Here is a 72089-nt window from a genome sequence, read left to right on the forward strand (position 1 = left end):
AATTCATCCCCTCACAGTAGATTCACTATTGTGGATCTCCCGACTCATAGGCCTACTATATTTAATCCCATTCTAAAACATTCTCTCAGAGTTTGGAACTCCATCAAAAACTCAGGGAACTTGATCTCCCCTCACCTACACCTCCTGCCACTCTTATGTAACCCATTATTTCCACCGGGCCATGACTCCCCTCCAGCTTTTCAAAGTTGGATGAATAGAGGTATTACCAAGGTACATAATTTACTTTCAAAGGAGGGTGTGATGGCGTTTCCCATTCTACAGAATAATAAGGACTTATCATCCTCAGAAATATTCCACTATTTACAGTTAGAGAATTGGTCATCCTCCCTATTGAGAAACACAAAACCTCCATACGCCCTCACCCCCTTCGAATCCTTCTGTCTTAAACACCCACAGGCAAAAGGTCTCATCTCTCAAATATACTCGAACCTTTTCATATCAAGTTTTGCACACAATTATCTTATATAACTAGATGGGAGAGGGATATGGGGGACATTCTGTGTGAGGAGGAGTGGTCTTAGATCTGGAGATCCACCAACCGCGGTGTCCGTAACATATTAATGTTGGAAACATCATATAAAATCCTTCTACATTGGTATTTGGTCCCCACCCGAATGGCACATACGATCCCTGGCTATTCAAATGATTGTTTCCGAGGTTGTTCTTTCCCTGGAGACAGGCTCCACATATGGTGGAAAAAAAAATATTAAAAAAAAAAATCAGTTACGGTTCCTTTGATCACTCCAAGGACAGCATGAACCATGAAGATATTTGAGTGGCAAACATGGCAGAGTTGCACCCCGCCCAGGACCTTGGCCTTTGCCCACACCCTCAACAAACGTGGGCATAAAGCATACGCAGATGCTAGTACATCCAAGCATCTGCAAAATTCAACAACCCTTTCTAAAATAAAAAATTTCTTTTAAGCAGGAGGTGTTGCACAAGTTGCCACCACAGGTATACAGTGACCCTGTGAAAGTCTCATGACATCAGTTACGCTTCCTGTGAACGCTCCAATCCAGTATCTCAGATAACTGTGGTAACACGAGAGATAATACATGGCGACCAGCGCTGACCTCCCGGGATGCGTGCGTTTATCAGGCCTAAACCAATATGGCTGTTTACCACTCAGGGCATTATACGTCAGCAGACATCCAAAACAGGCAGTGTACAATGAGTTGTCCTGTAATACAGCCGGGATGCTTGTGAATGCCTTGTGTGCACTACTGGTCCCAGGCAGCCAAACTGCTGATGCACGCAAAAAAAGGAGTAGTAGTCCTAGAAAGGACTGTTGGGTTACAATTATTCCAATCCCGTGCCACCTCCATCACAAATTTGTCAGGGGCCACAAAAGTGGGCATAAAGCAGATGTTAGAACTTCTAACCATCAGCACAATTCAACAACCCATTCTTAAACAAAAGATTGCCTTGAAGCTTGAGGTGTCGCAAAAGTTGCCACCACAGGTATACAGCGAACCTGTGAAAGTCTCATTAAATCAGTTATAGTTCCTTTGATCGCTACAAGGACAGGATGAACCGTGAAGAAATTGGAGTGGGTAAAACCAGACAATTCATTCTGTGTATGTGTCAGATAGCTGAACATCGCACTGGGAAACCTTTGTGTACCCAGAGTATAGGCAACCCCCTGAAACATTTGTGTACCCAGAGTATGGGCGAACCCCTGAAACATTTTTATACCTAGAGTATAGGCGACCCCCTGAAACATTTCTGTACCAAGAGTATAGGCGAACCTCTGAAACATTTCTGTACCCAGAGTATTTGGGAACCTCTGCAACCTTTGTGTACTAAGAGTATAGGCGACCCCCTGAAACATTTCTGTACCAAGAGTATAGGCGAACCCCTGAAACATTTATGAACCCAGGGTATAGACGAACCCCTGAAACATGTGTGTACCAAGAGTAGAGGCCACCCCCTGAAACATTTGTGTACCAAGAGTATAGGCGAACCCCTGAAACATTTGTGTACCAAGAGTATAGGCGAACCCCTGAAACATTTGTGTACCCAGAGTATAGGCAACCCCCTGAAACATTTCTGTACCAAGAGTATAGGCGAACCCCTGAAACATTTCTGTACCAAGAGTATAGACGAACCCCTGAAATATTTCTGTACGTAGAGTATAGGCGAGCCCCTGAAACATTTGTGTACCAAGAGTAGAGGCCACCCCCTGAAACATTTGTGTACCGAGTATAGGCGAATGCCTGAAACATTTCTGTACCAAGAGTATAGGCGAACCCCTAAAACATTTGTGTACCTAGAGTATAGGTGACCCCCTGAAACATTTCTGTACCCAGAGTATAGGCGAACCCCTGAAACATTTCTGTACCCAGAGTATAGGCGAACCCCTGAAACCTTTGTGTACCAAGAGTAGAGGCGACCCCCTGAAACATTTGTGTACCAAAAGTATAGGCGAACCCCTGAAACATTTCTGTACCAAGAGTATAGGCGAACCTATGAAACATTTGTGATCTCAAGAGTATATGCAACCCCCTGAAACATTTCTGTACCAAGAGTATAGGCGAACCCCTGAAACATTTCTGTACCAAGAGTGTAGACAAATCCCTGAAACATTTCTGTACCCAGAGTATAGGCGAACCCCTGAAACATTTCTGTACCAAGAGTATAGGCAAACCCCTGAAACATTTGTGTACCAAGAGTATAGGTGACCCCTGAAACATTTCTGTACCAAAAGTATAGGCGACCCCCTGAAACATTTCTGTACCAAGAGCATGGGCGACCCCCTGAAACATTTGTGTACCCAGAGTATAGGCGACCCCTGAAACATTTGTGTACCAAGAGTATAGGCAAACCCCTGAAACGTGTGTACCCAGAGTATAGCCCACTCGCGGAAAAATTGGTGTACCAACAGTATAGGTGAACCCCTGAAACCTTTCTGTACCCAGAGTATAGACGAACCCATGAAACCTGTGTGTACCAAGAGTATAGGCAACCCCTGAAACATTTGTGTACCAAGAGTGTAGGTGAACCCCTGAAACATTTGTGTACCCAGAGTATAGGTGACCCCTGAAACATTTGTGTACCAAGAGTATAGGCAAACCCCTGAAACATGTGTGTACCAAGAGTATAGGCAAACCCCTGAAACATGTGTGTACCCAGAGTATAGCCTACTCCCGGAAAAATTGGTGTACCAATAGTATAGGTGAACCCCTGAAACCTTTCTGTACCCAGAGTATAGACAAACCCCTGAAACCTTTGTGTACCAAGAGTATAGGTGACCCCCCTGAAACATTTGTGTGCCCAGAGTATAGGCGACCCACTGAAACATTTGTGTACCAAGAGTATAGGCGAACGCCTAAACATTTGTGTACCAAGATTATAGCCCACTCCTGGAAAAATTGGTGTACCAAAAGTATAGGTGAAACCCTGAAAAATTGGTGTACCCCAGAAAAATTTGTTTACCTAGAGTGCAGGTGAAACCAAGAAACATATTTTAAAGATAGAGCTGGTAGTTGCTTAATTTGCTAACAGAGCCTGGGGGCAGCACTCCAAAAAATTTGTTTTAACAGAGCCTTTTGGCCCTCTGAAAAATTGGCCTTTTTTGGGGTGATAGAGGGTGCATGGTCCTCCTGTTCCAGCTTAAAGAATCTTTATGTTCCGCTGCTTTCCACCGGTGGAGAAGAGAAGTCAGGGGAAACCCAGCCTTTGTTCATCTTAATGCGTGTAAGCCTGTCAGCGCTGTCAGTTGACAGGTGGGTACGCTTATCTGTGATGATCCCCTAGCAGCACTAAATACCCTCTCTGATAAGCTGATAGCGGCAGGGCAGGCCAGCACCCCCAAGGCATACAGCGCAAGTTTGTGCCACGTGTCCAGCTTTGACACCCAATAGTTGTATGGAGCAGAGGGATCACAGAGGATGTTGGTACAGTTGGCTATGTACTCCCTGACCATCTTTTTACAGTATTCCCTCCGACTCAGCCTAGACTGGGGAGTGGTGACACAGTCTGGCTAGGGAGCCATAAACTACAGTGTTTCCCCGAAAGTAAGACAGTGTCTTACTTTCTTTTTATCCCCAAAAGCCCCACTATGTCTTACTTTCGGGGTATGTCTTATATTGGAAAAAAGTGCAGGGGACGGCGCGGTGACGTATGGAGAGGGGGGCGGCGCGGAAGTGGGCAGGAGTCGGCGCTCATTTGGATCAGACAAAGGCGGCAGACGCGGTGACGTATGGAGGGGGGGCGGCGCGGAAGTGGGCAGGAGGCGGCGCTCATTAAGATCAGAGGGAGGTGGCAGTGCAGGGGACGTATGGAGGGGGGCGGCGCGGAAGTGGGCAGTGGGCGGCGCTCATTAAGATCAGAGGGAGGTGGCAGACGCGGCGACGTATGGAGAGGGGGACGGTGCGGACGTGGGCAGGAGGCGGCGCGCAGCTAGATGAGAGGGAGGCGGCAATACCCCCGTGTTTCCCCGAAAGTAAGACATATGTCTTACTTTCGGGGTACGGCTTACATTGGCCGACCCCCCTGAAATCCCTGATACGTCTTACAATCGGGTGTGTCTTACTATCGGGGAAACATGGTAGCAAAGGCCTTGGAGAGTGTTCCCCTTCCTGCGCTGGACATGCTGCCTGATCCCCGTGCCTCCCCTGCAATTTGGCCCACTGAACTATGTCCTCTACCACTAGCATTGTCAGATAGGAACTTTAGCATCAGCTTTTCCACCAGGGCCTTGTGGTAGTGCATCACTCTTGTACTCTGTTCCTCTTTGGGAATGAGTGGAAAGGTTCTCCTTATACCGTGGGTTGAGAAGGGTGAACACCCAGTAATCTGTGTTGGCCAGAATGCATCTAACACGAGGGTCATGGGAAACGCACCTTAACATGAAGTCAGCCAAGTGTGCCAGAGTTCCAGTATGCAACACATCGCTGTCCTCACTAGGAGGATGACTTTCATGATCCTCCTCCTCTTCAGCCCATACACGCTGAACAGATGTGAGGGAAGTAGCACGGGTACCCTCTGCAGTGTGGACAGCAGTCTCTTCCCCCTCCTCCTCCTCCAATACGGGCTGAGAAACAGATGTGAGAATGTTCTGGCTATCAAGAGATGTATTATCATCCCCCATCTCCTGGTCTAACCGCAAAGCATGGGCCTTTATGCTTAGCAGCGAACTTCGCAGCAGGATGGTTACACTGATAATGACCGCATCGCCGCTAACCATTTGTATAAACTCCTCAAAGTTTCCTAGGATCTGACAGATGTCTGCCATCCATGCCCACTCCTCTGTGAAGAACTGCGGAGGCTGACTACCACTCCGACGACCATGTTGCAGCTGGTATTCTACAATGGCTTTACGCTGCTTATAAAGCCTGGCCAACATGTGTAACGCAGAATTCAAGCGCATGGGCATGTCGCACAACAGTCAGTGCACTGGCAGCTGGAAGTGATGTTGCAGTGTCCTGAGGGTGGTAGCATCTGTGGTGGGCTTCCTGAAATGGGCACACACGCGACGCACCTTGCTGAGCAGGTTAGACAAATGGGGGTAGTTTTTCAGAAAGCGCTGAACCACCAGATTAAACATGTGGGCTAGGCATGGCACGTGTGTTAGTCTGCCAAGCTGCAGAGCCGCCACCAGGTTACACCCATTGTCACACACGAACATGCCTGGAGGTTCAGCGGCGAAAGCCACAGATTGGTCTGCTCTGTCAAACCCTGTAGCAGCTCTTGGGCGGTGTGCCTCTTGTCTCCCAAGCTGAGTAGTTTCAGCACGGCCTGCTGACGCTTCCCCACCGTAGTGCTGCAGCGCCTAAAGCTACTGACTGCAGGCTACATGCTCACATGTGGTAATTGAGAGGTGGAGGTGGTGGAGGAGAAGGAGAGGTGGTGTTTGGACTAGGTGGCATAATACGCCGGAGAAACCTTCACTGAGGTAGGACCCGCAATCCTCGGTGTGTGTGTAGCACGTGAGCGGACCCAGGGTCAGACTCCGTCCCATCCTCCACCAAGTTCGCCGTCCGGGAGATGTAGTATTCCCGCCCGGCAGCATTTGTCCACGTGTCCATAGTTAAGTGGACCTTCCCAGTAACCGTGTTGGTGAGGGCACGGTTTATGTTCCATAAGACGTGCTGGTGTAGGGCTGGGAAGGCTCACCGGGAAAAATAGTGGTGACTGGGGACCAAGTACAGAGGGACCGCCACCATCAGATTGTGGAAAACCTCAGTTTCTACTAGCCTGTATGGCAGCATCTCCAGGCTGAGTAGTTTTGCAATGCGCACGTTTAAAGATTGTGCATGCGGGTGGGAGGGGGATTGCATCTCTGTGCCAGGTTGTGACACTGGGGAAGAGGTAGTGGTGTGAGCCTCAGGCGGTGAATGACCTTCGTTCCACCTCGTGGGGTGCTTAGCCATCATATGCCTGCACATGCTGGTGGTGGTGTGATGGTGAGGCTGGTAGGGGTGGCTCCCCTGCTGATCTTGGTGCGGCACAGGTTGCACACCGCTGATCGTCGATCACCCTCGCTCTCAATAAAAAACCTCCAGACCTTCAAACACCTAGCCCTCTGCACGGAGACTTGCCGCGAGGGGGTCCTGTGGGGAACAGTTGGTGGATTATTTGCTCTGGCCATGCTTCTCCCCCTGGCTACCCCACTGCCTCTTCCAACCAGTTCTGCTGCTGCACTTGCCTCCCCCCTGAAGCCCTGTCTTCAATAGGCTTAGCAAACCAGGTGGGGTCAGTCACCTGATCGTCCACCAGCTCTTCCTCTGAATCCTCTGTCTGCTCCTCCCTTTAGACTTACTGCCCTAACAACAACCTCACTGACAGACAACTGTGTCTCATCCTCATCATCCACAAATAGCTCTTGAGACAGTAATTGGAAGTCCCCACCCTCATCACCCTGAGTCTGTGAAAGTTCCAAATTTTGGGCATAGCTCATGACAAACTCCTCACGTGGCTGTCGAACCATGTTTTTTAGACTCAGGGCAGGGATCCGAGAAGAGTTCTTGGGTGTATGCCTGTTCATAATCTCTCCTTTTCCTGGAGTGACCAGGCTGGGGGGAAGGAGGAGCAACCTGATGATTCACCGGGGTAGTGCCTTGGCTGGCATGAGTGGACTGCGTGGAAGACTGGGTGTTGGATAAAGTACTGGAGGCGTTATCCGTATCCACATCAGCACCTGATCACATTGTTGTGCTTTTAACCCCTTAATGACACGGCCTATTTTGGCGTTGAGGACCAAGCGATTTTTTGGTATTTTTCCATCTCCATTTTTCAAAAGCCATAACTTTTTTATTTTTCCGTGGACGTGGCCATATAAGGGCTTGTTTTTTGCGTGGCGATCTGTAGTTTTTATCGGTGCCACTTTTGAGTACATAGACAACATCGTAAAATTTTTTATTTTTTTTTATGATAACAGGGAGAGAAAACGCATCAATTCTGCCATAGATTTCTTTTTCTTTTTTTTTACAGCGTTATTCATGCAGCATAAATGACACACTAAATTTTTTCTGCGGGTCGGTACGGTAACAACGATACCAAAATTCTTATATTTTTTTTAGGTTTTTACTAGAGATGAGCGAACGTGTTCGTCCGAACTTGATATCCGTGCGGATATTAGGGTGTTCGGGATGTTCGTTATTCGTAACGAACACCATGCGGTGTTCGGGTTACTTTCACTTCCTTCCCTGAGATGTTAGCGCGCTTTTCTGGCCAATTGAAAGACAGGGAAGGCATTACAACTTCCCCCTGCGTCGTTCAAGCCCTATACCACCCCCCTGCAGTGAGTGGCTGGGGAGATCAGGTGTCCGCCTAATATAAAAGTCGGCCCCTCCCGCGGCTCGCCTCAGATGCCTTGTGAGTTAGATGAGGGACAGTGCTGTTTGTACCGGAGCTGCTGTAGGGAAAGAATTGGTAGTTAGTGTAGGCTTCAAGACCCCCAAAGGTCCTTATTAGGGCCACTGATAGCTGTGTGTTGGCTGCTGTTAGCAGTGGCAATTTTTTTTTCTTCTCAAAATCGGCTCTGCAGAGCGTTGCACCCGGCATTAGGGACAGAAGTGCTGCATAGGCAGGGAGAGTGTTAGGAGTGAGTGTAGCCTTCAAGAACCTCAACGGTCCTTTCTAGGGCCATATTTAACCGTGTGCAGTACTGTGCTGGCTGCTGTTAGCTGTGCTGCATATTTTTTTTCTTCTCAAAATCGCCTCTGCAGAGCATTGCACCCTCCATTGATACTGCAGGGAAAGAATTGTGTAGGCAGGGCCACAACACAGTTATTATTCATTGAATATACGCAGTGCGGCCTTTTGCTTGTAAAACAAGTGAAAAAAATTCCATTTGACCTGCCTCTGTCCGTCCTAAGGGCTGTGGACACGTGTCGGCTGCGTGTGCAACGTTTAAAAATCAGACGCACCCAGCTACGTTTTACTGCTGGCTTCGCCATTTGCTTTCCTTAATTGGGAAAAAAAATACCTGCTCTGCCAGAGTTATAATAACTCTGCTACCCTCAAGTTCTGTGCCACATTAGCAGGGCCACAGCACAGTTATTAAACTTCTCATGTTCATTGAATATACGCAGTGCTGCCTTTTGGTGGAAAAAAACTGAAAATAATTCTATTTGTCCTGCCTCTGTCCGTCCTAAGGGCGGTGGACACGTGTCGGCTGCGTGTGCAACGTTTAAAAATCAGACGCACCCAGCTACGTTTTACTCCTGGCTTCGCCATTTGCTTTCCTTAATTTGGAAAAAAAATACCTGCTCTGCCAGAGTTATAATAACTCTGCTACCCTCAAGTTCTGTGCCACATTAGCAGGGCCACAGCACAGTTATTAAACTTCTCATGTTCATTGAATATACGCAGTGCTGCCTTTTGGTGGAAAAAAACTGAAAATAATTCTATTTGTCCTGCCTCTGTCCGTCCTAAGGGCGGTGGACACGTGTCGGCTGCGTGTGCAACGTTTAAAAATCAGACGCACCCAGCTACGTTTTACTCCTGGCTTCGCCATTTGCTTTCCTTAATTTGGAAAAAAAATACCTGCTCTGCCAGAGTTAATAACTCTGCTACCCTCACGTTCTGTGCCACATTAGCAGGGCCACAGCACAGTTATTAAACTTCTCATGTTCATTGAATATACGCAGTGCTGCCTTTTGGTGGAAAAAAACTGAAAATAATTCTATTTGTCCTGCCTCTGTCCGTCCTAAGGGCGGTGGACACGTGTCGGCTGCGGGTGCAACGTTTAAAAATCAGACGCACCCAGCTACGGTTTACTGCTGGCTTCGCCATTTGCTTTCCTTAATTGGGAAAAAAAATACCTGCTCTGCCAGAGTTAATAACTCTGCTACCCTCACGTTCTGTGACACATTAGCAGGGCCACAGCACAGTTATTAAACTTCTCATGTTCATTGAATATACGCAGTGCTGCCTTTTGGTGGAAAAAAACTGAAAATAATTCTATTTGTCCTGCCTCTGTCCGTCCTAAGGGCGGTGGACACGTGTCGGCTGCGTGTGCAACGTTTAAAAATTAGACGCACCCAGCTACGGTTTACTGCTGGCTTCGCCATTTGCTTTCCTTAATTGGGAAAAAAAATACCTGCTCTGCCAGAGTTAATAACTCTGCTACCCTCACGTTCTGTGACACATTAGCAGGGCCACAGCACAGTTATTAAACTTCTCATGTTCATTGAATATACGCAGTGCTGCCTTTTGGTGGAAAAAAACTGAAAATAATTCTATTTGTCCTGCCTCTGTCCGTCCTAAGGGCGGTGGACACGTGTCGGCTGCGTGTGCAACGTTTAAAAATCAGACGCACCCAGCTACGTTTTACTGCTGGCTTCGCCATTTGCTTTCCTTAATTGGGAAAAAAAATACCTGCTCTGCCAGAGTTATAATAACTCTGCTACCCTCAAGTTCTGTGCCACATTAGCAGGGCCACAGCACAGTTATTAAACTTCTCATGTTCATTGAATATACGCAGTGCTGCCTTTTGGTGGAAAAAAACTGAAAATAATTCTATTTGTCCTGCCTCTGTCCGTCCTAAGGGCGGTGGACACGTGTCGGCTGCGTGTGCAACGTTTAAAAATCAGACGCACCCAGCTACGTTTTACTCCTGGCTTCGCCATTTGCTTTCCTTAATTTGGAAAAAAAATACCTGCTCTGCCAGAGTTAATAACTCTGCTACCCTCACGTTCTGTGCCACATTAGCAGGGCCACAGCACAGTTATTAAACTTCTCATGTTCATTGAATATACGCAGTGCTGCCTTTTGGTGGAAAAAAACTGAAAATAATTCTATTTGTCCTGCCTCTGTCCGTCCTAAGGGCGGTGGACACGTGTCGGCTGCGTGTGCAACGTTTAAAAATCAGACGCACCCAGCTACGGTTTACTGCTGGCTTCGCCATTTGCTTTCCTTAATTGGGAAAAAAAATACCTGCTCTGCCAGAGTTAATAACTCTGCTACCCTCACGTTCTGTGACACATTAGCAGGGCCACAGCACAGTTATTAAACTTCTCATGTTCATTGAATATACGCAGTGCTGCCTTTTGGTGGAAAAAAACTGAAAATAATTCTATTTGTCCTGCCTCTGTCCGTCCTAAGGGCGGTGGACACGTGTCGGCTGCGTGTGCAACGTTTAAAAATTAGACGCACCCAGCTACGGTTTACTGCTGGCTTCGCCATTTGCTTTCCTTAATTGGGAAAAAAAATACCTGCTCTGCCAGAGTTAATAACTCTGCTACCCTCACGTTCTGTGACACATTAGCAGGGCCACAGCACAGTTATTAAACTTCTCATGTTCATTGAATATACGCAGTGCTGCCTTTTGGTGGAAAAAAACTGAAAATAATTCTATTTGTCCTGCCTCTGTCCGTCCTAAGGGCGGTGGACACGTGTCGGCTGCGTGTGCAACGTTTAAAAATCAGACGCACCCAGCTACGGTTTACTGCTGGCTTCGCCATTTGCTTTCCTTAATTGGGAAAAAAAATACCTGCTCTGCCAGAGTTAATAACTCTGCTACCCTCACGTTCTGTGACACATTAGCAGGGCCACAGCACAGTTATTAAACTTAGATTATTCATTCACTAGAGGCAGTGGGGCCTTTCGTTTTCAAAAAAGGGAAAAAATTATATTTGGCCTGCAGTCTTGCGCCAATTTATTTCCTGCCTGTGAAATCAAATCACTGGTAATACAGCATGCTGAGGGGTAGGGGTAGGCCTAGAGGACGTGGACGCGGCCGAGGATGCGGAGGGCCAAGTCAGGGTGTGGGCACAGGCCGAGCTCCTGATCCAGGTGTGTCGCAGCCGACTGCTGCGCGATTAGGAGAGAGGCACGTTTCTGGCGTCCCCACATTCATCGCCCAATTAATGGGTCCACGCGGGAGACGGTTATTAGAAAATGAGCAGTGTGAGCAGGTCCTGTCCTGGATGGCAGAAAGTGCTTCGAGCAACCTATCGTCAACACGCAGTTCTGCGCCGTCCACTGCTGCAAATCCGAATCCTCTGTCTGCTGCTCCTCCTTCCTCCCAGCCTCCTCACTCCACTACAATGACACCTGCTCAGGAGCGGGAACACTCCCAGGAACTGTTCTCGGGCCCCTGCTTAGATTGGGCAGCAGCGGTTCCTCTCCCACCAGAGGAGTTTATCGTCACTGATGCCCAACCATTCGAAAGTTCCCGGGGTCCGGGGGAAGAGGCTGGGGACTTCCGCCAACTGTCCCAACAACTTTCTGTGGGTGAGGAGGACGATGACGATCAGACACAGTTGTCTTGCAGTGAGGTAGTAGTAAGGGCAGTAAGTCCGAGGGAGCAGCGCACAGAGGATTCGGAGGAAGAGCAGCAGGACGATGAGGTGACTGACCCCACCTGGTGTGCAACGCTTACTCAGGAGGACAGGTCTTCAGAGGGGGAGTCAAGGGCATCAGCAGGGCAGGTTGCAAGAGGCAGTGCGGTGGCCAGGGGTAGAGGCAGGGCCAGACCGAATAATCCACCAACTGTTTCCCAAAGCGCCCCCTCGCGCCATGCCACCCTGCAGAGGCCGAGGTGCTCTAAGGTCTGGCAGTTTTTCACAGAGACGCCTGACGACCGACGAACAGTGGTGTGCAACCTTTGTCGCGCAAAGCTCAGCCGGGGAGCCAACACCAACAGCCACACCACCACCACCATGCGCAGACATATGATGGCCAAGCACCCCACAAGGTGGGACGAAGGCCGTTCAGCGCCTCCGGTTTGCACCCCTGCCTCTCCCCCTGTGCCCCAACCTGCCACTGAGATGCAACCCCCCTCTCAGGACACAGGCACTACCGCCTCATGGCCTGCACCCACACCCTCATCTCCGCTGTCCTCGGCCCCATCCAGCAGTGTAGTTCAGCGCACCGTCCAGCCGTCGCTTGCGCAACTGTTGGAGCGCAAGCGCAAGTACGCCGCCACGCACCCGCACGCTCAAACGTTAACCGTCCGCATAGCAAAATTCATCAGCCTTGAGATGCTGCCGTATAGGGTTGTGGTAACTGAGTCCTTTAAAAGTATCATGGAGGCGGCGGCCCCGCGCTACTCAGTTCCCAGTCGCCACTACTTTTCCCGATGTGCCGTCCCAGCCCTGCACGACCACGTCTCCCGCAACATTGTACGCGCCCTCACCAACGCGGTTACTGCCACGGTCCACTTAACAACGGACACGTGGACAAGCACAGGCGGGCAGGGCCACTACATCTCCCTGACGGCACATTGGGTGAATTTAGTGGAGGCTGGGACAGAGTCAGAGCCTGGGACCGCTCACGTCCTACCCACCCCCAGAATTGCGGGCCCCAGCTCGGTGGTGGTATCTGCGGAGGTGTATGCTTCCTCCACTAAAGCACCCTCCTCCTCCTCCTCCTCCTCTGTCTCGCAATCAAGATGTGTTAGCAGCAGCATGTCGCCAGCAGTCGGTGTCGCGCGGTGTGGCAGCACTGCGGTGGGCAAGCGTCAGCAGGCCGTGCTGCAACTACTCAGCTTAGGCGATAAGAGGCACACGGCCCACGAACTGCTGCAGGGTCTGACACAGCAGACCGACCGCTGGCTTGCGCCGCTGAGCCTCCAACCGGGCATGGTCGTGTGTGACAACTGCCGTAACCTGGTGGCGGCTCTGCAGCTCGGCAGCCTCACGCACGTGCCATGCCTGGCCCACGTCTTTAATTTGGTGGTTCAGCGCTTTCTGAAAAGCTACCCACGCTTGTCAGACCTGCTCGTAAAGGCGCGCCGGCTCTGCGCACATTTCCGCAAGTCCCACACGGACGCTGCCACCCTGCGCACCCTGCAACATCACTTTAAGCTGCCAGTGCACCGACTGCTGTGCGACGTGCCCACACGGTGGAACTCTACACTCCACATGTTGGCCAGGCTCTATGAACAGCGTAGAGCTATAGTCGAATACCAACTCCAACATGGGCGGCGCAGTGGGAGTCAGCCTCCTCAATTCCTTTCAGAAGAGTGGGCCTGGTTGGCAGACATCTGCCATGTCCTTGGTAATTTTGAGGAGTCTACCCAGGTGGTGAGCGGCGATGCTACAATCATTAGCGTCACCATTCCTCTGCTATGCATCTTGAGAAATTCCATGCAAAGCATAAAGGCAGCTGCTTTGCGCTCGGAAACGGGGGCGGGGGAAGACAGTATGCCGCTGGATAGTCAGGGCACCCTCCTGTCTATTTCTCAGCGCGTACAGGAGGAGGAGGAGCATGAGGAGGATGAGGAGGAGGGGGAAGAGACAGCTTGGCCCGCTGCTGACGGTACACCGGCTGATTGCCTGTCATTCTTTCAGCGTGTATGGCCTGAGGAGGAGGAGGAGGAGGAGGAGGATCCTGAAAGTGATCTTCCTAGTGAAGACAGCCATGTGTTGCATACTGGTACCCTGGCACACATGGCTGACTTCATGTTAGGATGCCTTTCTCGTGACCCTCGCGTTGCACGCATTCTGGCCACAACGGATTACTGGGTGTACACACTGCTCGACCCACGCTATAAGGAGAACCTGCCCACTCTCATTCCCGAAGAGGAAAGGGGTTCGAGAGTGTTGCTATACCACAGGACCCTTGCGGACAAGCTGATGGTAAAATTCCCAGCCGACAGCGCTAGTGGCAGAAGGCGCAGTACCGAGGGCAAGGTAGCAGGGGGGGTGCGGAGATCGAGCAGCATGTACATCCCAGGCAGTGCAACAGTCTTTAAGGGCCTGGCCAGCTTTATGGCTCCCCACCAAGACTGTGTCACCGCTCCCCAGTCAAGGCTGAGTCGGCGGGAGCACTGTAAAAGGATGGTGAGGGAGTACGTAGCCGATCGCACGACCGTCCTCCGTGACGCCTCTGCCCCCTACAACTACTGGGTGTCGAAGCTGGACACATGGCCTGAACTAGCGCTGTATGCCCTGGAGGTGCTTGCTTGTCCTGCGGCTAGCGTCTTGTCGGAGAGGGTGTTTAGTGCGGCTGGGGGAATCATCACAGATAAGCGTAGCCGCTTGTCAACCGACAGTGCCGACAGGCTAACACTCATCAAGATGAACAAAGGCTGGATTTCCCCAGACTTCTGTTCTCCACCAGCGGACAGCAGCGATACATAAGCAATACGTAGGCTGCACCCGCGGATGGAAGCTACGTTCTCTCTCACCATCCAAAACGGGGACATTTCTGCTTCATCAATCTGTGTCTAATATTCCTCCTCCTCCTCCTGCTCCTCCTCCTGAAACCTCACGTAATCACGCTGAACGGGCAATTTTTCTTAGGGCCACAAGGCTCACTCAAATAATTTTTCTGAACAATTTTTATAAGTTTCAATGCGCTTAAAAGCGTTGGAACTTTAACTTGAACCAATTTTTCGTTACACTGGGCTGCCTCCAGGCCTAGTTACCACTTAAGCCACATTAACCAAAGCGATTAATGGGTTTCACCTGCCATCTTGGTTGGGCATGGCCAATTTTTACTGAGGTACATTAGTACTGTTGGTACACCAATTTTTTGGGGCCCTCACCTACAGTGTAATCATAGCAATTTGTATGTTCTTCGCCTGCACTCATGGTACAGAAAGGTGTGTGGGGTTGGCCTACACTTTAGCTACATAAATGTAACTTGGGCCTTGGCTATACTAAGGCTACTGAAATGGAACTAAGACTGCGCTCCCACTATACTGCTGCTTCAGAATTGTTACTGGGGCCTGTCTTGAGTGCTACTATTGCTGACATGGAACGAAGACTGCGCTCCCGCTATACTGCTGCTTCGGAATTGTTACTGGGGCCTGTCTTGAGTGCTACTATTGCTGACATGGAACAAAGACTGCGCTCCCGCTATACTGCTGCTTCGGAATTGTTACTGGGGCCTGTCTTGAGTGCTACTATTGCTGACATGGAACGAAGACTGCGCTCCTCCTATAATGCTGCTACTGATATGTTAGTGGGGCCTGTCCTAATGCTACGGCTGAAATGTTACGAATTCTGGGCTCTGCCTATACCGCTGCTAATGGTATGTCTCTGGGGTGTGGAAACAGAGGCTTCCCAAAGACATGATGGCGGCGAGGCCATTTCCCACCAACGCGGTTACTGTTAAGGTGCATATAACCACGGACACGTGGAGAGGACACGTAGTGCCTCAAAAACATCCCCCTCCTCCTCCAACAGGGAAAACATTCTTGGCAAATGCCTTTGCATTGGTTCGTCTGGTGGCAGTGCAAGAATTTCACCTTTACCGACACAACAAGAGAGCCCCCACACCATCCCCCCGCCACGGCCCACTTAATCCTGGCCGCATTCCGAAAACCAACAAAATACAACCGTGCTACTAGGTCCGCAGTCACCACCACATTACCACCAACGCGGTTACTGTTAAGGTGCATATAACCACGGACACGTGGAGAGGACACGTAGTGCCTCAAAAACATCCCCCCGCCACGGCCCACTTAATCCTGGCCGCATTCCGAAAACCAACAAAATACAACCGTGCTACTAGGTCCGCAGTCACCACCACATTACCACCAACGCGGTTACTGTTAAGGTACATATTACCAGTCTGACTGGGGCATGCAGACACCTTGACAGAATGAATAGTGTGTGGCACATAGGTTCCCCATTGCTATGCCCACGTGTGCAGCTCCTGATGGCGGTGGCACAGGATTATATTTCTCATTGCTTCTGTACAGCATTGTGGGCTATCGCCCCGCCCCTTTTAAAGAGGGTCGCTGCCTAGCCATGCCAACCCTCTGCAGTGTGTGCCTGCGGTTCCTCCTCATGGCAGACGCACTTCTAAATAGACATGAGGGTGGTGTGGCATGAGGGCAGCTGAAGGCTGCGCAGGGACACTTTGGTGTGCGCTGTGGGGGGAAGGGGGGGTGGTTGGTCAGCATGTAACCCAGGAGAAGTGGCAGCGGAGTGTCATCCAGGCAGTGATTGTGCTTTGTTGTAGCTAGTGTGGTGCTTAGCAAAGGTATGCCATGCTAATGAGGGCTTTTCAGAAGTAAAAGTTGTTGGGAGGGGGGGGGCCCACTCTTGCCGGTATTGTGGCTTAATAGTGGGACCTGTGAACTTGAGATGCAGCCCAACATGTAGCCCCTCACCTGCCCTATCCGTTGCTGTGTCATTCCCATCACTTTCTTGAATTGCCCAGATTTTCACACATGAAAACCTTAGCGAGCATCGGCGAAATACAAAAATGCTCTGGTCGCCCATTGACTTCAATGGGGTTCGTTATTCGAAACGAACCCTCGAACATCGCGGGAAGTTCCTTTCGAATAACGAACACCCGAACATTTTGGTGTTCGCTCATCTCTAATTTTTACACTTTTTTTGCAATAAAACCCCCCTTTTTTTGGAAATCTTTTTTTTTTCTCTATAGCTGCATTCAAAGTCTTGTAACTTTTTTATTTTTCTATGTACGGAGCTCTTTAAGGGCTTATTTTTTGTGAGACGAGCTGTAGTTTTTATTGGTACTATTTTGGGGAATGTATGGCTTTTTTGATCACTTTTATTGCATTTTTTGTGAGGCAAAATGCTAAAAATTAGCATTTTGCCTCTGTTTTTTAGCGTTTTTTTTTTATGCTTTTTGTCATACAAAATAAAAAGCATGTTCAACTTTTTGTACACATCGTTACGGACGCGTCAATACCCAATATGTGGGGTTTTCATTTTTTTTCCCTTTTTTAATGCTAATATTAGAAAAAGCATAAAAAAGGGGTTTTTTTATACATTTTTTTACATTTTTCTTTTTTTTACGTTTTTCTTTTCTTTTTTTTACACTATTCGAGTCCCTCTGAGGGACTTGCAGCACTATGCCTATGATCGCTGTCATAAGGCATGGCAGAGCTACTGCTCTGCCATGCCTTATCGCTTGTACAGCGATTATAGGCACAGGCAATACAGGACGCCAGTGTCTGGTGTCCTGTTGCCATGGTGACAGGCCGGGCTCTCGCGATGACATCGCGATAGCCGGCCGGAGACACAGAGGGAGCGCGATCCCTCTGTGAACTCTTTCCCTGCCGCGATCTAAGTAGATCGCGGCAGGGAAGGGGTTAACAGCGGGACGCCGGCTGTGACTGACAGCCGGCTCCCGCTGCGGGATATCGCGGGATCATATGTGATCCCGCGCTATCCCCAGGACGTACCGGTATGTCCTGTTGCGGGAAGTACCAGGCTCCCAGGACGTACCGGTACGTCCTGGAGCGGGAAGGGGTTAATAATGGTCTACCACGCAGACCTACGAAATGTGAGATGAAGCTGGGGAGGGGAGATACACGGTGCTCTACTAATCCCTTAGCAGCAGGTACTGTTTCACCCTGCCCAGGACCTTGGCCTCTGCCCACACCCTTTTTCGGACGGCCACGTCCACGGCCTTGACCCTTACCCTAAGTCTTCACAATGTTAGATAAAGCACTTGGACTAAATGCTATGCAAAATGCAAGTTATGCTACATATGCTTATAGGCCAAAATAGACAGAATAATCAGTGTATACTGTAGTTAGATAGCTGAAATTCAGACTGGTGTATACTGTACGCTCTCAACAGGTACAGAAAAATTTAAACGTGTATTTTGCTGTTGAATAGCGCCAGTTCACAGACTCCCAGAGACTGGTATATACTGTACGCTCTCAATAGGCACAGAGAAATTTAAAAATGTATTTTGCTGTTGAATAGCGCCAGTTCAGAGACCCCCAGAGACTGGTATATACTGTACGCTCTCAACAGGCCCAGAAAAATGTAAACGTGTATTTTGCTGTTGAATAGTGCCAATTCACAGACCCCCAGAGACTGGTATATACTGTACGCTCTCAACAGGCCCAGAAAAATGTAAACGTGTATTGTGCTGTTGAATAGTGCCAATTCACAGACCCCCAGAGACTGGTATATACTATACGCTCTCAATAGGCACAGAGAAATTTAAAAGTGTATTTTGCTGTTGAATAGCGCCAATTCACAGACCCCCAGAGACTGGTATATACTGTACGCTCTCAACAGGCACAGAAAAATGTAAACGTGTATTTTGCTGCTGAATAGCGCCAATTCACAGACCCCCAGAGACTGGTGTATAAGGTACGTTCTCAACAGGCACAGAAAAATTTAAAAGGGTATACTGCTCTTGAATAGCGCCAATTCACAGACCCCCAGAGACTGGTATATAGTGTGCTTGAAAAAAAATCTGTGTGCACTACTGGTCCCAGCCAGCCAAAATGCTGATGCACACAATGAGAGGAGTAGGGGTCCTAGAAAGGACTTTTGGGTTCTGGTAGTCAGGATCCCTACACTTACACTTTCCCTGCCTAGCACTGCTAGCAACTGCTCTATCCCTAAGCTCATGCAGCATGCGTCCAAGGTGAGCCGCGGGCGGCAACAGATTTTTTTTTAAATTCGTTTTATTTTAAGAAAACTGAAGCATTGTAGAATACAGAATACAAAGAATTTTGTTAGTTGTATCGTCGTTCATACATATATTTCCATTGTATTTAAATCCATATAACTTATTGCTGTATTCCTTGAATAACTTGACAACAATAAACTTTATAACTTTTTCAAAACGGTTCTGCTCTGGTTTGTTTCGGTCTTAATAGAGGAACTGTGGTGCAGGTCTGCTGACACTTATCTGAGGGGGGGGGTGTAAGTCGGGATTCGGGGCTATTCCATTTGTAGGGTAGAGTGGGAGTCAATCCATATCCCCCATACTTTCCCGAATTTGGCGGGGCATCCTCTGTTTTGGTAGATGATTTTCTCGTAGGAGATTACGGTGTTTACCATTTGGGTCCAGTGTAGGATGGAGGGAGCCTCCACCGCCATCCACTTCATAGCTATTGTCTTCCGGGCCATGAACAGGACCTTTTCAAGAAAGGTGCGGGTATGGTGTGGCCATACCTCCTCCTCTAACAGGCCAAACAGCGCCACCTTGGGGTCTAATTCAATAGTCAGTGGGGGAGGCAATAGTGTGTTTATGAGGTTGGTAATTTCCGACCAGTATTCATTAATTGGGGGACATTCCCATATCAAGTGCCAGAAGTTCGCCTCTGGTTGAAGGCACCTGTGGCAAGCATTTGAGGATGCGGCGCCCATTCTGTATAAGCGGCTAGGGGTGAGATAAGCTTGGTACGTTATGTATAGTTGGATTAATTTATTATTTACAGCAGGGGAAACTACCAGGTGGGATTCGGAGATGTCCTGCCATTCCTCGGGTGTGAGAGATGGAATATCTTGCTTCCATTTATCATATGCTACAGGTGGGTTAGGGGCTATTTTGGCCGAGAGGAGATGTGTGTATAGGGCCGAGATTAGCCCCCTAGGTCCCTGAGACTTGAGGATGCCGATTGTAGGGAATTTAGATATATGTGTTGAAGCGGGTGGGAATTGGGTATTTAGGGCGTGTCTCAGCTGGAAGTATCTGAATAGTTGGAGATGTGGGGACTGCAGCTTATCGCGTAGTTCTGTGAATGTAGGGAGTATTTCATCTGTGTATATGTCGTTTAGTGTGTGTACCCCTTGAGCCATCCAATATTGTGGATCTGGGATTGATTGTAGGGCGGCGAAACCAGGGTTATTCCAGAGACAGAGCTCGGGTATTATGTCTCGGTATCGTTGTAGCGCTTTCACCTCCCTCCACACTCCAAGAGCCAGTCTGTGAAGTGGGACCACATCGGAGGGGTTAGTATATTGTGGGAATTCTAGGTAATTTAAAAGATTATTGCCTTTTACTTGCTTCGCCAGTTGTTTGTCTGCTATGGGCAGCTCCCGGTTCAAGACCCAGGTCCGTATGTTCCTCAGCTGTCCTGCCAAGTAGTAGAGTCGGAGGTCCGGGAGGGCCATTCCGGCTTGCTCTTTGGGTCTTTGTAGTGTCGACAAGCTTAGTTTGGAACGAGTGGAGTTCCATACAAAGGAGATGATCAGGGAGTTTAGTGTCCGAAAGAGGCGTTTGGGGACTGTTACTGGCATGTGCTGTAGTATATATAAACATTTAGGCTGTATGGCCATTTTAATAAGGTTTATGCGCCCCGCTACAGAGAGTGGTAGTTTGGTCCATCCCTTTAGTTTGTGTCTCATATCGTCCAGCAACGGGTCTATATTTTCTGCTATAGCGTTGTTGTGGTCGTACGGCATTAGTATTCCCAGGTATTTGAATGTCTGGACTGGTCTTAGCCCGTATTTAGTTACGTAGGGGTCGTTTCCGGGGTTGGAGTTTGTGTATAGGATTGTCGATTTAGACCAGTTGACATATAGACCTGAAAAACTGGAAAACCTGTCTATGTGGGTCATGGCCTGGGAGAATGAGTTCGTTGGGTCTGATAGGAAAAGAATTGTATCGTCCGCGTATAGTCCCACCTTACTCTCAATGTCCATCCATCTAATACCTTTTACATTAGGGGTATCTCTCAGTCGTATCGCCAACGCCTCAATGGCTATGGCAAATAGGGCCGGGGACAAAGGGCATCCCTGCCGGGTGCCTCTTGCCAGTTGGAATTCGGGTGATGGGATGCCATTTACCACTACGTTCGCGCTCGGGGATTTATATATGATTTTGATCCATTGTTGAAATTTGGGTCCAAATCCAAAGCGGGCCAGACAGGCCTCAAGAAAAGCCCACTCCAGTGAGTCAAAGGCCTTTGCCATGTCCAGTGAGACTAAAGCCCAGGGCATATTATATTGCTTTCCCAGTTGCATAGCTGTCTGAACTCTACGGATATTTATTGTCGTAGATTTCCCAGGCATGAAACCCGTCTGGTCCGGATGGACAATGGATAGAATCACTTGATTTAATCTAGTTGCTAGGATTTTGGTTAGGATTTTGTAATCGGCATTTACCAGTGAGATTGGGCGGTAGGAGCTACAGTCTGTCGGGTCTTTTCCAGGTTTCTGTATCACTACTATGGAGGCTTTGTAGAATGAGGATGGGAGGGTGTTGTCTATTTGGGCTTGATTTAATGTCTCTAATAGTAGCGGGGTTAATTGTTCGCTGTATTTCCGGTACGTCTCTATTGGGAGACCATCTGGACCGGGTGATTTATTAGGGGCCATATCCTTAATTACCTGCTGGATCTCCTCCAGCGTGATAGGGGCTTCCAGAAGTTCGACCTGGTCTGCGGATAAAGTTGGGAAGTTTAAATCCTCCAAGTAGCTCAGGTTATCCGCCACTGTGCTCTGAGAGGAAGAGTTATATAGATTACTATAGAAATCTTTGAAACAGTTTGTAATGGATGGGCCGTCAGTCAGCTCTACCCCGCTTTGGCTTCTGATCCCAAGGACCGTATTTGTTTTGTTTCCCTGCCTAATGAGGGTGGCCAGTAGGTGACTGGACTGATTTCCCAGTTCAAAATAATGTTGCTTGGTAAAGAATAATTTGCGTTTAGCTTTAGCATATATTTGATGTTTATGAAGTCGAAGTAGGCTGAGCCAGGCTGTTTTATTGGCATCTATGGGGTTGGATGTGTACATCTTTTCGGCCTCTATTGTCTGGGTTTCAAGCTCTGTCAGCCTGGGCTGTCGATTTTTTAATGTATGAGATGGTGGACTTAAGGAATCCCCTTACGTAAGCCTTCAGGGTATCCCATTTCAGGGCGGGGTGGGTATTCTCGCTGTGAGCCTCTAGGAACAGGGATACGTGAAAAGGCATTTGGTCGCCTGGTCCAATTAACTTCAACCAAAAGGGATGGAGCCTCCAAGTGGGTACTATAATTTGCTGAGGGAATTTCAGCGTTAGCAGTATGGGGCTGTGATCGGATATGCCACGTGGGCAATGCGTGATGTTAGAGAGCTATAATGCCAGATCCGCTGAGCTAAATATGTAGTCAATCCTTGCCAGCGCGCTATGTCCTGGGGAATGACAGGTGAACTCTCGCACGTCAGGGTGTTTAAATCGCCAGAGATCGATCCAGCCGACACTTTCGATTAATTGTTTGAGGGAAGAGTTTTGGGTGGAGGTCGTATTAGGGGATATGTGGAATCTGTCTACAGCTGAGTCCATTACCATGTTAAAGTCACCTAGGCAAATCACCCCCGCCGAGGGGTATTGATGTGCGTATGTTATAGCGGATTGTAGAAGGTGGAGGTTATTATGTGGTGGGTTGTAGATGGATAGGATAATATAGGGTTTGGAGTCGATTTCGCCAAATATAAATATGAACCTGCCTTCTGGGTCCCTGCGAGTATTGATAGGGTTCCAACGCAATGACCTATGGATGAGCACAGAGACTCCTCTAGAGAAGGAGGTGTGAAAGGAGTGGGCAGCCCATTGCACCCACGGTTTTGCAAGGGCGTCGGCCTTTTCTTTAGTTAGGTGGGTCTCTTGCAAACTTATTATGTGTGGGTTAGTTTGCCGAATATAGGTAAAAACCGCTCTTCGCTTGAGGGCGGTGCCGAGACCCCGGACGTTCCAACTAAGGCATTTTAAAGCCATTTCTGATTATGTGAGCATGTACTTGAGGTATTGCCTCTGTGTCCCTGGGGTAGGGAGAGAAGGGGGAGATCGGTAGGTGTAGGGAGGGGAGTTGTGTCGGTGCAGACCTGCTAAGAATATTGTTAAAGAGCAGATTACAACAGTTTAAACCTTTAACCTTTGGCATTTTGCTTAATTTCGGCATAAATGTCAAAAACATCAAACAGAAATAAACAGTTTAGCTACAATCTATTCAGAAGTAGCAGATGTTCCTCTAATATGGGGGGGAATATCCCGGTGGCCTACAGAGGATCGTGGGTATTTGCCAGATCTATTGGCGATTCTAAGGTGTTATCGCCCCACGCTTCACCGTCTATAGGTCAAAGGGGTATCAGTCGCTCAAACTATGACTGGATATAAAGTCCTGCCGTAGATGTTGCGGGATCAATCGTCCTTCGGTGCTTGCGGGTGCATATCCAGCCACTCCGAGGCCTCGGTGGGGGATTGAAGAAAAACCACTTTTCCTTGGGCCACAATGCGCAAGCGTGCTGGGTATGCCATTGAATACGGGATGTTTCTTTCTTTAAACTTTCTTTTGGCTTCTATGAATGTGGCCCTTTGCTTTTGTAGCTCGGCGGAAAAGTCTGGAAATATGGAGATTGTTGCATTGTTGTGCTTTAATGGGCCCTTTAATCTAGCCTGACGGAGCGCCCCATCGCGGTCTCTGCAGTTGAGAATCCTCACTAGGAAGGGGCGCGGGGGGGCTCCCGGCTGCGGTGGTTTTGTTGGGACCCGGTGAGCTCTTTCCACTGCAAAATGCGTAGAGAAGGTTTCGTCGCTTAGTAGGGACTTCAGCCAGGTTTCGGCAAATGTTTCTGGGTGGGAGCCTTCTGACTTCTCGGGCAGACCAATTATCCGTAGGTTATTACGGCGCGACCTGTTTTCTAGGTCGTCCGTCTTGGACTGGCAATATTCTGCTACCCGTGTGGCTTTTTTAACTGCTACAGAGAGCGGGCGTAAGGAGTCTTCTGCTTTGGAGATGCGATCCTCCATTTCTCGCATTCTACCTCTCATGTTCTGCAAGTCCTGTCTCAGTAACGAGACATCGGACTTTATCTCTTCTATTTTATTGGTGAGAGAGGACTTGCAGGTATTAATTGCTTCAAGGAGCTGTCGCATGGTCGGTTCCGGAGACTGCCCGCTCTCGTCTTCAGGCTCCCTCATCTGGGTAGGTCGTATTGGCCGCGGCGTATGGTCTGGGGTCTTAGAGTGGGCAAACTCTTTTAGCTTCTCCGCTGCCGAGCCACCCCTGGCCCGTGTGCTCATGGTGGAGGGCGTAAATTGGTGTGGTGGTTTATGGGAGTGGATAGCTTTTCTTCTTTTTCGTTTTAAGGTTTTAAGTTTCGGTGGATTAATACGCCTCTTACAGAATTTGGATGTTGTCGGTTAGAGTCGCTATGGTTGTACAGTTGCGGTGGTTATTAAAGGATAAGGGACTTTTTCCGCTTGGCGTGCTGCGATATATGAAGTATCAAGGGTTATTGATGTGATGAGCGTCGGAGGGCAACTCCAATAGCTCGACGTGACTTTGCAACGCTTAGATGTTGATGGTTATACAGTTCTTGTGGTTTTGCGCTTATACTGGCTGTTAACAAGTGAAGATTTCTGTCTTTTCCCGTTCAGTGTAGTATAATATAGAGGGTATCAATGATGTTACTTGTGGCAGGCAACCAATGGTAGAGCCAACCGTTTGATGCGACTTTGTGGGATTTAGATTTGGTTAGTTATTCAGTCCTTGTAATTATGTGGTTGCAGTGATTGTTAGAGGGCGTAGGTCCCGCGGTCCGGGTCGCAATTATATAGAGTTTGGTTGAGTTTATGTTCGATTGCAATAAAGAGATAGGAGTTGGTGCCGGTTCTATGTCACGACACTATTCGCCGCGGGGAGTGGGTCGAGTAGATGGGGCTGCGGGCCCAAGCGGTCCGCTCCTCACGCACTCCCCCAGATATTGTTATGTGGTAGTATAGGCGGCTACAGATGGTTTTTCCCCTCAGGGGGGTAGTAGGGGCCTATTGTTGTGGGCAATTTGCCCGGTGTATAGTCCCGGAGGGGTCAATGTCCCTTGATGAGTGCGTTGTCCCTCTGCTGTTTACTTACAGTTTAGCTGCCGGCTCCGCAGGGCCGGGTCCGGGGAGGAGAGCACTGCGGCACGGAACTCCCGGGGTCGCCGGGTGTCGCGAAATGGGTCGCAGATAACTGACCGGTAATATGGTCGGGTCGGCAGCTGTCTGTCTGGTAGCTGTTGATAGAAGTCAACCAGCCAAGGAGGTTCCCAGCTCGCCGGTCCGCAGGTGAGGCAGCTGTCAGGACTGGAGTTGGGGCTCTTTGTGGTGCCCTGCGTCACCGGAGGGCCGTGGTGAGGTATAGCAGGACGGTCTGTGCGGCCGCGGCGTCCGTGCAGCCTCTGCACGAGAGAGAGAGGGTCGGAGGCTGTGAGCCAGGCAGCCCCCTCCGCTCGGGAGGGGCCAGCTCCCCGCCAACTGCAGAGGATCTTCAGCTGCTCGGGGCCAGACGTCGGATCAAGCCGCAGCTCCGGTCGGGGCCCCCGCAGCAGGTACTCCTTTCAGGATCGTGGATTGAGTCCTCCCGACCGGAGGGATGGGTCTCGTGTGGACCGCGCGTCGGCGCGGGCGGGCGGCAGCGGAGGTCTCGGGACGGCGGGGCGGCCGGAGCGGCTTGCGAGTTACGGCTCGTCCCCCAGTCCCAGGACAGCTGATTCCTCCCTCGCCGGGAGGGCAGGTCGTCCCGTCTCAGAGGCCGGGGTCCCGCCGGCGGGGGTCTTCCTCCACCCGGGTCGCGTCCGGCCGGCGGTAGTCAGGGAGGAGGGTCGGCTCGGGTGGTGACCGGGTCCCGGGGGAGGCTTGTCGGGCAGCTCTCAGTGGGCAAGGGCGGCTCTTAGGTCCCCACTTGGCCCCTCAGGCAGGGGAGCCGGGGAGATCCACGCCGGGCCGAGCGCGGGAAAACAGCGGGGCACTGGCGCCGCTCCCCCTCCCCCTCGGCCCGCGGCTCCGTTATGGGTTCAGGGGGCTCTTAATTGCTTCCGAGCGCGGTCCCAGCGTCCCCTCAGGAGTTAGGAGTTCCTAGGCGATGTCTGGGATCTCAGGATTTGGATCTGGCCAGGATTTTTGCAGGATTTTAGATTTTCTCCTCGGGAGCCCTCCTCACGTGCGACTGCTCATGTCGGTCGCTGGCCACGCCCCCGGCGGCAACAGATTTAATACTCGGCGGTAACGGCGGAACAATTTTTCCTGAGAATTACTCCATATAACTCATCTAATCCAGTTTAGATACATACATACTAAACTTCTTCCCATATAAGATTTATCAGGGAGGATATTGGTGGAAAGGGGGCTCGGAAAGAAGGGAAAAGAGATGTTTCTTTCTTTATTGGGGTGGTGGTGGTAGGGGGGGTTGGAACACTGGGGAAGGGGGTAACAACAAAGGCCCTCAACCAGGCCTCTAATAACCAATAACCATTGACCTACCTGACGCCAAGATGATTCTTAGATGTCTTTCGAATGTTTTTTTTCCTCTCCTCTTGCTATTATCTCCAATTTGGTATAGGTGAGGTCTCAGGACCTGTTTCCATAACGTGGTGCCCAGGTCTCCCGACCCATGTCACAGAACACTCCTATGTGGTGTTTATTGGCAGGTCTCCCACCATCACTCTCTCCAAGTACCAGCAAGTTAGTTTAAAGGACTCCTTAATAGCTTCTTTTACCGATCGAGGCAAAATCCCAATGAAGCTTTCCCATGTTTCAAAGAAATTTTGGAGCTTCTTTTGCTAATGTTGCCTCCGCCCAATCCATGCACATGAGGAAAGATAGTTTTTCCATAAAGAGCCGTAACAGAGGGGGGGATGTGTCAAGTCACGTCTGCAGGACTGTTTTAACCCCTGCCATGGCCACCATGTTTAATAGTTTTCGACTACCTGATGTACATCTGATTTCGTCCTGGTTAATGTGTCCAAAAATTGCCCATGTCGGATTAAACGGACAGGACAACGTTAGATGTGTGGTAGTGAATCTATGTACTCTGATCCTAAAGGTCTGAACTACCGGGCAGTCCCACAAACAGTGGCGGAGACCCACCCCCACCTCCTGGCATCGAAAGCAATTATTGGTTGTTAATACTCATATCATAAATCCCCTGAGGGGGGTGATGTGTGCCCTGTGGTAAACCTGTAAGGTCAACTTTACGTATCGGCTTGAGGGGAGAACCCGCAAGCTATATTTCAAGGCCTTCAATAACTGGGATGTTGTTAAATCCTGAATATCAGCGGTCCTTTTCTTAATGGCCATTGGAGAAGTAGTGTGATCTATGGGCGTACGGAGGAGACTGTATATTTTGTTGTGTGTTTCCTCATGTGTGGAGGATGGGTCAGACAAATGTTATCAGGCAACAATTCCTCCCGTGGTCAAACATTAGCGAGCACTTTTTCAATGTAACTTTTGGCTTGTAGGTATGAAAAAGCAGTTATGTTAATTTGTGGGTATTTGTCTTGTAATTCTGGAAAGGTTATCATCCTATGCGCTTTTTATTTGTAATAAACAGCCTACGTTAAGTATACCTCCAGCCCTCCATCATAGAAGTTCTCCCTGAGGCGCATTGCTTTGGAAACTGGGATTATTTAGTAAAGCTAAGAACGTAAAATAATTCGGATGTGAAGAGGTCAGTTTTTATAATTTTTGCCATGCCTGCCATGTTAATAACAATAGGGGGTTATCTCTGCAGTCTATCGGGATGTTCTGATTTGTGAGATGTAGAAAATTAGGAAGTGCAATCCCATGGAGGAATTTATGTTCCAAGTCCGTATCTACGAATAGGGAAGTATGTTGTACCCAGTCAATAATTATATGCATGAGTGTCGCTACGTTGTATAGTCTTATATTGGGAAAGTTAAGCCCACCGTTGAGCTTTGGCTGTCTCAAGATGTCAAACGGTATTCTGTTTCTTCCTCCCTTCCAAATAAATGTGCGCATCAAGTAGTTGATTTTTTCTTCATCTTTGAAGGTGAGGTAGACTGGGAGAGCATGGAATAGGTATAGTAGGCAGGGGAATTCTGCCATTTTTATTAAGTGGACTCTACCTATATATGACAGCAGGAGTTTGCGCCATTCTACTAAAGTCTGTTCTAGGGTTGCGATGCACGGTTTAATATTAAGTGCATATATTCTGTGGTAAGATTTGGGTATCTGTACACCAAGATATGAGATTGAGTTCTCTCGCCATCGAAAGGGGTATCTATGAGTCCAGCTCGGTCGCAATGGGCCGTTCAGCAATAGAGCCTCCAATTTCTCCAGACTAAGAAAATATCCCAAGAGAGAGCCCAGTTGCCGAAGGTCCCGCAGGATCAGTGAGAGAGACTTAGATGGGTTGACCTAGGGTCATCGTGTATCAGCTGTTGACCATTATGTTGCGTTTTAAGCCTGGCCGGGAACAGGAGTTGGAACCGTATATTTTTCTCGTGAAGGTAGCGACAGATTGGGGTGAAGGCTCTGCGGTTCTGGGTTACAAGCGCCAAGAAGTCCTGGAAAATCAGCACTTTGAAATCTCTGATCTTTAAAGTTGATTGACGGCAGTAATCTCTCAGAATTCTCTCCTTAACTGTCCAGTTTATATATTTTGCTATTTCTTGTCTGGGACGTTGGTTTCCCGCATCCGAAGGTCTAGGGGGTCCAATTCTATGAACTCCTTCTATACAGGTGTTATCAATGGGTATGTCTGGAGATAGAGCTTTAGGGAGCTCTTCCGTTAGGAGAGTAAGCAAGTCACAGCCCACGATGTTCTCTGGGATACCTATGAAACACAAGTTGTTTCTGGGATCTCTATTCTCCAAATCCTCAAGTTTCTCCCCCAGTTCCTGCTCCGTTTTCCGACATCTGGTAATGGATTGTTCCAAGTTGGTGACTGAGATCTCCTGAGAACTCACTTTATTTTCTAGTTCTGTAATCTTCTTGCCATTTGTGGTTATAAGTGAGAGGGCGGAGTTGATAGAAGTGTGGAGCACTTCCAATCGCTTGTCAAACATCGGCATGAGGAATCTGGACACTTTTTGTGCCACCGTGGTGGCTTGTAGTGTCTCTAAGGTTGTTGAGCGAGGTGGGCTATGACTTGGAGAGTCGTACGGTGATTCCTGTTCTGTTTCTTGGATAAGATCCTGTGAGAGATCATCTTCTGGGGTTGACTGAGTGAGAGTTGGAGTGGGTTTGGCAGGCATTTTGTCCTTTTTTATCCTGCTTGCCTTTTTGTCGCGGCATGGAGGAAGCAAGAGTGTTTTCTGATGAGAGAAGGCCCAAGGGTTGTGGAGAAGATTGGGGGGTGCTGCTTAGGTTTGACTTTCTTAGGAATCTGTCCATGACCCTTTGCCCCAGCTCTGGGGATAAATCGCGGGGATCTCTTTGTGATGGAAGGGCGTAAGTTTAATTACTTCAAAGGCCGGCTATGGGTTAGCGTGAGATAGCTGTGGTCAGACCAGCGAGCACCTCAGCATATATTTGCACGGGCTGCAGTATGAGAATCGGGTTAGTAAAAGATCATTGTTGGCAAGCGGTCTGGTGCTTGTGTCATGGTGCTAGTGGGCCTTGGTGGAAAGAGAATTATATTATATGGTTTTGCTTACTGGTACGTTGTTATTGTGCAGGGTTTAACACCCCTAAACCTTCAGGTTCATTTATACTTTTTTTTGGTACTCGGGTTAAAATGTGATCACACTTGGTGTCTCACTCCTGAAGGTTATGCAAGTTGTTATCTCTCTTTATTGCATGTTATTTATGTAGCAGCTTTTCTGCTGTAGGTATGCAGCTACATGATTGTATGTCTCTAAAAGCTGCAGATCCACGAGGGGCTGGCGCAGCAATACCTGGTTGTTATATTTACGTGGGAGGTCTGCACCTGTTATTAGGCTTCGCCGTTTGTTCTTTGCTGGGGACTATGATGACAATTGTCCCGTCCCAGCCCTTTATTGTTTTCTCGGTCTTCTTTACTTTCTTATTGCCCATCTATCTAGAGTCATTACTATAGTTAGCCACTGATTGGCGTGGAGGTCCAGGCATCGATTTTAGAAATTTGTTAGAGGTAGAGAGTCAGAGCTGTAGGTCCCTCAGAAAGGTAGTCAGTGAATAGATGAGGTGATTAAAGTAGTGCAGTCTCTAGTTGTGGAAGACTTATTAGAAAAATACCAGGGCTCCGGTTTAATGTTAATTTGACTTATGGACCAACTTATTCCTTATTATTCTTTGGCAATATGCATTGAAAGAAGTAGGAATTCAAGTCCTCTGTCTGGTGTAAAGGCACTTAAATCAACAAGCAGCAATTAGTGATTTTATGCATAGATGAAGTTGCTGTGCCGATTCTCACCACTGGGTGGCAGCAGAGGAACCACTTAATTGGTATAGGCTTGGAAGTTACAGTCCCTTATTGCAAAGACCTAGAGGTGGATATATAAACATATGGAAGTGTTAGGACTAGTGTGTTATGTGCTCCTCAAAATCTCCAGCTATGGCTGGTGCCCTGACTGCAGAATAACAAGGTGGCAGCGAGCAGACCTCTCCTCCTCCTCCAGAGCAGCGATCCCAGGCACAGCAGGTCAATGTGTGAGTACTCTGCCCTGCTGTTGTGTCCAGTGGGGAGCGTTATCCTGGCGCTCTGGTGTGAAAACCAGGGTACCCTGATTAATGGCTGCTACAGACACTACAGGCTCCGAGCGGGCAGGTTCCCCCTCTTAAGAGCGGAGCAGGCTCTCTGCTTCTCCTCACCTTCTCTCCTGCCGAGCCGACAGCTACACAGCACTGCAGGGACTTCTCCTCCTCACCACTGCTGTTCAGAGGATGGTTGGGTCCGCGGTGAGCTCCACAGCTGACAGGTGAGGCTGTTACTGTCTCCTTCTGTGCAGCAGCAGCCTGTCTGGATGGTCTGAGTAATTGAGGCTGGGGATGTGTAGGCATCACCAGGCCACGTTTCTGCAGGTGCCTGCGGTCACGGATCTGCTTCAGAGGGGGCTCTATCTGATCCTCAGCAGCACAGGAGACCAGCGGACAGGTGTCGCTAGCTGTCCCAGGCACCTAGATTGTGGGATGAGCTGAAATCCTGTTCAGTAATGGCAGAGTACTGGCAGTGTGCATCTGTTCTCTTTGGTAGCTTAACCAAACACTCCAGCCCTCCCTGTATAACTGTTGGCAACTCAGGACAGAAGACTGTCCAGAAGTTTAGCTACCTGGGGTGTATTATCTCCTCAGATGCAAAGATTGATCAAGAAGTTAATAACAGACTGGGAAAGTCAAGCAGTGCATTCAGCAGACCATACAAAAGAGCATGGTGCAACGAACAACTGGAGAAAAGCACAAAATACAGCTGTCGTATTGACAACCCTTCTATATGGCTCTGAGTCATGGGTTATCCATCATCATCATCTACGTTTCTGGTGCAGCCATCACCCCATTGCCATCACTGGCTCTTCCCCTGTCTCCTCTCTTCCACCCCCAGTAGTCCAGCCAGCCTCCCTGGCACTCCAACCCGGCATGGGGGCCTTGTATTTCCCCATCCTGGTTCTCACAACCCGCATTTTCACTCGGCTCAGCCCCAGCTCCTGGACCTCCCACTGGCATGACCAGCCGGGTCCGTCCCCATAGCCAGCACCTGGAGTGTTCGGATTTAGAAAAGATTTCAAGATTTTTCTTTGTCAGCTCCAGAGATATAGAGATGGGGTTATATGAGCCACAATCCTCCGGGTCTTTATTGGGCTTTAAAATGAGTATTATACTAGCCTCTGACATCGATTCCGGGAGATGGCCCATTTCAAACATATATTCATTTAAAGAAAGCAAGTGTGGCATGATTCCTTCTTTGCATTGTAGGTAGACCTCCAATGGCAGACCATCCAGTCTAGGGGTCTTGCACTTAGCCATATCCTTCATTGCCTCCTTAATCTCTTCCATCGTAATACGGAAGTCTAATAGGATTTTATGAGTGTCTTGTAGTTCAGGAAATACTATGTCTGCTAAGTAGGCTCGTTTAGACACAATGATTATCGCTCAAAAGCCATCTTTCAGTTTTCTGCCGAACGATGGTCCTCAGTTCGGCTTGAGAACAATCATTCAGCAGAACAGCTGATGAGCAGGACCGCACACTGTGTTCTGCCCGGGGAGAGCTGATTACAGCTGATAGCATTGTATCAGCTGTTCTCAGATGTCAGCCCTGACGGCAAAACAAAAGGAATGTAATCAGGGAACAGCAGGTGATCTGTTCCCTGCATACAGCTCCCGCCGCCTCACATGCTGATACTTGGTACTAATAGGTATTAGTACCAAGTAGTAATTTATGCAAAATGATCGCTTAAAACCATTTTTTTTAAGCGATCATCTTTGTGGTGTAAATGCACCTTTAGTATCTAGTTCTGTAGAGGAATAGTCAGTCTGGAATTGACATAGATTACTATAAAATTGTTGGAACCTATCCAGAATATCCTTTGGGTCTTAAAGTGCAACTCCTCCAGCCAACTTAATTCTCAGTACTGACGGGGAAGCAGTCTCCTGCTGGGCCATAAAGGCCAACAACTTGCTGGAATGATTGGCCAATTCAAAGAAAAACTGTTGGCACAAAAAGAGATTCCTTTGGGCCTTCTCCCTCAAATAATCCCTATCCATCTGCAACCATCTGTTTCTTTTAGCTTCAGAGGGATCGGAAATCAATTCTCTCTCCGGTGATTGACACTGTTCTGCCAAGAGATATCCCTCTTGCACCACAGACTTCTTAATAAGAGATTGAGGATCTAAAGCAGCCTGTGTGCCTCATAATATATTTGGATCTGGTCCGGTATACGATCACTTGGGCTAAGCAGTGAGGGACAGAACGGATGTATCTGCCATCTCCTAGAGACAACTGGACCAGGATTTCTCAGAATTATTCAAATCGGTGAATGATCAGATACTACTCTAGGAAGGAATTCTATGGAGTCAATTTTCAGGAATAAGGGTGGCTTCACACGAACAATAACTCGCGTGAATGGAGGTCGGTGCATTGTTTTTAATGGAGCTGCTGCCGGCGGCTCCATTGAAAACAATGGTCTGCTGGCACCCCTGCATTCTTTTTCAGGGAAGGGCTTTACATATAAGCCCTTCCCTGAAAAAGAAAAATTTTAGTGTAAAAAAATTAAATATGTACTTACCTGTCCGCCCCTGCCGTGACCCCCGCGGGCATGAAGAACACATCTGCCGCATGCGACAGATGTTTCCTTCATCTCCGCTAACTAAAAGAATTCCCACTGTGACAGATGCAGCAGAGGAATTCTTCAACTCTCTACCGCAGCTGTCACACATGTCAGCTGCGGTAGAGGATTCTGCTGCCGGCAATTGATTTCAGGGAAGGGCTTTAAATATAAGCCCTTCCCTGAAAATCAAGTAAAAGCGGTTTAAAAAACAAAAAAAATAGATACTCACCTTGCTTCAGCTGCCAGGGCTCAGCCGCGTCCTCTCCTGCTGCCCCTGCACTGTGGTGCTGATCTATCAGTATTTTAAATCCCCGCGTCCTCTCCTGCTGCCCCTGCACTGTGGTGCTGATCTATTTAGTATTTTAAATCCCCGCCTGCTGAAAGAGCTGAATGTGATTGGCTGAGGTGCTCAGCCAATCACAGGCAGCTCCTCCCGAATGAATGTGAAGCCACCCTTAGGAAGGGGGATCCAAATATATAGTTAATACGACTAAGGGCATGATTATGGGCAGCATGGCGAGAGAAGTCTTGGTGTCGGGGATGGAGTACACACCATAGATCCAGCCATTCTGTCACTGAGATTATCGAGTTATTCAAAAAGTTGAATAACTTTAATATTTTGATTGACTTTTTGTATTGACTTTTGAGTTACTTTCTTTGGTTTTCTCCAATCTTATATATACATATACACAGTTATGTGAGTGTCCTAAAGTTTCCTTACCCTGACAAGTAAGCTTTATGTTTTTCTATAAGTGTACAAGGTGTAGTAGAGGTCTCACAGTGAAATTATCATCTGAGCTCAAACAATACACTTCACTCTGGTAATTTGAAAGCAATTGATTTAACTTTTTGAATGGGGATGGAAACCAAGTATCTATAAAGTTACATATGAACAGATACGCTGCCAGATACGTTTGTGCGAGCCTGGGTTTAATATATTCCCATAATAACTAATTTTGTAAGGTTCAGCAAAGTGTTCAGTAGAGTTCGGCCACTCTCACGCATCCGTTTTTTCCGCAGTATAATGCTTTCATTGATTTCAATGAAGCCTCGCAGACACGCTTGCAAGCGGCGCTTTCCAGCGCCACGATTTTCAAGCTCTGTCTGCTCTATTTTCTGCATTCAGCACACCTCATCAATGATGGGATGCTCTAAAACTTGCTGTCAGAGGCCTGCGAAAACTAAAGTAAAATCAAGGCACTTTGCCGAGTTATCTGCGAGTATGGCCTTAGAAATAAAACCGTAGAAGTTAAAACAAAAAAAAAATTCTCTCTGCACCTGAGTGCATCTGGACTGGTACATTGGTCGCACCTGTACTGTATGTACATCATTCCATTTAAAACCCAGTGGTGCCATAGACAGGTACTCTAAGCTTTGGTGAGGGATGGTAACTTCTCCTTGACAGTTTTTGTGTGGCGTATTTAGGGGGGGGGGGGGGTTACATTTTATGATCATAGTTGCAATAAAGCTTTTTTTGTCTTTCCCTCTAGGATCCCAAAGGGGAAGAATTCATTGGTTCTCCATTGTATTCGGTGCTCATCATCATCTACGAGATGTTACTACGTTCTTTAGAGCAGTTGCAGAATCTGAGCTTTGATCTCATCATCTGCGACGAGGGCCATCTTCTAAAGAACAGCTCGATAATAACAACTTCAGTGCTCAGCAGTTTGTCTTGCAGCAGAAGAATCATCCTGTCTGGTAGCTTTTCTCTTTATTTGCTGCAAGCCTTTCTGTTAGCGAGTTTCGTCTTAGCTCCCTATGTGTCAAAGAATTACATTATTATTCGCAATTTTCAAATATATATCTTTTATTATAGTTGCTTACAGGGAAATTTTTATGATAGAGCAGGACAGTCAAGCGAATGAGATTCCCCTTGGCCTACCTGTACATAGCCCATTGAGTTTTACGACAGCCTGGGTCTGAAGACTGATGTGGAGGCTTAGCACAGTGCGGTGGGCAAGTTGTGGTTGGGGACAGTGACACCAGGATACAGTTCAGACAGGGCTTTATTGTTGCCAGCCAAAATCCAGGAAAATATAGCCATTTGCATTCAGGCTTGTACAGAAAATAAAATCCTGTTGTCCAGCACTAAATAAATAATTGTCATCTTGACTGTACTGGTGGCTTTCCACCAATCACCTGTCAAACCTTCAATACCATATTCTCATCTCTGCCTGCTGGGAAGACACTGCCATTACCTTCTGTATTCTATAGTCACCTAAATAAATTACAGACCATAAGTATACAGTCAGGAGGATGACAGATTTTCTGCTCTTCCGCTGCGGCTGGCGCTCCCATAGAGGAGAGCGCGGCCGCAGCGGGAAAAAAAAATGGACATGCTGCGGTCGGCAAACCTGCGCTGCAGCGGCAGCTTCTGCCGGCTTAGCCGCAGCGGATTTGCTGTCCTGTGTGGACGAGATTTCTGAGAAATCTGGTCCACATGGCTGGCTAATTCCGGGATTTGCGGCCGCATGCGGATTTGCTGCGGCGAAATTCTGCACGGAATTTCCGCAGCAAATCCGCTCCGTGTGAACCCAGCCTTATTCTGCTGAAAAGAAAGTCTCAGCCTAATAAGGCTTAGTGGTCAGTGTGAAAGTTGCACAAAGATAGACTGGGACATCAAAATTAAAAAACATTTTTTAAAGCAAAAACTTGATTCATACAGTAGGCCATTTTTTGATGACACTAGCAGGCAATAATACACTGCATCACAGGAGTATTGCAGTGTATTGTGTGAAAGAATAGAAGACCCCATAGCCAAATCTCATAGTTAAACAAAAAAGTAAGGGGGAAAAAAACAGCTGCACATAATGTTCATCATTTTCTAGACCGTTCCATAGCAACACTATCACTAGTGAACGTAGTACACATGTACTGATTACTTTAGTGAACCTGCACATTCACTAGTAATAGTTTACATTCACTGGCATCCACTTCCACTTAGTCATATATATTTCTCAAAAACGATCACAATAAAGCTGCGCTGTGAACACGCAGGATGGATGATGTATACTCACTTAGGAGAGGGGAGTGTCAACCTCCCACCTCAAGGATCCGAGATGGCTCTACACAATTGTTAACTCTGAGATCCACCTCCACCAGAATCGAAAGTTACTTCCTTACGATCTGATATCAGGAAACAGTTTTTTATTATTTAACAAACACAAATTGGTCCCTTTTCAAGGGGACCTGGCATATACACACAACGCGTTTCGGCTGTTAAGAGCCTTTTTCAAGTATATAATACCACTCATAAATAGCTGACTTAAATATAAAATTACTAAACATACAATTACAATCACCTGAAAGAGCCACGTTGTGTGTTCGCAGCGCAGCTTTATTGTGATCGTTTTTGTGACTTTTTACCCCATCACTTGTTGATGGGGGCTTTATTCTTTTCTTTGGCTGCAGCTCTCCATTTTTTTGGATATCACTTAGTGTGGATTTGGCTCTATTAACTTCTCGCATCGGACTGAGCAACATGGAACTTGTCCCAAGGCGCTGTCCTATTCTTTTGTTTTCATATATATTTCTGTAATTTCCAATGCTTGATACAAATAGTAGCAATGAACTCTCTTCCAGGCACTCCGGTTCAGAACGATCTCCAGGCGTTTTATGGATTGATCGACTTTGGTAATCCAGGAATTCTCAGCTCACTATCCACTTACAGAGGAACCAATAACTAGATCCCGCGAGCCATCAGCAAATAAAGTAAGTATATTCAGAAGTTGCCTGCGTTTTTATATGATCTGCAGTTAGATGAGAAATCTTTTCCAGGTTCCCAGGATGCAACACAAAGTATAACATCTGAGATCTACGGGGTCTTTACATCGAAGGTCAGAATTTGGCTGGATGGATCTGAAGTGTAACACCAGACACAACCTATGGGCAAGGGTGGCACTGTTTCTGAGGAGAGAAAAAAACAACCCTTTTTTTTCCAACCCTTTTAAGTATTAAAAGACAAGTATCATTTCCAATTTATTTAAAACCATCTTTTTCTAAATGCGTTTTGTTTTCTAGAAAGAAACAAATTAGGAGACTACAGAGCGGCAGAACTTGGACGTATAACGGGTTTATTCATTCTGCGAAGAACCCAGGAGGTTATTAATAGATTTCTCCCTTCTAAAATTGAAAGCATTGTTTTCTGCAAGTCCTCCACGTCCCAGCTGGAACTTTACAAGAAACTTCTGAACTCTCGTCTTGTCAAGTGCTGCCTGCAAGGCTCAGCGGAGGGCAGTCCTCACCTCGTGTGCATCGGGGCACTGAAGAAACTCTGTAACCACCCATGTTTGCTTTATAAAACCATCCAGGTCAGTGTAAGATGTACTGCTTTCATAAATGTTGTACATCTATACATGTGTGGGTGTACATATAGCAGCAGGTCTCTAATAAGGGACAAACATTCAGAACCACTGGACACTTAAGAACTTGTCTCACCCCACTCTCATCACAGCTCCCCAGTAGTCACAGCAGTGTCTTCCCTTTACCTCCCCAGTAATTGCATTGTTGACTTATCTTTTGCCTTCCACTGACTGACCTATGTAGCTGGTGCTTTCCTGGCACATGTGGCAATTGTATCCATAGGCGCTATACACCATTTAGCCAACAGAGGCCAAAGAGTGTCCTTTTGGCCTGCATTGGGATTCTGTATGTCCTTATACCTAACTCACCTATATGGAATAGTGTAGTTTGTTGCACTATTGTATACAGAGACCTCCATGAAAAAGAAAGCTATTAGAGATGAGCGAACGTACTCGTCCGAGCTTGATACTCGTTCGAGTATTAGCGTGTTCGAGATGCTCATTACTCGTGACGAGTACCACGTGATGTTCGGGTTACTTTCACTTTCATCTCTGAGACGTTAGCGCGCTTTTCTGGCCAATAGAAAGACAGGGAAGGCATTACAACTTCCCCCTGCGACGTTCAAGCCCTATACCACCCCCCTGCAGTGAGTGGCTGGCGAGATCAGGTGTCACCCGAGTATAAAAATCGGCCCCTCCCACGGCTCGCCACAGATTTGTTCTGACATAGAGGAGGGAAAGTGCTGTTGGTGCCGGAGCTGCTATAGGGAGAGTGTTAGGAGTATTTTAGGCTTCAAGAACCCCAACGGTCCTTCTTAGGGCCACATCTAACCGTGTGCAGTAGTGTGGAGGCTGCTTTTTGCAGTGTTGCACATAATTTTTTTCGGCCGTGCAGAGCATTGCACCCTGCAGTAATTATTCATACTCCAGGGCCAGAAGTGGTGGTTAGGCAGGGACAGAAGACATATATTGTGAGGCAGGGACAGAAGACATATACTGTGAGGCAGGGACAGAAGACATATTTATTGAATATAGGCAGTGGGCCTTAGCAAAAACATTTGGGGAAAAAAATCTATTTGGGCTGCCTGTGACTGTCCTCAGTGTACTGGGTCTGTGCTGGTGTAGTTGTCCTCCTAATTCATACGCAGCCAGCTAAGTGTTACAGCAGGCCTGCGCAAAATTATTTCCTGGCTCTGTGTTGGCTGTTAAATCACCGCTGTATTCCAGTCCACAGTGCAACAGAGTGCAGTTATTTGACATACTCCAGGGCCAGTAGTGGTGACGCAGAGAGAGAAGACATATACAGTGTATATAGGCAGTGGGCGTTTCCAAAAACATTTGGGGAAGAAAATCTATTTGGGCTGCCTGTGACTGTCCTCAGTGTACTGGGTCTGTGCTGGGTGTAGTTGTCCTCCTAATTCATACGCAGCCAGCTAAGTGTTACAGCAGGCTTGCGCAAAATTATTTCCTGGCGTTCCGTAAGCGAAGTCAGCCTCCAACCACAGGCCAATAAGCGGCACATTTAATTACAGCATTCTGTTTCTGCACTACTGGTAATAAACCATGCTGAGGGGTAGGGGTAGGCCTATAGGACGTGGACGCGGGCGAGGACGCGGAGGCCCAAGTCAGGGTGTTGGCACAGGCCGAGCCAGTGCGGTGGCCAGGGGTAGAGGCAGGGCCAGACCGAATAATCCACCAACTGTTTCCCAAAGCGCCCCCTCGCACCATGCCACCCTGCACAGGTCAAGGTGCTCTACGATGTGGCAGTTTTTCACAGAGACGCCTGACGACCGACGAACAGTGGTGTGCAACCTTTGTCGCGCCAAGATCAGCTGGGGAGCCACCACCACCAGCATGCGCAGACATATGATGGCCAAGCACCCCACAAGGTGGGACGAAGGCCGTTCACCGCCTCTGGTTTGCACCACTACCTCTCCCCCTGTGCCCCAACCTGCCACTGAGATCCAACCCCCCTCTGAGGACACAGGCCCTACCGTCTCTTGGCCTGCACCCACACCCTCACCTCCGCTGTCCTCGGCCCCATCCAACAATGTCTCTCAACGCAGCGTCCAGACGTCGCTAGCGCCACTGTTTGAGCACAAGTACGCCGCCACGCACCCGCACGCTCAAGCGTTAAACGTGCACATTGCAAAATTGATCAGCCTGGAGATGCTGCCGTATAGGCTTGTGGAAACGGAGGCTTTCAAAAGCATGATGGCGGTGGCGGCCCCGCTCTACTCGGTTCTCAGTTGCCACTACTTTTCCCAATGTGCCGTCCCAGCCCTGCACGACCACGTCTCCCGCAACATTGTACGCGCCCTCACCAACGCGGTTACTGCCAAGGTCCACTTAACAACAGACACGTGGACAAGCATAGGCGGGCAGGGCCGCTATATCTCTCTGACGGCACATTGGGTGAATTTAGTGGAGGCTGGGACAGAGTCAGAGCCTGGGACCGCTCACGTCCTACCCACCCCCCAAATTGCGTGCCCCAGCTCGGTGGTGGTATCTGCGGCGGTGTATGCTTCCTCCACTAAACCACTCTCTTCCTCCTCCTCCTCCTCCTACGCAACCTCTGTCTCGCAATCAAGATGTGTCAGCAGCAGCACGTCGCCAGCAGTCGGTGTCGCGCGGCACGGCAGCACAGCGGTGGGCAAGCTTCAGCAGGCCGTGCTGAAACTACTCAGCTTAGGAGAGAAGAGGCACACGGCCCACGAACTGCTGCAGGGTCTGACAGAGCAGACCGACCGCTGGCTTGCGCCGCTGAGCCTCCAACCGGGCATGGTCGTGTGTGACAACGGCCGTAATCTGGTGGAGGCTCTGCAGCTCGGCAGCCTCATGCACGTGCCATGCCTGGCCCATGTCTTTAATTTGGTGGTTCAGCGCTTTCTGAAAAGCTACCCACACTTGTCATACCTGTTCGGAAAGGTGCGCCGGGTCAGCGCACATTTCCGCAACTCCAAGACGGACGCTGCCACCCTGCGGACCCTGCAACATCAGTTTAATCTGCCAGTGCACCGATTGCTGTGCGACGTGCCCACACGGTGGAACTCTACGCTCCACATGTTGGCCAGGCTCTATGAGCAGCGTAGAGCTATTGTGGAATACCAACTCCAACATGGGCGACGTAGTGGGAGTCAGCCTCCTCAATTCTTTACAGAAGAGTGGGCCAGGTTGGCAGACATCTGCCAGGTCCTTGGAAACTTTGAGGAGTCTACCCAGATGCTGAGCGGGGATGCTGCAATCATTAGCGTCACCATTCCTCTGCTATGCCTCTTGAGAAGTTCCCTGCAAAGCATAAAGGCAGATGCTTTGCACTCGGAAACGGAGGCGGGGGAAGACAGTATGTCGCTGGATAGTCAGAGCACCCTCATGTCTATATCTCAGCGCGTTGAGGAGGAGGAGGAGGGGGAGGAGCATGAGGAGGAGGGGGAAGAGACAGCTTGGCCCACTGCTGAGGGTACACATGCTGCTTGCCTGTCATCCTTTCAGCGTGTATGGCCAGAGGAGGAGGGGGAGGAGGAGGAGGAGGATCCTGAAAGTGATCTTCCTAGTGAGGACAGCCATGTGTTGCGTACAGGTACCCTGGCACACATGACTGACTTCATGTTAGGATGCCTTTCTCGTGACCCTCGCGTTACACGCATTCTGGCCACTACGGATTACTGGGTGTACACACTGCTCGACCCACGTTATAAGGAGAACCTTTCCACTCTCATTCCCGAAGAGGAAAGGGGTTCCAGAATGATGCTATACCACAGGGCTCTGGTGGACAAACTGATGGTAAACTTCCCATCCGACAGCGCTAGTGGCCGAAGGCGCAGTTCCGAGGGCCAGGTAGCAGGGGAGGCGCAGAGATCAGGCAGCATGTACAGCGCAGGCAGGGGACCATTATCCAAGGCCTTTGCCAGTTTTCTGGCTCCCCAGCAAGACTGTGTCACCGGTCCTCAGTCAAGGCTGAGTTGGCGGGAGCACTGTAAAAGGATGGTGAGGGAGTACATAGCCGATCGCACGACCGTCCTCGGTGACGCCTCTGCCCCCTACAACTACTGGGTGTCGAAGCTGGACACGTGGCCTGAACTCACGCTGTATGCCCTGGAGGTGCTTGCTTGTCCTGTGGCTAGCGTCTTGTAAGAGAGGGTGTTTAGTGCGGCTGGGGGAATCATCACGGATAAGCGTACCCGCCTGTCAACCGCCAGTGCCGCCAGGCTTACACTCATCAAGATGAACAAAGCCTGGATTTCCCCAGACTTCTCTTCTTCACCAGCGGACAGCAGCAATACCTAAGCAATACGTAGGCTGCACCCGCGGATGGAAGCATCGTTCTCTATCACCATCAAAAACGGGGACCTTATTGCTTCATCAATCTGTGTTTAATATTCATCCTCCTCCTCCTGCTCCTCCTCCTGAAACCTCACATAATCACGCCGAACGGGCAATTTTTCTTAGGCCCACAAGGCTCAGTCATATAATTTTTGTAAACAATTTTTATACGTTTCAATGCTCATTAAAGCGTTGAAACTTTCACCTCAACCAATTTTTATTTTAACTGGGCTGCCTCCAGGCCTAGTTACCAATTAAGCCACATTAACCAAAGCGATTAATGGGTTTCACCTGCCCTCTTGGTTGGGTATGGGCAATTTTTCTGAGATACATTAGTACTGTTGGTACACCAATTTTTGGGGGCCCTCGCCTACAGTGTAATCCCATTAATTTTTAGCCCACCTGCATTAAAGCTGACGTTACATCAGCTGTGATGGGCAATGCAATGGGATATATTTATGTACCGCCGGTGGGTTCCTGGCACCCACCCATCCTGTCGGTCCACACGGAGTTGTAACTGCATGTGTCCACTTCTAAAGAACCCCAGTCTGACTGGGGCATGCAGTGTGGGCCGAAGCCCACCTGCATTAAGCACGACGTTACCTCAGCTGTGATGGGCAATGCAATGGGATACATTAATGTACAGCCGGTGGGTTCCAGGGAGCCACCCATTCTGTGGGTGCACACGGAATTCCCATTGCGGAGTTGTACCTGCCTGTGACTATTTATAAAAAACCGCGGTCTGACTGGGGCATGCAGACACCTTGACAGAATGAATAGTGTGTGGCACATAGGTTCCCCATTGCTATGCCCACGTGTGCAGCTCCAGATGGAGGTGGCACAGGATTGGATTTTTCATTGCTTCTGTACAGCATTGTGGGCTATCGCCCCGCCCCTTTTAAAGAGGGTCGCTGCCTAGCCGTGCCCACCCTCTGCAGTGTGTGCCTGCGGTTCCTCCTCATGGCAGACGCACTTATAAATAGACATGAGGGTGGCGTGGCATGAGGGCAGCTGAAGGCTGCGCAGGGACAGTTTGGTGTGCGCTGTGGACACTGGGTCGTGCGGGGGGGAGGGGGGGTTGGGCAGCATGTAACCCAGGAGAAGTGGCAGCGGAGAGTCATGCAGGCAGTGATTGTGCTTTGTTGGAGGTAGTGTGGTGCTTAGCTAAGGTATGCATTGCTAATGAGGGCTTTTCAGAAGTAAATTTGTTGGGAGGGGGGGGGCCCACTCTTGCCGGTATTGTGGCTTAATAGTGGGACCTGGGAACTTGAGATGCAGCCCAACATGTAGCCCCTCGCCTGCCCTATCCGTTGCTGTGTCGTTCCCATCACTTTCTTGAATTGCCCCGATTTTCACAAATGAAAACCTTAGCGAGCATCGGCGATATACAAAAATGCTCGGGTCGCCCATTGACTTCAATGGGGTTCGTTACTCGAAACGAACCCTCGAGCATCGCGATAATTTCATCCTGAGTAACGAGCACCCGAGCATTTTGGTGCTCGCTCATCTCTAGAAGCTATATATACTCCATATACACTCATTGTAAAAGAAAAAAAAACATTGATGTAAGTAACTGATTACAATATTGGAGCAAAAAGATAATTTAATATGGAGAACTGACCCCTTAGAGGGAGTCTCTAGTACCCTGTTGTATCACCTCTAGCTTGGATACAAGATGTGATTCGGGCTGACATGGAGGCTCTAGTATCCTGTTGTACCATCTCTAACTTGGATACAAAATGTGATATGGGCTGGCATGGAGGCTCTAGTACCCTGTTGTACCACCTCTAGCTTAGATATCAGATGTGATACGGGCGGGCATGGAGACATACAGTTTCTGTATGGCATCCTGTGGCATATCGGTCCACATTTGCTGTAACTGAACCTCTAAATAGTGCAAACTCGTAGGCTGTTGAAGTTCTTATCCCAGATGGTCCCATTCATGTTCTATTGGGGATAATTCTGTCAGCCACAGAAGTGTGACAATGTTGTGGGGACATTTCCATGACCCTCTTGTGTGTGCGGCCGAGCATTATCCTGCTGGACTGCTGCATGTAAAAGTGATGCTTGAAAGTTTGTGATTGGTTCAAAATTTTCTACTTTTATTTGACCTAATTTTCACACGTCTTAAAAGTAAATATAGAGAACCCACCTAAACAAATGAGATAAAAATATTAGACTTGGTAATTTATTTATTGAGGAATATAATTCAATATCACATATCTGTGAGTGGCAAAAGTATGTGAACCTTCAGGATTAGCAGATAATTTGAAAGTTAAATTAAAGCCCATTTACACTGAAAGATGATCACTCAAACAACAGTTTGAGTGACAGTTTTGAGCATTCATCTTTGCATAGTCTATAGTAGCTAATTAGCTGCTAAAGAGCTATGCAGGTGGAACGGGACACCGCAGCCATCACTCGGCGAACAATACAGCTATTTTGCATGAGCAAACAGCTGCATTGTTCTCCGCACTTACAGCTCGCATCCCGCTTTGAACTACCAGCAGGACACGAGCTGAAAGAATGTTATCAGTGCTGCCGACTGTGATAACAGCCTGCACCGCTGTAAGAATTCATCGCTCAATTTTAGAACACTAGAATTGAGCGAGAAATGACTCATGCACGAAAACTGTACGATGTCCGTGCATTTAGACGCAACGTTTATCATTCAAAAGACTGCTTTAAGTGAATACTGAGCAAGAGGCGTTGTCTAAATGGGCTTTTGTTTGGTGTCTTCAATTTTTTTTTTTAATCAGTGCATTTTTCGAAGACTTTTTGTTGTTGGTTTTAATTAAAAATTTCTATTCACTTGTATTCTTTTTCAAGGCATTGCAGATTGGAGGACTGATAGACTTGCAAAATCTGTTAGAGTAAACTTCTCCACCCCTCCCCTAGTCTGCTATCCTGTCTGGGAAGGAGCAACTGTGTGTGTATGTGTGTGTGTGTGTGTGTGTGGGGGGGGGGTGGGAAACGTTACACAGCAAGGGATTTGTAAGACATGACCACTCAGGGGCTTTCTGCAGTGACAGGAAAAAAGCAGCACATTTAGTCATTTGTAAGTTCATGTAAGTCTCCCACACTGGGAAGTGCAGTCTATGGAAATATGTCATTGTTTATTACAGTCACTCCAAATTGTAAGTAGTAAAAGAGGATTAAAAAACCTGTGATATGTCTGGAGGGCAAAAACTTGTTACAGAGGCCAGTATGGCAGTGCTGGGAGATACTGATTATCTCACCAGCTCCCATGGCCCAGCATGCTGTACCTTCTAGTACTGTTTTGTTATGTTCTGCTCTCCATCCAGATCATACAAACTATAATTGGGCTAAATTTTTTTAGCTCAGCTCATCTTCCACCATCTTGTCATTTGATCTAGAGATAGCACTATGTTGTAATCAACTACATGGAATTTATCTGTTCCACTCTATCTCCCACTAGTAAAACCCCATTAATACGCAATGATTATCGCTCAAAATTTGTTCAAACCATGGCTTTTGAGCGATACGTTGTGTGTAAATGCTTCCGTCTTTCAGTCTTCGGCTGAACGATGATTTTTAGGTGAGCATAAAATCTATCGTTAAGCCATCAAGAGAGATAGCAGGGACCGCTGTGTTTTCCATGGAAGGAGCTGATTACATTGTATTCAGCTGACAACCCGCGGTAGCCCCTGCAAAGACAAATGCAGCTGAGTGCAAAGTACAGGCCACATGCTAGGATTTGCAAACAACTGCTGGAGGCTCATTTGCACACAAATGAAGCTGATAAAGTGCTAATGAGCATTAGTACTTTATGCAAAACGATCGCTAAAACTGTCAATCTTTCAATCGTTTGAAAGTTTGTCTTTGCATGTAAATGAGCCTTTAATGGTAAACTGAGTAATAGCATTGTGTAGGTGTGGCTATACAGTATTGAGTGGGCGTGGCTACACAGCTTCTGACAGAAGGGAGGGAGAGCTGAGCTTGTGCTGATTACATCCCATCAGCCACAAGTCTCAGTAGGGGACTTGAGGCACAGTATATATAAGGCGTGTTAAGTGCATAAGAATGAAAATGCCAAGCAAAAATACAGATAAGTGCATCATTTTTTCTGCAAGGACTTAGGATTTTTCATGCACAAAGGTTTCCTTGTCCTTTTAAAGAACAGAGATCTATCCAAGTCTGACCTTCACACATTTGTGGAAGTGTATGATGACACGATGACACGGAGCTATCATTGTGTGACCCTTGCCACAGGAGAGTGGTCCATCCGTTTGTACTTCTGCCAAGACAGGTAGTGCCTGGTGCTGTCAGTGACAGGGTGTCGCCAAGCACTCAGCCAATGGCATGCAGGGCAGGCCGCAAGATCTCTGCCAGGGTGGCTTTTCTGTGAATTCTCTTTTTTTTGTCCAGCTGTGATATACTAGAAAAACTATGTGTGTCTGTACATCCTTTGATTCAAAGCTCAGTGAATGCCTGCATGCTACTTGCCTGCAGTAAAAATAGATCATTACATAAGTTGCAGGAATTTCATTTTCTTGGGAAATACTTAGGGATCTACTAACTTCTTTACTATTCTTCTTCTTTCAGGAGAAAAGCACGAATGTGAGGAGCAGAGAGTCTATGAAGCCTTGGCCGAACTCTTTCCCCATGATTATAGCACTAGTACAGTTTCTGGGCTTGAATCTGGAAAACTTCAGGTTTTAACAAAATTGTTAATTGCTATAAAAGAACACAATCCCTTAGAGAGGCGAGCGCCACACAGTTTAAGAAGAGCTGGAAGCAGGCTTGCCAGGACCGCATTATTAAAAGCTCATCGGTGTCCATTAAATATAGGAAAATCATTTTTTTAACAACTGTCATCTTTTCTATGAGATATGAATACTGGAAGTTATAGGCCCAACGCTTGAGGCTGCACTACTGACAACACGACCCCTTCCTGATCTCTATCAGGGGATGACTTGTCTTGGATACATGTGGATATTGTTGCCTATAATGATTTTTAAATCTATGCAAGGTCTCCATGGTAACATTACCGCTGGCAGAAATCAGACTGTCAGTAGTGCAGTCTTGGGCTTTAGGCTTAGAACGCCCAAGTAGTCATATCTCAGCCTAGAAATAAGACATTAAAAAACTATTTTCACACTTTAATGTACACTAAAGTAGTGCTCTGTGCATTTTTTTGGTAGATCTCCTTAAGGCCACTCTCACACAGGCGTTTGTGAATTTTTTTTTGAAAACACAACATTTTTCATAGCTTTAGAACAGTGTTTTTAAATGCTCTCAACAACGTTTTTAACACACTCCATCCTTGCAATGAGTGATGTGGGGCATTAAAAACACGATTATCGCATGAAAATGGAACATACAGCTTTTGTTTTAGCGGGCTGCATAGGTATTGTTTAGAGATGAGCGAGCACCAAAATGCTCGGGTGCTCGTTACTCGGGACGAAATTTTCGCGATGCTCGAGGGTTCGTTTCAAATAACAAACCCCATTGAAGTCAATGGGCGACCCAAGCATTTTTGTATATCACCGATGCTCGCTAAGGTTTCCATTTGTGAAAATCTGGGAAATTCAAGAAAGTGATGGGAACGACACAGAAACGGATAGGGCAGGCGAGGGGCTACATGTTGGGCTGCATCTCAAGTTCCCAGGTCCCACTATTAAGCCACAATACCGGCAAGAGTGGGCCCCCCTCCCAACAATTTTTACTTCTGAAAAGCCCTCATTAGCAATGCATACCTTAGCTAAGCACCACACTACCTCCAACAAAGCACAATCACTGCCTGCATGACACTCCGCTGCCACTTCTCCTGGGTTACATGCTGCCCCCCCCCCTGCACGACCCAGTGTCCACAGCGCACACCAAATTGTCCCTGCGCAGCCATCAGCTGCCTTCATGCCACACGCTGGCCTCATGCCACACCACCCTCATGTCTATTTATAAGTGCGTCTGCCATGAGGAGGAACCGCAGGCACACACTGCAGAGGGTTGGCACGGCTAGGCAGCGACCCTCTTTAAAAGGGGCGGGACGATAGCCCACAATGCTGTACAGAAGCAATGAGAAATCCAATCCTGTGCCACCTCCATCTGGAGCTGCACACGTGGGCATAGCAATGGGGAACCTATGTGCCACACACTATTCATTCTGTCAAGGTGTCTGCATGCCCCAGTCAGAACGCGGTTTTTTATAAATAGTCACAGGCAGGTACAACTCCGCAATGGGAATTCCGTGTGCACCCACAGCACGGGTGGCTCCCTGGAACCCACCGGCTGTACATAAATGTATCCCATTGCAGTGCCCTGGACAGCAGAGCTAACGTCAGATTAAATGCAGGTGGGCTTCGGCCCACACTGCATGCACCAGTCAGACTGGGGTTCTTTATAAGTAGACACATGCAGTTACAACTCCCTGTGGACCCTCAGCATGGGTGGCTCCCTGGAACCCACCGGCAGTACATAAATATATCCCATTGCATTGCCCATCACAGCTGAGGTAATGTCATGTTAAATGCATGTGGGCTTTGGCCCACACTGCATGCCCCAGTCAGACTGGGGTTCTTTAGAAGTGGACACATGCAGTTACAACTCCCTGTGGACCGACAGCATGGGTGGCTCCCTGGAACCCACCGGCGGTGCATAAACATATGTCATTGCATTGCCCATCACAGCTGAGGTAATGTCATGTTAAATGCAGGTGGGCTTCGGCCCACACTGCATGCCCCAGTCAGACCGGGGTTCTTTAGAAGTGGACACATGCAGTTACAACTCCGTGTGGACTGACAGCATGGGTGGCTCCCTGGAACCCACTGGCGGTACATAAATATATCCCATTGCATTGCCCATCACAGCTGAGGTAATGTCATGTTTAATGCAGGTGGGCTTCGGCCCACACTGCATGCCCCAGTCAGACTGGGGTTCTTAAGAAGTGGACACATGCAGTTACAACTCCGTGTGGACCGACAGCATAGGTGGGTGCCAGGAAGCCACCGGCTGTACATAAATATATCCCATTGCAGTGCCCAGCACAGCTGAGGTAATGTCATGTTTAATGCAGGTAGTCTTCGGTCCACACTGCATGCCCCAGTCAGACTGGGGTTCTTTAGAAGTGGACACATGCAGTTACAACTCCGTGTGGACCGACAGGATGGGTGTGTGCCAGGAAGCCACCGGCGGTACATAAATATATGCCATTGCAGTGCCCAGCACAGCTGATGTAACGTCAGCTTTAATGCAGGTGGGCAAAAAAATAATTGGATTACACTGTAGGCGAGGGCCCCAAAAAATTGGTGTACCAACAGTACTAATGTACCTCAGAAAAATTGCCCATGTCCAACCAAAAGGGCAGGTGAAACCCATTAATCGCTTTGGTTAATGTGGCTTAATTGGTAACTAGGCCTGGAGGCAGCCCAGTTAAAATAAAAATTGGTTCAGGTGCAAGTTTCAACGCTTTAATGAGCATTGAAATGTATAAAAATTGTTTACAAAAATTATATGACTGAGCCTTGTGGGCCTAAGAAAAATTGCCCGTTCGGCGTGATTACGTGAGGTTTCAGGAGGAGGAGCAGGAGGAGGAGAATGAATATAATACACAGATTGATGAAGCTAAAAGGTCCCAGTTTTTGATGGTGATAGAGAACGATGCTTCCATCCGCGGGTGCAGCCTACGTATTGTTTAGGTATTGCTGCTGTCCGCTGGTGGAGAAGAAAAGTCTGGGGAAATCCAGGCTTTGTTCATCTTTATGAGTGTAAGCCTGTCGGCACTGTCGGTTGACAGGCGGGTACGCTTATCAGTGATGATTCCCCCAGCCGCACTAAACACCCTCTCTGACAAGACGCTAGCCGCAGGACAAGCAAGCACCTCCAGGGCATACAGCGCGAGTTCAGGCCACGTGTTCAGCTTCGACACCCAGTAGTTGTAGGGGGCAGAGGCGTCACGGAGGACGGTCGTGCGATCGGCTATGTACTCCCTCACCATCCTTTTACAGTGCTCCCGCCGACTTAGCCTTGACTGGGGAGCGGTGGTACAGTCTTGCTGGGGAGCCAGAAAGCTCTCAAAGGCCTTAGAGAGTGTTCCCCTGCCTGTGCTGTACATGCTGCCTGATCTCTGCGCCTCCCCTGCTACCTGGCCCTCGGAACTGCGCCTTCGGCCACTAGCGCTGTCGGATGGGAATTTTACCATCAGTTTGTCCGCCAGGGTCCTGTGGTATAGCATCACTCTCGAACCCCTTTCCTCTTCGGGTATGAGAGTGGAAAGGTTCTCCTTATACCGTGGGTCGAGCAGTGTGTACACCCAGTAATCCGTAGTGGCCAGAATGCGTGTAACGCGAGGGTCACGAGAAAGGCATCCTAACATGAAGTCAGCCATGTGTGCCAGGGTACCTGTACGCAACACATGGCTGTCCTCACTAGGAAGATCACTTTCAGGATCCTCCTCCTCCTCAGGCCATACACGTTGCAAGGATGACAGGCAAGCAGCATGGGTACCCTCAGCAGTGGGCCAAGCTGTCTCTTCCCCCTCCTTCTCATGCTCCTCCACCTCCTCCTCCTCCTCAACGCACTGAGATATAGACAGGAGGGTGCTCTGACTATACAACGACATACTGTCTTCCCCCGCCTCCGTTTCTGAGCGCAAAGCGTCTGCCTTTATGCTTTGCAGGGAACTTCTCAAGAGGCATAGCAGAGGAATGGTGACGCTAATGATTGCAGCATCGCCGCTCACCATCTGGGTAGACTCCTCAAAGTTTCCAAGGACCTAGCAGATGTCTGCCAACCAGGCCCACTCTTCTGTAAAGAATTGAGGAGGCTGACTCCCACTGCGCCGCCCATGTTGGAGTTGGTATTCCACTATAGCTCTACGCTGCTCATAGAGCCTGGCCAACATGTGGAGCGTAGAGTTCCACCGTGTGGGCACGTCGCACAGCAGTCGGTGCACTGACAGATTAAACCAATGTTGCAGGGTGCGCAGGGTGGCAGCGTCCGTGTGGGACTTGCGGAAATGTGCGCAGAGCCGGCGCACCTTTCCGAGCAGGTCTGACAAGCGTGGGTAGCTTTTCAGAAAGCGCTGAACCACCAAATTAAAGACGTGGGCCAGGCATGGCACGTGCGTGAGGCTGCCGAGCTGCAGAGCCGCCACCAGGTTACGGCCGTTGTCACACACGACCATGCCCGATTGGAGGCTCAGCGGTGCAAGCCAGCGGTCGGTCTGCTCTGTCAGACCCTGCAGCAGTTCATGGGCTGTGTGCCTCTTCTCTCCTAAGCTGAGTAGTTTCAGCACGGCCTGCTGACGCCCACCGCTGTGCTGCCACGCGACACCGACTGCTGGCGACGTGCTGCTGCTGACACATCTTGATTGCGAGACGGAGGTTGCGTAGGAGGAGGAGGAGGGTGGTTTAGTGGAGGAAGCATACACCGCCGCAGATACCACCACCGAGCTGGGGCCTGCAATTCTGGGGGTGGGTAGGACGTGAGCGGTCCCAGGCTCTGACTCTGTCCCAGCCTCCACTAAATTCACCCAATGTGCCATCAGGGAGATATAGTGGCCCTGCCCGCCTGTGCTTGTCCACGTGTCCGTTGTTAAGTGGACCTTGGCAGTAACCGCGTTGGTGAGGGCGCGTACAACGTAGCGGGTGACATGGTCGTGCAGGACTGGGACGGCACATCGGGAAAAGTAGTGGCGACTGGGAACCGAGTAGTGCGGGGCCGCCGCCGCCGCCATCATGCTTTTGAAAGCCTCCGTTTCCACAAGCCTATACGGCAGCATCTCCAGGCTGATCAATTTGGCTATGTGCACGTTTAACGCTTGAGCGTGCGGGTGCGTGGCGGCGTACTTGCGCTTGCGCTCAAAAACTTGCGCTAGCGACGGCTGGACGGTGCGCTGAGAGACATTGGGGGATGGGGCCGAGGACAGCGGAGGTGAGGGTGTGGGTGCTGGCCAGGAGACGGTAGTGCCTGTGTCCTGAGAGGGGGGTTGGATCTCAGTGGCAGGTTGGGGCACAGGGGGAGAGGCAGTGGTGCAAACCGGAGGCGGTGAACGGCCTTCGTCCCACCTTGTGCGGTGCTTGGCCATCATATGTCTGCGCATGCTGGTGGTGAGGCTGGTGGTGGTGGCTCCCCGGCTGATCTTGGCGCGACAAAGGTTGCACACCACTGTTCGTCGGTCGTCTGCACTCTCAGTGAAAAACTGCCAGACCTTTGAGCACCTCGGCCTCTGCATGGTGGCATGGCGCGAGGGGACACTTTGGGAAACAGTTGGTGGATTATTCGGTCTGGCCCTGCCTCTACCCCTGGCCACCACACTGGCTCTTCCAACCTGCCCTGCTGCTGCACTTACCTCCCCCTCTGAAGACCTGTCCTCAGTAGGCTTAGCAAACCAGGTGGGGTCAGTCACCTCATCGTCCTGCTGCTCTTCCTCCGAATCCTCTGTGCGCTCCTCCCTCAGACTTACTCCAATTACTACTACCTGAGTGATAGACAACTGTGTCTCATCGTCATCGTCCTCCTTACCCACTGAAAGCTCTTGAGACAGTTGCCGGAAGTCCCCAGCCTCATCCCCCGGACCCCGGGAACTTTCCAAAGGTTGGGCATCGGTCACGACAAACTCCTCCGGTGGGAGAGGAACCATTGCTGCCCATTCTGGGCAGGGGCCCGAGAACAGTTCCTGGGAGTCTGCCTGCTCCTCAGAATGTGTCATTGTAATGGAGTGAGGAGGCTGGGAGGAAGGAGGAGCAGCAGCCAGAGGATTCAGAGTTGCAGCAGTGGACGGCGCAGAAGTCTGGGTGGTCGATAGATTGCTGGATGCACTTTCTGCCATCCACTACAGGACCTGCTCACGCTGCTCATTTTCTAATAAAGGTCTACCGCGTGGACCCATTAATTGTGAGATGAATGTGGGGATGCCAGAAACGTGCCTTTCTCCTAATCCCGCAGCAGTCGGCTGCGATATACCTGGATCAGGAGCTCGGCCTGTGCCCACACCCTGACTTGGGCCTCTGTGTCCTCGCCCGCTTCCACGTCCTCTAGGCCTACCCCTACCCCTCAGCATGGTGTATTACCAGTAGTGCAGAAACAGAACGCTGTAATTAAATGTGCCGCTTATTGGCCTGTGGTTGGAGGCTGACTTCGCTTACGGAACGCACAGCAGAGCAAGGAAAGAATTTTGCGCAAGCCTGCTGTAACAGTTAGCTGGCTGCGTATTAATTAGGACTACTACCCCCAGCAGAGACGCAGTACACTCAGGACGGTCACAGGCAGCCCAAATAGATTTTTTGGTCCCAAATTTTTTTGGAAAAGCCCACTGCCTATATAGACAGTATATGTCTTTCACCTTTTTCACTGTCCCTGCCTCAGCACTACTGGCCCTATACTATGTAAAATTACTGCAGACTGTTTCCCTCTGGACAGGATGACAGCGGTGATGTAACGGGCAATGCAGAGCCAGGAAAGAATTTTGCGCAAGCCTGCTGTAACACTTAGCTGGCTGCGTATTAATTAGGACTACTACCCCCAGCAGAGACGCAGTACACTCAGGACGGTCACAGGCAGCCCAAATAGATTTTTTTGTTCCAAATTTTTTTGGAAAAGCCCACTGCCTATATAGACAGTATATGTCTTTCACCTTTTTCACTGTCCCTGCCTCAGCACTACTGGCCCTATACTATGTAAAATTACTGCAGACTGAGGACGCAATGCTCTGCATGGCCGATATACAAAAAAAAAAAAAAAAATGTGCAACACTGCAGAAAGCAGCCTCAACAGTACTGCACACGGTCAGATGTGGCCCTAAGAAGGACCGTTGGGGTTCTTGAAGCCTAAAATCACTCCTAACACTCTCCCTATAGCAGCTCCAGCATCTGCAGCACTTTCCCTGATCTATGTCAGAATGCATCTGTGGCGAGCCGCGGGAGGGGCCGATTTATATACTGGGGTGACACCTGATCTCCCCAGCCACTGCAGGGGGGTGGTATAGGGCTGGAACATCACAGGAGGAAGTTGTAATGCCTTCCCTGTCTTTCTATTGGCCAGAAAAGCGCGCTAACGTCTCAGAGATGAAAGTGAAAGTAACTCGAACATCGCGTGGTACTCGCCTCTAGTAACGAGCATCTCGAACATGCTAATACTCGAACGAGTATCAAGCTCGGACGAGTACGTTCGCTCATCTCTAGTATTGTTCCATCTCCCTTATTTGCATATTACCCAGAGGAGCATGAATGACCTTATAAGTCTCTTCACTCACCTTCTAGGTGCTTTCCTTAAGGAGAAAAGATAGCGTATTTTTAATGGACACTGCCTTTTTTTTCTTTTAATTTTTGGTTTCTCCTCCCCATTTTCAAAAAATCTTAACTTTTATTTTTCTGTTGACACAGCTATCTGAGGGCTTGTATTTTTCAACGGCACTATTTCATGTAACATATAATGTACTGAAAAAGAGCGCAATTCGGCAATCTTTTAGGGGTTTTATTTTTGCAGCTTACACACTGCCGCAACAATGACATGATAGCTTTATTCCATGGATCAGTACGGCTATGGCGATACCGAATTTATGGGCTTTTTTTCTGCTGTTCTACTTTTAAATACTAAAATATCATAAATATCATTTCTGTCAACCGATGGATTCCACTTTGGAATACATAAGACTTTTTGATTGCTTTTTATTAAATTTTTCCTTATGGACGAAAAAAAAGCAATTCTGGCATTGTGTATTTTTTTTCTGATGACGTTCACTGTCAGGGATGAACAATTTGACTCTGACTCCACAGCCCTGAGAAATACGTGGCAGTTCTGGGATGCCTTCAGGGCTCCCATGGCAGCCGCCGAATGGCACCTTGCAATCTCATCGCAAGGGGGCCGTTCAAGATTCTCAAATGCTGATTGCGGCATTTCAATGGGATAACAGCTGTGATCAGCATAAGCGCTGATTGCAGCTGTTGTGGATGGATGTCAGCTGTCAGACAGCCAGCACCCACCGTTTATAGAGCAGGATCGGCTCCTGATCCTCTTCTTGCAAAGGCCACACCTGGAGGGCGTATATTGTATGCTTTTTAGGGTGAAGGGTTTAAAGGATAAGTGCCATCACAAAAAGACTGATTGTTTAAGTCAAGTTTTCATGTTAACCCCTTCCCACCACAGAACGTAAATGTACGTCCTGGCAGAGTGGTACTTAACGCAACAGGTTGTACACTTACGTCCCGAGGATAGCGCGAGATCAGGAGAGATCCCGCGCTATCTGGCAGCAGGAGCTGGCTGTCCCTAATTTCCGGCCTCCTGCTGTAATAGCAGGGGTGCATCGGGACAGTGACCCGTCCTGTTAAACTTTTACACGCTGCAATGTATGTAGATTGTGGCATGTAAAGGGTTCACAGAGGGACCGCGCTCCCTTTATGACGTTATCGGACTGTTACGATGAAATCGCGGAGAGCCCGACGAGTTGCCATGGCAACAGGACGCCATATACAGGCGTCCTGCATCGCCAGTGCTTATGATCGCTATAACAAGCGATAAGGCGTTGCAGGAGAGAAGTCCTATAATGCTTTATCATATTGATCATAGGTGTGATTGTACAAGTCCCCTACAGGGACCTAAAAAGTGTAAAAAAAAAAAAGGATTAAAAAAAACTTGTTTGCGCTTTTCCCCATATTAGCATAATTCTTTTTTTTTTCATTGAAATCCCACATATTTGGTATCATCGTATTCGCACGGCAAAAAGCGTTTAAAAAAAACTAAAAAACTGGGGCAAAATGCTTATTTTTTTCATTTTGCCTCCCAAAAAACGTAATAAAAGTCATTAGAAAAGCCGTATGTACCCCAGAATGGTACCAATTAAAACTACAGCTCGTCTCGCAAAAAATAAGCCCTCACAGAGCTCTGTCCATTGTAAAATAAAAAAGTTATAGACTTTGAATGCATCGATTTAGAAAAAAAATTAGTTTCCAAAAAGAAGGGTTTTTATTGCGGAAAAGTGGGAAAACCTACAAAAAATATATATATATAAGAATTTTGGTATAGTTGTAATCGTACTGATCCTCAGAAAAAAAAGGAATTGTGTCATTTATGCTGCCTGATTAACTCTGTAAAAAAAATAAATCTATGGCAGAATTGATGCATTTTCTCTCCCTGCTATCATAAAAAAAATTATAAAAGTTTTACAATATAGTCTTATGTACCCAAAAATGGCACAAAAAAAACCTACAGTTCGCCATGCAAAAAACAAGACCTTATACGGCCGCGTCAATGGAAAAATAAAAAAGTTATGACTTTTAAAAAATGGAGATGAAAATTCGCCAAAATTCGTTTGGTCCTTAAGCCCAAAATAGGACATGTGATTAAGGGGTTAAACATATTTTTAATCACCTTTTGCTGTTTTTAATTTTTTATCTTTGTCAGTATCTTTAAAAAATAATCCTGAAATCCTGCAGTTTTCACTCTGTCTGCTGAGCCTAATAATAGTCTGGCACTTCCTGTTCTTTAGAAAAAACTTCTCAATTGTTATGTCATCATCATTGCAGGCAGCGTTACATTGAAATAATATGTATCTGGTTTTATGTAGTTAAAAATATGTACCCGATACATTCCTTTTAAAAATGACAATTGTGGCGTTATATGAACATCCGCCAGCAGGTGTCACTGTGCTCCTATCCTTATGCATTGCAGTGGTTGTAGAAGCAGTCAGTGAACACTGTGAGAAGTTCTGCGCACACAATCCTTTCTTCTTCTGCTCTCTGTCAGGCCTATTAACTGCATTGAAGAAATTCCTGTAGAGTGAATTAAAGAATAACTCTGGGCAATATCTATGTGTTACACCAAGCACAGACTCTAGCACAGATTCCTACTTGTCTATAGATAATCAGATTAGTATCATATCTATGACTAAATGTTGAAGTTTGCCTTTTCCATTGTAGGCGATGGCTCGTGTATGGAGAGACGGTCAGCAGTGTACTGTATATATATACCGCCTCTTGACCACAGGTAAACTTATAACCTAAAGATTGTGATCACAGCCTCTTCAGGTATAATGGATTATGTACAGTATAATTGTATACGGGGTATCCCAAAAAATGTATATACAAATAGGTAGATTAAGCAATAACTCAGCAGCGCCCCCTATTGGAAGGCAGCATTCCTGCAAGTGAATGTTAGACTATTTAGACAAGTCATGTAAGAATGACTGGGAATTGTAAGCCAAAGCCAAAAACCATACAGCTGTTTTGGAGTGATTGGCCGCCATCAGTATGCAATAGGTTTCTGGCTTGGCTAGCGAGAGACCTATAGACGTATCTAAAAAGTCTTAACATTGACCTGATTGGTTGCTATGGGCAACTAAGCCAGTTTTCCTTTGCACCAGTTTTGATTTATCCCCCCCCCCCCCACGCGCACACACACACACACACACACACACACACACACGCACACTTAATCTTCACTCCTTTAAAGGCTTAACTGGTTAGAAATACTAGGTAAAGCCAGACTAAGCTTAGGGCAAAGGAAAATTTTTCCTAAAGCGCTCCTGGAAGTTTAAAAATGTGGTTGAAGTGCAAAGACCGTTTCGGACAGTTCCAAACAAATCCACCTAACATGACTTACTATCACTGGTAGAAGCTTGAAGCAGATGGAACTATTCGGAATGTCCACAAGAAACGTTCCAGAAGACCATTGACATCAACAAGCCGCACAAAGCAAAAAGGGGTGAAAAGTATCTCCAGAGTCCGGGAAAATCCGTGCGGCAAACGGGCCGTGAGATGGGAATTTCAAAATTAAGTGTCCATCACATAAAGGGCTGTCATTGCAAAAGTTACACTCCAAGAGCAGTCCATGTTCTCCATGAAGATGATCCAGACCGGAGAGGGCAGTTCTGCAAGTGGTACAAGACGTGCAGAGGATGCACAGTTTTCAAGAAAGACTGTTGGGAGCGACAAGGCTCTGATTAACTGATGACTCAATTAACCACCACAAATACACCTACTGGGGACCTGAGAATCCACTTATTATGGAGGAATATCATGCTCTACCATCATGATGTATGGGCCAAGATTGATAACAATCTGCCAAATAGATGCATTGGGTGAAGAGCCCAAGTAGAAGACCTCCGTGTTCGTCAGACCCCCCCCCCCCCCCCCCCCATCCCCATGCGACTAAACTTTCTCAATGGGGATTCTTAAAAGACAAAGTTAACAGCATAAAACAGCAATCATTAACAAATTGAAGAATGTGCACAAATACCAAACTAGTAATTATTAGGAAATCATATAGTACCAGTGTTTCTCTGCTACATGCATGTCTCACACACACACAGCACTGCTACATGTACATTACATACAGCTCTGTTATATACATTCTTTATACAACAGGGATCAAAAGCAGCACAGCAGAGTTCTGCACACGCTGATCACCCCCTGGCCATGTGACCCCAGACTGCTCCCACACAGATGACTAATCATGTGACATCATTACTGGTCCTGTAAGCACACAGCTGCTGTAGGTGTTCCTTAGTATTCCATCCCCTACAAACCCCCCGCAGTCTCAGTTGCTATGGAATACTAACGGACAGCAGCCGTTTGTGTACAGGACCTGTGATGTCACCATCATGTGATTGGAGGCGAAGCATGTAACTTCCTCACTGCGAGTAAAGGACCTTTGATGACATCACCGTCATGTGATCAGGGGCGGAGCATGCAAGTCACTCACAAACCCACTCACGCACAGACGGACAGGTCATCGTTAGTATTTTGATTAGAGATGAGCGAACGTGCTCGGCCCCGCCCCTTTTTCGCCCGTACTCGGGCGAAAAAATTCGGGGGGCGCCGTGGCGGCACGGGGGTCGCAGTGGGGAGTGGGGGGGAGAGAGGGCTCCCCCCTGTTCCCCGCTGCTACCCCCCGCACCGCCACGCCTCTCCCCGCCCCCCGGCGCCCCCCGAATCTTTTCACCCGAGTACTGAAGTACTCGAAAATGGCGGTACTCGGGTGCGTAAGTACTCAAAACGAGTACGTTCGCTCATCTCTAATTTTGATGTTTGCTATTTTGTTATCGGCTGTGCCCGGACTACAATAGACATCCATTTGTAAACGGCATTGATAAAAAGACAAAAATAACTTGACAAAAAAGATTTTTCATTTCTGTATGAATGAACGGGATGGTATGGTCATAAATACTGACTTTATCATCATTCAAAGTGTGTATACTGATGAGGGGCAATCCCCCCGAAACAGCTGTCTGTGCACAGTTATCTGTTCCTTCAGGACAAGACTCTGGCTTTGGCTCACAATTCCCAGTCATTGTTACAAGGCTTGTTATAAAGTCTGACAGTGACATGCATGCTGCCTTCCAATAGGTGGCGAAATGTAATCGTGTCTTACAAAGGTCAGTTAGCTTGGGCCACATGTATTGCATAACGAAATGAACTGATGTGAAAATGAATGGGACGGGGCATTGAAAAGACAGCCTGGATCGTGGGAGTGGGCGAGTATAATAAAGATACATCATCCTGCTCCTTGCCACGTCCCCCAATAGCACCATAACTTAGTTTATGGTGGGGACGGGACAGGTTCCCTTTAAGTGATTACGGCTGTATTTACATGGGCAAATGCGGTATGGGTCTACGACTTCACAGCGATTTCCATGCATGTACGATGCATTTTTTTTAGATAAAAATGTATTATATGCATCAGATTTACGTCCGTATTTCACACTGTGAAAAAAATTGCATTTAGTTCCAATAACAAAGGACTTTTAAAAAAACAGATCATGCTCACCTGGCATGGAAATAAGATGCATTTTTTTCACAAACATTAGTACTTTTGCAAAATAGAATGTTTTATGGAAAAATAAAAAAACCTTTTATTTATTTATTTTTTAACATAATCACTTTTTTATTTTTTAATAAAAGCTTTGTGTAATTATTTTTGTAGTCTGACTGGGGGATACACTATGCGACCTGCTTCATTAGCCCCGTCACTCTGTATATCAATCTAAACTTCACAGTCACTATTGACCACGGCATATAAAGGGTTAAAGGGTCAGGATCAGAGGTCTCCCTGATCTTCGCTATGACAGTGGGAGCCTGGCTGGCATCACAGTTTATGAGGTGGGAAAGGCAGACTGTGAGAAGAGGGACTGATGTGAATGGTGGCCTACGTGCATCGCTGTGGAAGAGGTTGGGCGTCCTTGCTGAGCCTCCAGTCCTCGCCCTAACCTGAAACCTGAGTGACTCAGACTAAATAACTGCAGTAAACCCTGAGGAATCTGCAAACTTAACCCTTTAGCACATTTTCTCAAGTAATGGGGAGGGAAGGATTCTTCCTTCTTCTTCATTCATATTCCCGTGTGAGTTCCGTCTGATTCCAGGATGGGCCGAACCCGTACCCGTTCATTTGAATGGGTTAATTCACACGAGTGATTATATTATTTTGGACCGATAGTCCACGTTAGGCCGTATTCACACAGGCAAGCACAATTTGCTCAGTGGACCGGTTTCCATTCGATGTTTGACATGCGTGTTCTTTTTTTTTGACATCCCTATAGTAATGTGCACTAAAAATGCATTGAACTTGCATACAAACAACATGGTATGTAATTGCGATGCGTTTTTTTTAATGCTCGCGTAGAGTAGATGGGGATTTTTGTAGAATGATTGCACAAAAATGAAACTTGCAGCCATTTTTCTACCTCAGACAATCGGTTCAAGAAAAAAAGATTGCATGTGTGAATCGATCCTTTCAAATGAATGGGTTATTTTACTATGCAGGTTCTGTCCATCTTGGAATCAGACACAACTTGTACGGGAAAATCACCCATGCGAATACAGTCTTAGGCCCCCCTCACTCAGGCACTTGTTACTGCAGTTAGCCTGGCGCTTTCAGCCCCACTCTAATCGCGGTACAACATTGTTTTCAATGAGACAGCTAACACAGCCGCTCAAACGCTTCAATTTTCGAGTGGTGCATGTTCTACTTTCGGGCATTTAGCGCTCCTCCTCAATGATGAGGAGTGCTAAATGCTGGCGATGCTGCAGCCGAAAAGCACCTGTGTGAGGGACGCCTTAGAAAGATCTCTGCATGTCCTATTCTAAGGTGATTCTTCTTCAGGAATCTCTTCACTCTGCATGAAAACTCGGACTGTGTAACCCACGACCTGCTGAAATGTGACTGCGCACACACAGGTGATCCAGGTACACCCATGACTTCGCCTTGTACTCCTCCCTACAGAGAATTGGGAAGAGACAGAATGGGAGCAAACACTAGTTAATGAGTTGATTCCCAGCATATCTGCATTAGGCTGTTTTCACGCGGGAGAGAAAATCGTGCGAGGTTTGTGTGTTGCGAGATGCACAAATCTCGCACAAGTATGAACCCCATTCTTTTAAATAGGGTCAAACACAGGAGCGATGTTTTCCCCATCACAGTGTGGGAAAAAAACTGCGGCACATGATATCTTCGCGCATCAATGGGGCCAGCGCCAGCATCACATCACATCCTACGGTAGGTGCATGTGAATGTGATGCCAGGTCTCCCATCGAAAGCAATGGGAGACACTCTGCGATCCTCCACCGCGATTGACAGCCACTGCTGGAGGATCGCTAAATCCCCAAAGTGATGCCAGGTGGTTTTGCTACAAAAGCGCCTAACATTCACTACAAAATAACATGTTGGTGAGTGCAAAATCCTTAAGGCTCACTCACATGGCGTATATTGACGGCATATTACTCAGAGCTAAAGGGCCATCGATTTACATTGGACTAATCAGACCTGCATTTTTCTAATACACATATTAGATGCATGAAAAAAAAACACAGCACGTCCTATATTGGTGCACGAAATAAGCCTATTATTGGCTATGGAAACGTGAAATATCCTGTAAATACGCATGGTGAATGTGTATTTACTGCGAACTGCATATTATACGCGTATAAAATAAGCATGTAATGCGCAGCAAACATACGCCCATCTGAGTGAGCCCTAAGAAGGCAAAGGTTTGCTGGTTTAGGACGCCCCTACACGCCGCAGTCAACTTGCTGTAAACCTAGTGACACTTGATCTTGTCGATCGAGACAATGGCATCGATAGGTGCCTCCTAGCAGTCAGCAGGGGTCTGTATGCATTTATATTTATCACCAACCGCCTGTTTGGGGGCCCTTATAAAGTGGACTAGTAGTACCCCCCCTGACCCGGACAGTGTGGACAATATGATGGTTGTACCCCGAATGATGCAGTATCTGTAGGAGTTGCCATCACTTCCTGATCAGCGGGAATTCGACAATCGGGACCCACGCAGAGCCTCAGAATGAAGGGGGCTGCTGAGCTAGTCAAGAGCTGTGTTTCCTCTATAGCTGAGGGAATAGCTGTGTTAACCCCTTGACACAACAGGGCGTACAGTTACAATATGGAGGTTCGGGGTTTGTATGGAGCGGGATCTGGAGCCGATTCCGCTCCGTACAATGTGGATACGACCCCTTTAAGCTTTATTTATGCTAGCCTAGACAAAAAAAGCTAGCTGTGCACCTTTTAATATCCTTTCAATTGATGATTATAGTTCTGCTTGCTGTCAGTTAATGCAAACATTCTTGTTTTTGTCCAGAGTCTTGTCCTTGTCAAGTCCAACAGACACGGCTTCTAATAGGACAGAGATCTGATAGACTGAAGGAAGCCATGCACCCTTGTCAGCTGGACAGAGGCGAAACATGAAGCTCCTGTTTCCAAACTGACAACCCTCCCCCCATCCCATCTACCATGTGCCATTTATAATCCTAGTGTCTCTTTATGTGGCATAGGGACCATTTGCCAACACCAGGGTCCAGGTACAACTCTTAGCTCTGCACCCGCTATAGCTAGACTTCTGTAGCTGGATGTGATCAGGACAGGATTTCAGCCTCTGGATGCACATAGGAATGCTTCTATTCATTGACTGCTGACAGCAGTATTGAAATGGTAAAGAATATGGAACAATGTATATTCGAAAGTTGAAAAAACTTTTCATTATACAATGATGAAGCTTTACTTTCATAAAACCGGCAAGCCCCTCTCATTCATGTGTGACTGGTGGATGTCTTGCACGGGCTATCACAAGGTCCAGCACTGACTCATTTTATCAGCTGGTTACTTTCTTGTCATCTATAGAGTTATTGCTTTTCATTTCAGATGATGCCACAGGCCTCGGTGTTGTCATCTGGGCAAGAAGGCAGAGAAGAATATTTCCATGTCTGAATTGATGCAGTGGAAACACTTTTCCATGCGTCAGGATTGTGATGACCCATTTCTCTGGCAAAGAATATATCTCCTTTGTTTTCCAAAACATGACAAACAGCTTAGAGTGTTAAGTATGTGCCCCCCGCATGAGCGGTGTATGAGGGGGAAATGCTTCCTACATGCATTGCAGACTGGTGCAGGTACAACCTGAGTAGCTCAGTTTAACCTTCATGCCTCTGTCTGTTCTCTATGGAGTTCTCTAGGGGTAACAAATAAAAGTTTTGCACATGAGGTCAAGTTTCTTTTAGAAAGGCACAGCGATTCCCATATGAGCTCCGATCAACAATGTAAAGTCAGTCAGCACTTATTTTTAAAGACTACACACAGGACAGGTATCGCCCAAATGAATGGCCACACAAAGTCATATACTAGCGCATTTCCCCGGAAATAAGCCCTAGTTACATTTTATTTTTAATTGACTCAGCCAATTCTTAAATCCTGCCTCCAAAATGCAATTACTGTAATTGGTTCTTCGAGCACCGCGGCTCAGCCTATTAATGCAGTGCTCGAAGGACCAATCACAGCCTTTATTTCGTGGAGGCGGGATTTATGAATTCCGTAACCAGGAAGCGATCCTGTGTGGGCGGCCGCAGGAACTGTGACGGGGCTCTGCAGAGCAGTGGGAAGGAAGTGGACAGAGCCTTCTGGTTAAATAATGAAAGATATTCCCTGAAAATAATCCCTAGAACCTCTTTTGGAGCAAAAATTAATATAAAACCATGTCTTATTTTTGGGGAAACGCGGTACTTGTGATCAGCCAGTTGTTTACATGCTTGTTGGCAGCAGATCCCAATTACGTGTGCGGCCAAAAAACGGCCAAAAAATGAGGAGTGCGGCCAAATCTAAAGTTGGTGCAGTTTTGCAACATGTTTCAACTTTTGTGTTAGAGGCTGAAATCCACCGCCAAATGCGCATCATAAGTTGACGTGCTGCAGATTTAGAGTTTAGTGGGAGCCGTACATGTAGTACTAACCTGGGTCGTTGTAAGGTTGACAACACTATTTGCTTCCAGCACTGACAGCTGACCTAGCGACCATCGAGGATACCGAGCAGCAGACCCCTGCAGATACACTATTGGTAACCTGTCCTTATCCTTAGGACACGTCATCAATAGAAAACGCCCCGATCAACCCTTTTAAGAGAAAAATCCAGTGAACCCACTGCGTTTAAAGGAGTTTTCCTGCTTCAGACATTTATTGCATTATGCAATGTTTTTCTAGTGGTGTTTAAAAGCTCTTTTGGCTTCCCTTTCTGCTCAGGTTGTAGCCTGAAAGAGGATGTTGGATTTACAAGACATGATTTGCAGAAAGTAACTGACGGACGTCTCTCTGCAGCGCCAGAAGAAAGAACATGTGACTGGCTTCATTGCCGGTCATGTATTCTTTCTTCGGCGCTGGGCGCTGCAGAGAGACGTCCATTCTGAAGTACGGCCGTCTTCTTCCTGCAGTAAGGGCTCAGTCACACAAGCACATCGGTGCCCGTGAACGGGCGTCGATGCGCCTGTGTGACAAAGCCCTTATGCTGTAGGCATTTTTCTCCTCACTATTGATTGTGGTGCTTTCAGTATATTAGTACCACTGATAGCAGTCGGTGACTAGTGTCATGCAGTAGTTGACATGGGCATATTAGTTTCTATGACTCTGTGCATAAGCCATTGTGCTGGAGTGGGTGGAGTGAGCACAGCTTCACCATTCCTAATAAAGTATATGCAAATAAGGGAAATGGAGTAATACCTCTGCAGTGCCACCTATTGGAAGGCAGCATTCATGCAAGACAATGTTTTGACCTTAGGGAGAGCACGAAGAAGGTGAGTGAGTGAGGAGACTTATAAGGTCATTAATGCTCCTCTGGGTAATATGCAAGTAAGGGAGATGGAACAATACCACTACAGCAGTGGTCCCCAACCTTTTTGGCACCAGGGACCGGCTTCAAGCAAGACCATTTTTACAAGGCCCGGCAAGGTTGGGCGGGACATGGGCGGGGCTTTGGTTATAGGGGGCGGGGTGATGAAGGGGGTTGGAGTTTAGTGCATTCTTATTTAATTATGACATTTAGAATGTCCTGGCAGTACACACATAGGGCAGTATAATATACCCCCCCCCCCACCGCATGGCAGCACACACATAGGGCAGCATAAAATTTATCTCCCCCCCCCCAGTAATAGACAGCCCCCATCCCTCAGTAATTAGCAGCCCCTCCCCCTGTAATAAGTATCCCCCCCCCCTGTAATAAGCAGCCCCCCCCAATAATAAGCAGGTCCCCCCCAGTAATCAGCAGGTCCCCTCCCCAGTAATAGGCAGGTCCCCCCCAGTAATAGGCAGCACCCCATCCCCAGTAATAGGCAGCCCCCCCAAGTAATAGGCACCCCCCAGTAATAGGCAGCCCCCAGTAATAAGCAGCCCCTTCCCCTGTAATAAGTAGCCCCCCCAGTAATAAGCAGCCTCCCCAGTAAGCAATCCCCCCAGTAATAGGCAGCCCCCCCAGTAATAACCAGCCCCCCCAGTAATAAGCAGCCCCTTCCTCTGTAATAGGTAGCCTCTTCCCCTGTAATAAGTAGCCCCCTCCCCCGCAGTAATAACCACCCCCCCAGTAATAGGCAGCCCCTTCCCCTGTAATAAGTACCCCCCCCCCCAGTAATAAGCAGCCTCCCCAGTAAGCAACCCCCCCAGTAATAAGCAGGTCCCCCCCAGTAATAGGCAGCCCCCCCAGTAGTAAGTAGCCTCCACCCCCCCCCAGTAATAACCAGCCCGCCCAGTAATAGGCAGCCCCTTCCCCTGTAATAAGTAGCCCCCACCCCAGTAATAGGCAGCCCCCCGTAATAGGCAGTCCCCCCAGTAATAGGCAGCCCCCCGTAATAGGCAGTCCCCCCAGTAATAGGCAGCCCCCCAACCCATATACTTACCTCCTCCCTGCTGTCGCTCTCTCTCTGCTTGCCCTGACGTCAGTGTGCAGCCCTGAACGCTTTCTCCCGGAGTCCTCTCCTGCGGAACTAATGAGCAGGGAGCAGGGGACTCGGGGACTCGGATCCTGGCTGCACAGACGTCAGTGTGTGCTCCGGGATCAGCGCGATTACCAGCGGGGAGCTGCGGCGCCCCCGCTGGTAATCGCTTCAGTGGTCAGCGGCGTCGGCACGCCGCAGGCCACATAGCACAAGGCAGCGGGCCGGATTCGGCCCGCGGGCCTTGTGTTTAGAGCAAAAGTTCCCGGCGGTGCCGCGGACCGGCGCTAAACACCCAACGGCCCGGCCCCAGTCCGCGGCCCGGTGGTTGGGGACCCCTGCTCTACAGCACCACCTATTGGAAGGCAGAATTCCTGCAAGTCAATATTAGACTCTTTATACAGGCCTTGTAACAATGACTGGGACTTGAAACCGAAGCCAGAATCCATAAACAGACAGCAGTTTCGGGTTTTTTCCTCTTTATCAGTGTGCAGTAGGTTTGTGGCTTGGCTAGCAAGAAGCCTCTGAGGTCAGGAATACTATCTTTTGACCTTAGGACGAGGACCTAGAAGGTAAGTGAGTGAGTGAGGAGACTTATAAGGCCATTCATGCTCCTCTGGGTAATATGCAAGTAAGGCAGATGCAACAATACCTCTCCAGCACCACATATTGAAAGCAACATTCCTGCAAGTCAATGTTAGACTCTTTATACAAGCCTTGTAGCAATGACTGGGAATTGAAAGCCAGCATTCATACGTAAAGTTAAATATACATACACCCAATGCATTTAGTGAGGCAGGTAGTTTATATGTTCAGACTGCTTCTACAGCATGCCTGCTCTTTTCATATCTTTTTGAGGTGAAATTTTATATGTGATTTATCAAAAGTTTACTTTTAAGGGGATTCACTCCGTGTCGTTAGTTTTGGCAAATATATTCATTATCTTATGTGGCAGCACTGAGAAGGCCTGATAATTCTTTAGTTATAAAGGAGGATGAAATTTTGGAGACCCCTTTTTTTCTGTTTTAAAAAACTGTATGCTTCTAAGTTAAGTTTGGATTCCGAAGATCGCTATGAATATTTGGATCAGGTACAATTGTCAATTTAGAATTTTGTCTAATGATCAGAGGATGATATTAGAGACTCTTTTGACACTGAATGAGATTAAGGGATGCAGTAACAACACTTTCCAATGAAAGTTTCCTGGGTTCAATGGCCTGCCAAATGAATTTTTAAGCTCTATCAGGATATGCTTCTGCCACACTTATTGATGGTGTTTAATAAATCATGGCATGAAGGCATACATCAACCATCATGGAGTGATGCTATGATTGTCTTAAGTCCTAAACTGGGAAAGGATTTGTCTCTTCCTGACTCCTATTGTCCAATATCTTTATTGACCACTAATATTAAAATCTTGGCAAAGGCACTTGCTTATAGATTACTTCTAGTAATGGCTTATTTAATACATGAGGATCAGCCCGGCTTTATGTCAAACAAATCAACTGCTATGAATTAAGGAGGATATACCTGAATCTTCAGGCGGATCATTAAGTTTGTGGGAGATGGGCTGTTTTTTCACTTGATGCTGCCAAAGCTTTTGACAGCGTAGAGTGGAATTGTGTGGGCTGTTCTTCACAAGATTAGTTTGATGAGAAACTTCTGTCATAGATTAATCTGCTCTATTCAATGCCAAGGGCAAGAGTGAGTAAATGGTTGCCTTTCGTGACGGATGGTGTTAGAGAGAGGAACAAGGTAGGGGTATTCCCTGTCCCCTCTTATCTTTGCCTTAGCACCTGATATAGTTGGATTGCAGTATGAAGAAATTGAACATATCTCATTGTATGAAGATGATCTGTTGCATACAGGGGATGTTATATAAATCAATGAGTCCCATTATGTCCATTTTGGATAAGATGTTGGGTCTCCCTATTAACTGGTGGAAATCTGTAATTCTTTCTTTAGCTCCCTTGCCGATGGACTATTCATTAGAACATATGCAACTACAAATAGTGAAAGAGTTGTGGTATCTTCTAAGGCTCAAGAGTATAGTTCTGCCAATTTGTTTCCATTTGTAAGAAGGTTTGATAATAAGATTAAGGTCTGGAATCATCTCCCTTTGTCAATAATTGGCAGGGCAAAACTTTCTGATGCCATAACTCCTTTTATATACTTCAAGACTCTCCAGTTTGAATTCAATCCTAATAGTTTTTTAGACTCCATACGATATTTAGGAGTCTATTGTGGAGTAAGAAATCTGCTAAATTTAAATTGGAGACCCTTCAAATGAATAAACGGAATGGAGGGTTGGCAATTCCAAATGCTTGGATAAATGTATTTTGACATCTGAATTGCAAGTTAAAGGGGTTGGGAGAAAGAAATGAGGTGGGGGTTGAATAGTAGATTAGTTTCTAAAATAACTGGTTGTAGACCCCATATAATGGTATGTGAGAGAGAGATGAAAGAAGGAAAAATGGGATTATAGTCAATGATTATTGTAATAATTAACTGTCGAATAAATTAAGCAGATTTGGCAACTAGATGTATTTTTCTATATACACTCTAGTCCCCTCTAGAGAACCCTGAATTGGCAGAGTTTTTTTTTTTAATTGGAGGGATTTTCACCATGGGTGCAGAAAGGAGTAATCTATTTTTGGAACAGGTACATTCTGGGGGCTTTTTATAGTCTTGAACAATTTAGGGAGCTTTCTGATGTTTCCCATAGTAAGCTATTTTCTCCAGTTCCTTTAGTTATGACAGGTGTTTGCCAATTAGGCCCAGTCAGTATCTGCTTATGGTTCAACAAAGAGAGGAGAGAAGACGGAGAAGAGTTGGCTTTTTTTTGTATGTGTATACCTTTTGGGGGCGGGAATGGTGGTGGTGGGGGGTGAATTATGGTTTGTTTAAATCTAATTATGTTTAATTGTATTTTGGGGTGTGATAATTATATGTTTTACGTATATTATATTCATGCATGTGTAAATGTGTAGAAATAGAGGTAATTATATTCAAAAATATAACTTCAATAAAAAAGAAGTAATTACAATACAGCTACATATTACATTGGGCCCTAACCACCACCACCACTACTCCCAACAGAATTGGGAAGTACTTTCACCACAGAGACAAATTTTGCCTATACTGAATGGCTTTGTAATTGTTGGCACATATTAGATTTGCCTATGATGAGTGCCGTTTTGTTTTTAATGATTTTAAAATAGGTTCATATGACCCTTAAATGTGATTTAATCTCAGTTAACGTGATTTCTCGAAGAGTTCCAAATATGCAGTACTGAGATGTAGCTTTTGCAGTCGGGTCGTGGTGCTGCTTCCTCCGTGGGTCCACTCTTCCTTGGCCCCCTTATGTAGTACTCCACTGATAGCCAATCTGTGTGCAGTGGAGTACTTCACTTCCTCTTGAAGGTACTTTGTATTGGAGGAGCTTGGATGAGGTATGATTTTTTTTACGTGTTGCTGTTTGATGAATAGTGCTAAAATGACTTAATGTGCTCTACTAGAAACAAACTTAAGCTACTTGAGATTGTAGCAATAGACAAGTTTTAGTAGATAAAGCGAAAGGACTGCATTTAGTAAAGTAGTAAAAAGTATGGACTTTTGTAAAAGTCAGTAAGTAAGTTGCCCAACTTATTTGGAACACGGTCCGATATTGTACTCGCCAACGTGCTCTTTCCCTGCGATGTGAGGCGTTTTTGTATCAAGGCTGCCTCGCATAACTTCAGGGAAGTAGTGATCCTCCACCACGGTGGAGGATCATGGAATGTTTTCCATTATTTTCAATGAGGAAACCTCGCATCGCACTTGCGTGCACCTAGCATGTGGGGCAATGTTACGGCCCCATTAAAAAAACAACAGGTAATGCGTAGCGTTCTAAGGGAACACCCAATGCCAGTTCAAGTCTAAAAAATATTCAAAGAGCCATGCCGACATCGTAGACCTGTTGTTGAAGCAAACAGCACAGCTTGAACTTTAGTAGAGATCAAGGACACATAATAAAAGTTCCCACTTCCCTTTGTGCTAACTGCCATACTAGGGTAAAGGAAATTCTGCATAGCAGTTAGGCTGCCACATTCAGTCACGAGAGGTTTAGAAGCTTCTGCAGAACCCACACAAGGCTGAATCTTGGAGCCTTTATTGCTGAATTGCCCAATAATTATGGTTACATTTTTTTTATTTTTTTTAAATGCTCAAATTGCAAACATGCAATGAGTTCTATCAATGTTTTGTACATAAGGCCTCTCTCACACGAGCATATTATGCATGCAGCTTTTACGCATGTAATACATAATATCAATCTCGCATTGACTTTTAAGTATACCTCACAGACAGCATGCGAAATGTGTGCACAAAAAAGAACGTGTCATGTACTATCTTTAGATACCACGGTCAAAGCTGATCACATGACTAAACAGTTAGTGGGAGGTTAGACCTCTTTCTACACCCCCACAACATGATTGGGAGTTGCTGATAGACTGGCATGGCAGCCCAGAGCCTCCTGAAGGCTTCTGGGCTGCCATGCATAGATGCCTATCAGACCCGGCCTGGGCTTGAAAGGCAACATCAAAAATAGTAATATACTGCAATCCTGAAGTATATAGCAAGTATTGTAGTATATAGTACAAATGATAGAAAGCTGAAGTCCCCTGTGGGGACTAAATAAAAGTATTAAAAAAAGATTAAAATGCATTTTTAATGGTTCAAAAAACAAAAACAAACCCTTTTTCCATTTTTCCCTTTAGAAAAACCCCACGTATTTGGTATTACCGTGTATATAAACGTCTGAACTATTAAAATATAATTATTATCTTGCATGGGGAAGGTCTATGAAAAAAAAATAGTGTGCCAGAATTGTGTTTTTCTTTTTATTTTTATTTTATCCCATCTGTCAAAAAAACGTTAAATAAAAAAATGATAAAGACATATTTTCCAAAATGGTGGTAATAAAAGCTACAGCTCACTTTGCAAAAAATGATGATTCTTAGTATATGGCGACAGCTATTTTTGATTAAAAAATTGTATTTACTTTTTAAAGGAGAAAAACATTAAAAAGCTATATAAATTTGGTATCATTGTAATCATACAAAACAAAGTTTGTGATTTTACTGCACTGCGAACGCTGTAAAAACTTCCGCACATTATATGGTTCAATAAATGATACCATGAAAAAATACAACTCATCTTGCAAAAAAACAAGCCTTCACACAGCTAGGCCAATAAAAAAATTAAAAGGTAATGACTTTTGAAAGGTGGTGATTAGAGATGAGCGAGCACCAAAATGCTCGGGTGCTCGTTACTCGGGACGAAATTTTCGCGATGCTCGAGGGTTTGTTTCGAATAACGAACCAATTGAAGTCAATGGGCGACCCGAGCATTTTTGTATATCGCCGATGCTCGCTAAGGTTTCCATTTGTGAAAATCTGGGCAATTCAAGAAAGTGATGGGAACGACACAGCAACGGATAGGGCAGGCGAGGGGCTACATGTTGGGCTGCATCTCAAGTTCCCAGGTCCCACTATTAAGCCACAATAGCGGAAAGAGTGCCCCCCCCCTCCCAACAATTTTTACTTCTGAAAAGCCCTCATTAGCAATGCATACCTTAGCTAAGCACCACACTACCTCCAACAAAGCACAATCACTGCCTGCATGACACTCCGCTGCCACTTCTCCTGGGTTACATGCTGCCCAACACCCCCCCCCCCACCCCCCCGCACGACCCAGTGTCCACAGCGCACACCAAAGTGTCCCTGCGCAGCCTTCAGCTGCCCTCATGCTACACCACCCTCATGTCTATTTATAAGTGCGTCTGCCATGAGGAGGAACCGCAGGCACACACTGCAGAGGGTTGGCATGGCTAGGCAGCGACCCTCTTTAAAAGGGGCGGGGCGATAGCCCACAATGCTGTACAGAAGCAATGAGAAATATAATCCTGTGCCACCGCCATCAGGAGCTGCACACGTGGGCATAGCAATGGGGAACCTATGTGCCACACACTATTCATTCTGTCAAGGTGTCTGCATGCCCCGGTCAGACCGCGTTTTTTTATAAATAGTCACAGGCAGGTACAACTCCGCAATGGGAATTCCGTGTGCACCCACAGCATGGGTGGCTCCCTGGAACCCACCGGCTGTACATAAATGTATCCCATTGCAGTGCCCTGGACAGCAAATCTAACATCAGGTTTAATGCAGGTGGGCTTGGGCC

At 47.5% G+C, this 72089-nt stretch overlaps 1 pseudogene; it reads left to right on the forward strand.

Annotated features, from left to right (window-relative positions):
- The first annotated feature begins 32890 nt into the window (after window positions 1-32890).
- Window positions 32891-46402, forward strand: LOC136578687 (DNA repair and recombination protein RAD54B-like; annotated as a pseudogene).
- The last annotated feature ends 25687 nt before the right edge of the window (window positions 46403-72089 follow it).

Source organism: Eleutherodactylus coqui, chromosome 9 (genome assembly GCF_035609145.1).
Source record: "Eleutherodactylus coqui strain aEleCoq1 chromosome 9, aEleCoq1.hap1, whole genome shotgun sequence".
Taxonomy (NCBI): domain Eukaryota; kingdom Metazoa; phylum Chordata; class Amphibia; order Anura; family Eleutherodactylidae; genus Eleutherodactylus; species Eleutherodactylus coqui.